This window comes from Lycium ferocissimum, chromosome 6, assembly GCF_029784015.1.
Source record: "Lycium ferocissimum isolate CSIRO_LF1 chromosome 6, AGI_CSIRO_Lferr_CH_V1, whole genome shotgun sequence".
Lineage (NCBI taxonomy): Eukaryota > Viridiplantae > Streptophyta > Magnoliopsida > Solanales > Solanaceae > Lycium > Lycium ferocissimum.
In genome coordinates this window covers 70,652,985-70,725,073 of record NC_081347.1, presented here as the reverse complement: position 1 = coordinate 70,725,073, position 72,089 = coordinate 70,652,985, and the positions used below count along the sequence as shown (strand labels likewise).

General features: G+C 33.0%; 6 protein-coding genes across 11 annotated transcripts; 3 read left to right on the top strand and 3 right to left on the bottom strand.

The window, feature by feature from the left end:
- The first annotated feature begins 14,959 nt into the window (after positions 1 to 14,959).
- LOC132060281 (thioredoxin-like protein YLS8) lies at positions 14,960 to 18,775 on the top strand. The gene is made up of 2 exons (XM_059453239.1): positions 14,960 to 15,132; positions 18,288 to 18,775. Exons 1-2 carry the CDS (start codon positions 15,013 to 15,015, stop codon positions 18,594 to 18,596), a joined length of 429 nt encoding a protein of 142 aa, XP_059309222.1. The 5' UTR covers positions 14,960 to 15,012; the 3' UTR covers positions 18,597 to 18,775.
- Positions 18,776 to 22,180: 3,405 nt separating this feature from the next.
- On the top strand, positions 22,181 to 26,937 carry LOC132060279 (putative pentatricopeptide repeat-containing protein At5g08310, mitochondrial). 5 transcript variants are annotated; one of them, XM_059453235.1, is made up of 3 exons: positions 22,181 to 24,961; positions 25,044 to 25,161; positions 26,691 to 26,937. In XM_059453235.1, the coding sequence occupies exon 1, from the start codon at positions 22,199 to 22,201 to the stop codon at positions 24,767 to 24,769; it is 2,571 nt and encodes an 856-aa protein (XP_059309218.1). In that variant the 5' UTR covers positions 22,181 to 22,198; the 3' UTR covers positions 24,770 to 24,961; positions 25,044 to 25,161; positions 26,691 to 26,937. The 5 variants fall into 5 exon arrangements, with proteins under 5 accessions (XP_059309218.1, XP_059309217.1, XP_059309219.1 ...); XM_059453234.1 differs by having other exon boundaries at positions 26,688 to 26,937; XM_059453236.1 differs by lacking the exon at positions 26,691 to 26,937 and adding an exon at positions 25,510 to 25,528.
- A 1,002-nt stretch (positions 26,938 to 27,939) lies between these two features.
- On the bottom strand, positions 27,940 to 30,538 carry LOC132060278 (pentatricopeptide repeat-containing protein At5g08305-like). The gene is given in 4 exon segments (XM_059453233.1): positions 27,940 to 29,037; positions 29,039 to 29,343; positions 29,345 to 29,674; positions 29,676 to 30,538. Coding segments are annotated over 4 exon segments (1,626 nt in total). The 5' UTR covers positions 30,459 to 30,538; the 3' UTR covers positions 27,940 to 28,829.
- Positions 30,539 to 34,537: 3,999 nt separating this feature from the next.
- Positions 34,538 to 39,595, top strand: LOC132060277 (glutamate-1-semialdehyde 2,1-aminomutase, chloroplastic). Its single transcript, XM_059453232.1, has 3 exons — positions 34,538 to 34,766; positions 37,296 to 37,469; positions 38,466 to 39,595. Exons 1-3 carry the CDS (start codon positions 34,593 to 34,595, stop codon positions 39,531 to 39,533), a joined length of 1,416 nt encoding a protein of 471 aa, XP_059309215.1. The 5' UTR covers positions 34,538 to 34,592; the 3' UTR covers positions 39,534 to 39,595.
- Positions 39,596 to 40,140: 545 nt separating this feature from the next.
- Positions 40,141 to 43,001, bottom strand: LOC132060980 (uncharacterized). 2 transcript variants are annotated; one of them, XM_059453869.1, is made up of 5 exons: positions 42,779 to 43,001; positions 41,828 to 41,930; positions 40,823 to 40,894; positions 40,541 to 40,746; positions 40,141 to 40,429 (listed from the first exon to the last, which is right to left on the bottom strand). In XM_059453869.1, the coding sequence occupies exons 1-5, from the start codon at positions 42,886 to 42,888 to the stop codon at positions 40,333 to 40,335; spliced, it is 588 nt and encodes a 195-aa protein (XP_059309852.1). In that variant the 5' UTR covers positions 42,889 to 43,001; the 3' UTR covers positions 40,141 to 40,332. The 2 variants fall into 2 exon arrangements, with proteins under 2 accessions (XP_059309852.1, XP_059309853.1); XM_059453870.1 differs by having other exon boundaries at positions 41,828 to 41,925; positions 42,779 to 42,912.
- Positions 43,002 to 55,353: 12,352 nt separating this feature from the next.
- Positions 55,354 to 57,603, bottom strand: LOC132060276 (transcription factor TCP7-like). The gene has a single exon (XM_059453231.1). It carries the CDS (start codon positions 56,664 to 56,666, stop codon positions 55,866 to 55,868), a length of 801 nt encoding a protein of 266 aa, XP_059309214.1. The 5' UTR covers positions 56,667 to 57,603; the 3' UTR covers positions 55,354 to 55,865.
- Positions 57,604 to 72,089: the final 14,486 nt, after the last annotated feature.

The following is a 72,089-nucleotide window of genomic DNA, read 5'->3' as shown; positions in this document are numbered from 1 at the left end:
TTGAACACTAAAAGTTAGTACTACTTACTAATCGAGTAAATTGGCATACTTATACAATATTCACAAGTTTAGTTAATCATATTCGACATATGCATTCGAAGTCTCAGATTATAATATAAAAAATTAGGTAGGCTGCTTTTAAACAGAAGAACAATAGTAGTGCAAACTCATGTATCTAAAGTTAATGGTTTTATACCTGCACAATTCAAAGAATTGGATGTATTTCATTATTAAAGAAGTTAATTAGTACGATCTTTCTCGTATTAATTCTTAGAGATCAACTGAAACTTAAATGATCATCATCGCAACTATGTAAAATAAATATGAATTTAATTTCTTCCTTGCGTTAATTTAGCTCTTATTAATTGTTGCAAATATGTAAATAAATTAACGAATTTGACTCACAAGATCTTGTGTTTTCTATATGCTAGTGCAGTGGCGGAGCCAAGAATCTGACTAATGGTGTTTAAACTTATAAAGTAATTTTTTTTTTCAATGAGTGTGTGCACTAATTTTTTTAAAACAAACTACATGTAATATTTAGCTTTGCCATTTTTCTTCGTAGTTTGTCCTCATAGCATTATCCAAGCACTAAATCTGAAATGTGGTTTTGATGGTATTATTAGTTAAAACAAGAATCTTGAAATAGATATAGATGATTCATATAATCGACTCAACTAGTGTACAATTGTCAATTTCTTGATTTTTTTAAAAGCAAATTTGATGGTGTATGTTACTAGTTAAAACAAGAATATTTGAATAGATGTAGATGATTCATATAGTCGACTCAACTAGTGTACAATTGTGATGGGTAATAGTAAAAAGGAAGAATTTTGGAATAGATACAGAGGATTCACAGTCTGGTTCAATTATTTTTGAATTAGATATTAGCTATTGTATTTATATATATATATATATATATATATATATATATATATATATGTGTGTGTGTGTGTGTGTGTTGATCCCTGAGTTAGTAACGTATAAATTGTTGATATATTGAATTTATTTAGAGGAAATTTTGATGGGAAATTAGTAAAAAGAAGAATCTTGGGATAAATACAGATGATTCATATAGTAGAAATAACTAGTTTTGGATTAGATAGTATGAACATTTGAACATACAATTGTCAATTTTTTTATTGGAAATTTGATGGGAAATTAGTAAAAAAGAAGAATCTTGGAATAGATGTAGATGATTCATATAGTAATATCACTAGTTCTGAATTAGATGGTAAGTGCTTCTCTCTCTCTGGTGCAAATGGTTTGAGCTTTTGAGCATACAATTATCAATTTCATGGATTTTTCTTATTGGAAATTTGATGAGTTATTAGTAAAAAGAAGAATCTTGGAAAAGATATAGATGATTCATGTTATACCCCAATTTAATCGGGTCAAAGCGGAGTACAACATATTGGTGATTCCTAATTATTTAACTTAAGGAGTTGCCATCTAATTATTTTTAAAGATGAATTAGGACACCTATTTTAACTAAGTAAATGCTAAAACCTAGCTCCAATTAATGGTCTACTTAACTAATGTGATTCTAGGTAAGGATTCTAGTTATCCTAAAGGGAAGGGGTTAAGCATCCTTTAAGATCCGTTTAAATACGGTTAACCGGCCAAACTTAGGTTAATTAGAACATGCGAAAACATAAAATATAGTACTTTGAAAGATATTGGAGAAAAATAATTAACAAGTTAAAAGACTAGACAAATGATGTACGTAAAGCAACATTTGGATTTTTACAACAAGAACTTATAATCACATAGGCTTAGCTTTACCAATTTAAACTTGAAAATCGAGAGACTTAAACTTTAAAAACCAAAATCATTGCTTCCCGCTTTAGGCCAAAGGGCTCAACATATTGAAAAGGTCACTTTTAATGCAGATTTGAAAGTTCTAAAAAAATAAGCTTCAATGTGAATCAAGGAGCAAAAATTGCATAGATTTCAAAGAATGTTTTTAAACAAAATCTGGTTTTACATACTTTGAAAAATAACTTTGCTGTAGCCTCAAAATGAGCTCAATTAATGTTTTGGAAAAATATAATTACTCCTCAAGATTTCACTAAAATAATATCCCAACTACCCCTCTAAAGTTAGGTGTTCAAGGCAATTAAACTAAAACATATCAAATAAACAATCACACACAAGAATACAAATAACTAAGCATAGATATGTTAAAAAATGCAGCAGCCATTCTCGTCCTCTCCCCTCTTCCTCTTGCTTCTACTCGGATATTTTTCAGGAGAGGGAGAGAATTGAATAAGAATCCGACATGAGTTCAAGATTTCATCTCGACCCTCATTGTTTCTATTCGGGTGGGTTTCGAGGGAACTAGAGACACAAAGTGAAGGAGAGATGTTGTTTTGATCTAGCGGCGCCATCGAGTCTCATTTGAGACTCCTCGCAACTCCGGATATCATGCAACAAGCAAAAAGTAACGAAAGATTAGAACAACAATATGATTCTTTTTTTATGAATGAGTAAAACAAAGTAAGCAACTTTATCATTCAATTCACAGCAACATGTAAGTTCGAGGAAAACACTGCAAATATATACACGATTAAGGACATAAAGACGTGACCAATTAGTCCAGTTTCACACTAAACACAACATGTGAATAAACAAAGAAACATACTCTATACCCTTTTGGAAATCACTCCACAAAACAGTAAACATACTACTACATTTTATATACATGTAAAAGAAAGAACAGAACTCAACAACATGCTATCAAACATCTTATTCTTTTCATTAAAAGAAATGACAAACATGAATAGATGCACCATATCACAACAGTGACGATTTCTTATTTGAAACCTCAAATACTTGATCCCTTTAAATATAAAAGTCATCTTTTAACATGAAAAAGGAAGAAGTTGTAAACTTAAAAGGCTGCTGGTTTTCAACAACACTTAAACTATTCACTAAATAAATAGAGATGAACATTAATCATGAGATTTGTAAAGGCTATGGAGCTCATGATACATAGAATTTGTAAACACATATTGAGCTAGTGATATAAGCTAAAAGGTTAAAATTTCTTAAATCTCAAACAACAAGTTATTTTGTCCAACGAAACACACATTAAAGCTTCTACTAATTTATTTTAAATATTTTGAATCTGGTAACATGTGAACGAGTAAGATGGAATGAGTGCTATAGGCATAATCCTAATATACAAGCTACAAATCATGAATAACGACAATCAACTAGAAGCTTGCTGAAAACTTATATTTCATGATGTTTAACATTAGCCTAGCATACTTCATAGCATGAATACAACTAAATATCTTCAGAACTGAAAAGAATAGGAAGAGACATTACTGACCTGCTATGGGTGCAGTGAAATGGGGCTTTGGAATATTTGGGCCTGCAGTTTGGACATTGGACCATGGGTTTCATTTGGGCTGCTTTGGTCTTTAAATTGGCTTAAGTTGTTGGCCTTTTCTCCTTCTTCTTTTGAATTTCTTGGAGCCTCATGGTTGAATAAAAATACATTTGTTTAGCCATATTATATAGTACCATGTAATATTAACATATTAGGATTAAGTAATTAAATTATTTAATAAACCTTAAAAAAATTATAGTTGCTAGCACTTCAATAAATTATGACATATTTCAAAGTTTAGCGAAATAAAAAATGCTATAGTAAAAATATTATAGTACCTATTTATAAAGTGTAAAACTAGAATAGTATTTCTACTTGATTAAGTAAATGAACACGAGGAGCCTTAAAGATGATGAAAAAGAAGGAAAATAATAATATTAATAACACTAGTAGAGTGTAGTAAAAGTAGTAGTAATAATAATAATAGTAATAATAATAATAATAATAATAATAATAATAATAATAATAATAATAATAATAATAATAATAATAATAATAATAATAATAATAATAATAATAATAATAATAATAATAATAATAATAATAATAATAATAATAATAATAATAATAATAATTGAGTTACTAATATTAGCGACGATACAATATTTGATTTACTACCAACTTAGAAGTTCGAGGAAATAAATTGGAAGAAAGGAGGATCAAAATTGGGTGTCAACAATTCATATAGTAGAATCAGCTAGTTTTGAATTAGATTGATCTATTGAGCGTATATGTTTCGGTGTCTTTTTTTAAAAAGAAAAAAAAAATTGATAGGTGATTAGATAAAAGAAGAAACTTGATGGGATTATTGAATGGAGATATAGAGGATTTATAGGGGCCAAAATCAGCAGACCTTTGTTCTTCTTCATTTCAGAGGTGAATCTAGAATTTCTAACATATGGACGCACCACTAAAGAAAGGAGAAAACAAATGTATCAAGTGGGGATTGATCCTTGAACCTATGGTAAATAGCTTAACTTTTAACGAAGCGCACCATTAAGCCTTTTGTAGCATAGGTACCAGAAGGTAATAGTAGATATATTTTAAGAATTACACACATAATATACCGAGTTAATCGGTCGATCATGGGTTCACGTCACCTTTTCTTAACACATATCGCCACTGGTTCATTAGTTGATTACAGCTACAAAAGGTTATTAATTCACCTTTTTATTGGATTGAATTACCTGATTGCCTCATAAATGATGGGCAAATAAAGTGTTGTAACATTGGTTTTTATTTGTTAACTAGTTCTGGTAACGTGCGTTGCACGTATATCCCATGTTATTCGATGCAAACTTTTAAAATCACATAATAATCAATAAAATAATATTTAAAGGTTAAAGAGTGCAGGTGTAATTAGTAAATATTTAGATCACACTTATGTTTTTCAAGGGACTTATAGAAATTGTTGATTATAATTTTAAACAAAATAATAATATAACGGTGATAATTGTTTACCTAGAACTTTGATTTGTCTTTCTTCTCCAATTCTAAATAAAAGAGCTGATTGTTCCCCTTCTTATCACTAATCGGAGAGAGGGAACAAGGTCCGTACATCTTAGCTAGGAGAGAAAATTAAGGCTTTTGATATGGATTTCAATATTGGAGAGAATAAAATTAGTTAAATCCGATGCTATGCGTAAAAAAGTTAAACTTGATAGCAACCAAAAACTACGAAAACAAATAAAATTACATAGATAAATTATACTTTGAATCCTAACTCTTGAATCCAATTCCATATCTCAATTTAGCATACACAAATGTGACAAGGATAAAGCTCGTGAAAGAAATAGGGAGACATGAATAATCTTACTTAAATGATCAAGCATTTCAGAGTTGCGGCCATATAAGTTGGAGCATCAGGGGAATCAAGTTTTGGTTTAATATTGTAGACCTTTTGCCCTTGCAAATTGATAGCTACTCATTAAGTTACACAACTGATATATAGACAGCATCTCTTCATTTGTTCTAACGGTATGCTTATTTAGACTTCATATAAAATCGTCCATATTTACTTAATTCTAGGAGTATGAAACTAACAAGAAGTGAAAAAGTCAATTGCATTAAAGATGAGTTTGATCGGGAATACAAAAAGATTTCACAACTGCTAATGAAACTTCATGCATTATTATATTTTATATTTTCATAGAAAGAGCAGTAGAAATTAATTAATGACCCAATTTAGTATAGAAGTAGTGGAGAGAGCTGCTTTAATGTGCCTACTGCAATATGCTGATTTTTTCTTTCTTATTTTTAGTAGAATGTATAATTGTATGTTCATACAAAAATACTTTTGAAGTAATTTTTGTTTGAAGGGTGAAAAAGTCGTTTAACTTTTGGTGGACAATAACGTCATTCAACTTTTCCCTTTTTTCACACGTGTAGCTCGTGTCAATGAATAAAATAATTAAAAATATTACATAAGAGTCCTTAAAAATTGTGTTTGAGTAATAGATTAAAAGTTAAAGAATGATGGTGAATGCTAATCTTATGTAGCAAATTCAAAGGAAGAAATATTTCGCTATATTAGTTACATATTTTTCTTAAAAAGCAACATTGAGTAGCACAAAATAGATTCATTGGCGAGAACTCTGGCCAAACTAAAAAGCAACTTAAGGGATTTGTGAGCTCCACAAAATAGATTCATTGGACACTGGGATGTCCAGATCCCAGAGTTTCTTTTTTTCGTCTATTTTTTGACGTCTTGAGCACGATCTTTTAAAATTAACACAAAAAATAGATTCATTAAATCAAATCGAAATTAAAACTTAATAATCATCTGCTATTATGCTTCGCAAAAAATGCATTCAAATCTTGCATTTCATTTTACAAAGGAGAAATTTATTTACATAATGCTATAATTCACAAGAATATAAAATAAATAAAAATAAAAAATAATGGGAAATGAGGCACTTTCGAGAATCACATCAGGAGCCCAATAAAGTATATCAACTTGCTTAATCTAAATGTAATGCCGCTGCTATTCAACTTTTAATCAACATCTTAGCACAAAATTTTGACACGAATCTCTTTTCATGGCATTGTTCCGATTCCCCTATAAATCACCAAGGCAAAATCTGCTGCTGTGATCTCTATATCTTGTCTCATACTCCCCTTCAAGTGCACTTGCCACTAATGAAACCACAATTCCTAGCAAAAAGGTAAAAGCCTGTTAATAAGAATAGTTTGGTGTTCATTTTATTTAACAAAAATATTGTGGTTTTCCTCTTTTGAAAGTTTTCTTATATGATTTGCTGGAGAAATCGATTACTGTAATAATTTATCAATCAAATAAAATCAAGTCAGATGGATTGAAATATTGAATGTTAAGATATACCAACTAACACATTAAGAAAGGAAAATAAATTTAATAATCTTACAAAATAAATATTCTAATAAAAGTTGAAGGCTACCTGCGAATGATTTTGAACCAAAATGGTAAGATGAAATGAAATTGAAAGGAACAGAATTCCTAATGGTGATTGTTGAGGTAAAAGTCCATTTATATAGGTGCTGATAACTGAAAAAGGCGTACGTGCTAATCAAAAGTCCTTAGTGGGAAGTGAAAAGGTGTACGTTTATAATTGTAATAATTTAACATTTAATATGATGGTGTGAGCATTAAATTAAGTAGTACGTACTACTGACCCACTTCCATTGAAGGTTTTTTTTTTTTTTTTTTTTTTTTTTTTTACTTAGGAGCAAAATAATACTCCTATTTAATTAATTAAATATTTAATTAGAATAATTTAGTGTAGAGGCAAAATGGTAATTTAACTTTGAAGGTAGGAGCTTTCCACTTTTAATATAATATGATTTATGTGGAGTATAAATGTGCCTATGTCAACTTAGGTTGGCTATTAACCAGAGGTGAATCCAGGATTTCCAGAGGATGGGTTCACCATTAGCTATGGGTTTTTTTTTTCTTTTGCTTTTGGTTCGTTGCAGCTTAGAGCCTGCGTGATTTTTTGATTTGTTTTGCCTTTTGGGACTTGGGTAATTAGAAATAAAGAATTTTTTTATTAGAGGTAATATAAAATAGAAACACGGTTTTTACTTTTGGGTACTTAGAATTATAGAAGAAAAAGGATTTAGAATAATATAAAAAGGAAAGTTAAAAGGCTGCTTTAATAAATAGAAACACGATTTTTACTTTTGGGTAATTAGAATTATAGAAAAAAAAAGATTTAGAATAATATAAAAAAGAAAGTTAAAAGGCTGCTTTAATAAAAGCATAGATACGTGCAGGAGCTCGGGTTCAATCCCGAGACCTTGAGGTAATAAACACAACCCCTAACCAGTGCTCCACTCATCCTGGTTTGACCTGTGTTCCTTCAGATAATATTAAATATATTTTCATAATTATACATATAATATATCGAGTTTAGTGAAGTGACCATGTGTTCACGTGACCCAAAATTAATGCATAAATTCACCACTGCTATTAGCGTAAAAATAGTCTAATAATGATGAATCTTTTGAATATGTGGATATAGAGTATTCATACAACTGATCCCAACTAGTTTGTTGTTGAGGTGTAATTGATTGATTGCTATGCATAATTCTGCAGAATTAAGTTGATATCTTTTGATATAGAGTCGATAATAGTATTGGTACATTAGCATTGTTTTCGGTATGTCTCGTGCTTACCCAAGTGATTTGAAACTGTATTTTCCCGTGACAACACAAATGCGGTTTTGCTGTTTAATAGTAGTTGTTTATTCTTGCTTAGAGATATTTTGCACAAGTAACAAAGAGAGGGAGCTTGTAATTCAACAGGTGGCTAATAAATTTGAAATTAAGTCCTATAGAATGCAATTTGAGGCATGTTTTGCATGTGTTTCACCCCTCCCAAATCCGATGTCTAAGACAGAAATCTTGTGTTGTAATTTGAAATTCTGTTTCCTGTCAATTTATTACTTTTTTGAAAGTGTATGTTCTTTGGAAGTTTATCTTTTGGTCTTATATGGTGAGTTGAGGCGTTGAGACATAACAATTAAGTTCGGGTAGTGGATCATGGAACAACATAATCAAGGGATGATTAAAGTGCTAGAAGCTGTATAAGTTTCAAGGATTAAGATTGTGGATTGTCAATCTTAGTTGTTGTTGTTGTTGTTTTTTTTTTTTTTTTTTTTTTTTTTTTTTTGGAGTAATGACTGTGGTATTCGGGTCAGCTTGGGCGCACCTTGACAATTCCATCAGGTACTTGCTACCTCGGGTAACTCTGCCCACCAGGATTATCAAATGTTGTAGTTATAATCGCTATTCGGGTGATCCAAGTTCATAAAAATGAGTTCAATCTTGTTACGCCCACCAACTGGTTGCTCAGATTATCCTACAGAATCAAATAGAACCCTGGCGATGCTATAGTATGATTGTATAGGATTGGGATTTGCAACATAAGATCTCACTAATCCTGCTAGAAATGGTAATATGTTAATTTTTGTTAACATGCTTTATTTTGAACATGTATCCTTCATTAGATCTGCCAACATACTTCATCCCAGAAACAAATAAAAACAGCAATGTACCATAAGTGTGAGCCCCATCTCACTACTATAATTCTCCAGATCATTCTGCCGGGGACTCTGATAATCATTGCTTTCAACTTTACCAAGCTCCCTGATTTTAACACGATGTATGAGCTGTACGAACCATCCACTGTCATGTTCTTCTTCAGGAACAAGCACATTATTGATTGATCTTGGCACTGGGAACAATAACAAGATCAACTGGGCACACTACAAGAAATAATATTTTCAGTGACAACTTTATCAAAGGTGAATTTACAATTGTGGCGACTATGCTCGTCAAAAAAGGTAACAAAATTGATTTAAGGTAGGTAGCTTCTCACAACTGCTACATAAACACTTATCTTTGCAAAGTACCCCCACAGAGGATCGTCACTGTAAACCTTATTTTCTATAGTGGCACTTAAGGATAAACAGGAGTTCATCGACATTGTTGAGACAGTGTATCGTGGTGCAAGAAAGTGTCGTGGTCTAGTTATTGCGCCAAAAGATTATTCTACCAAGTACCGATACTAAGCATTTGTAGATGCTGTATTTGGTTGCTGGAATATGTTGTACTTAAGGATAAAGCTGTAAGAACTGTTAGAACAATGTCCAATTGAACTGTAAAGATTTGATCAAGTATGATTATGAGGAGCTTCTTGATAAGCCTTGGTTGAAAAATAAAGAGCTGATTCATGATAGCCTATCTTCTTTTTTTCTCTATTAAAATTGAGTTTTGATGAATATCTGCCCCACGTTTAGTACTTCCATAATCAAATTATTACCAAGTGAACTGAAGCATTATGCCACTAGATCACATACATCAGGCACTATGGTTCAAGGTTTTGGGTAAAAATTAATCTCTATGTTTACACTAAATTAATAGATGCATGACATCTATTTGTGCAAAAACTTAACATTTAATCATGATTAATCAACATACATTCTCATTTCATTAAATTACTTAATTATAATAAGTTAAGATGGTTTGATATGATTATCAGATGTGGTAAGTATTTTAATATGCATCTACACTCTTTAAGAATGATTTCTTTTGTGGTTATGCCTGCAAAGATAAAAAGTGCATCATGCAAGCGTAAACTTAAATATTCCGTATTTCTTGCGTTTTCATTTCTAGAGAAAGTAGTTCTCAATGACAATGTCAATACAAGAAAGTACCCGCTCCGTCCCATTTTATATGATACTCTTTCCTTTTCTAATCTATACAAGAAGTGATTAACTATACACTTATGTTAAATATGTTAATTTAACTTCCAAAAAGAAAAAACAGTGTTCAATTCACAACCAAACCTTCGAGCTTATAAAAAGCTGACCATTTTTACCAACCGCACTGCCTTGGTCCTTAGGAATTTAAACAATGGAGTAATACTCCCATAGTCCCATTACACAACTAAACATTCACCATTCTTTAAACAAACAAAAAAACATTCAATGGCTGCTCTGCGTAGAATCAAGAGATCTCATTTCCTTTGTACCAATTCATTCAAACAACTCCTCAATTTATGGACTGAAAACAACACTCTAATTCAAACCCCTTTAACAAAAAAACACAATCTTTCTCCTTTTCTTCAACACCCTATTTCCAAAAACTCATAAATTCTCTTCCCCCAATTTCATAAAGACAGTTTTGACTCCTTCAGAGAAAATAATAAAAATGGTCTTCTATATTTAGGAATAGGTTGTTTTGTCCTTTAAATTTGTCAAAAGTGAGCACTCTTGATCTACATAAAATATTTAACAAACTCCGTCTGTTAGATTTAACGAAAATTATAGAAAAAAATATTTCATAAAAAATATTAAGAAAGTTTCATCAAATCCTATAAACCGCAACACAAAATATTGTACTAGACACCAAAAAACAAACCAGAACTAGCTGAAATTGTACCAGACTTTAGAAAGTAACCAAAAACTCTACCTCCAAATATGAGTTCCCGCTTAAATCTTTTTATGCATAGTAACCTTCTAATCTAACAGACAAAGTTCGTTAAATATATATTTGATGGAGGCAAACTTAAAAGAACAAAACTGTTCAAAGCATATTTAAAGGACTATTTTAAACCAACCCCAAATATAAGGAGCCATTTTTGTTATTTTCTTGTTCAACTCACAACCAAACCAGCTAACCAATTTCACTTTCTTATTTGTAGGAATTTAACCAAACAATGGAGTAATACTCACATTACGCACCTAAATCCTCACCACACTTCACAAAAAAACATTCAGGGTTCGTTTGGTACGAAGACAAATAATGCAGGGATTAGTAATGCAGGTATTAGTAATGGATTAGTAATGCAAAGATTGTAATACTGGAATTATTTTTTATCAAGTGTTTGGTTCATTGTATTAAAAATTAGATAAACAATGTCTAATCTAAGCTTGTGTTTGGTTTAAAACTGTACAAAATCTTCTTTACAATTATACCCTTGAATATTTGTGGGATTTTCTATTTCATTTAATTGTATGAGCTATTTGACTACTGCACAAAAATTGTAGTATTATTTTTTTGTGGGATCTATTTCATGTAACTAGCTCAGAGAGAACAATTTTCTTACTATGTTTGTTAGCTTTTAAAAACAAAACCGTAGTTGAAGACCAAAGTACCTAACTTTAAAGAAAATTTGCTCAATTATCAAGTAGATGAAAGTTACCTTATTTAATTCATTTTTTTAGTATGAGCATATACTAGAAAAAACCTCCATTACCATCAGTTCTCGGCTTCTGAAAGAGCAATCAAGAGCAAAAGATGGCAATGATTACTAGAGGTAATAATAATAATAAATATATAACTTGGCTTCATTTCAAATATAAGTTCTACAAACATTTTTGTAAGCTAATCTGATTCATAAAGAACGCCTTATTAACCTAAAGAAGGGTTTGATGGGTAGTTTAGTCATTTTAGGGGTCTTATTCATGTATAGTTAAACACGGATAAGTAATCCCTTGGTTTCCTCGGTATTAGCTAAGCCCCCCTATGATGTATAAGTTATCCATGTATTAGGTATGATTAAATTGAATTGAGTAACCAAACAATATATTTTGGATGGACTTAATTTTAATATAAAGACTATTTTGATTAGAGCAGCCTACCAAACTATACAATCAAAAGAACTCATTATCTTGTCTCCAATTCATTCAAACAACTCCTCAACCTACACACTCACAATTACACTCTAATTCAAACCCCTTTTACCAAAAAACATAATCTTGCTCCATTTTCTTCAACACCCACTTTCCATAAACCTATAAATTCCCTTCCCCCAATTTCATAAAGAGGAGTTTTGACTCCATCAGAGAAAATGATAAAAATGGTCCTCTATATTGGGAGTAGATTCAAAATAGTTCCTAAAGTATGCTCTTAATAGTTTTTTGGTCCTTTAAATTTGCAAATGCGAGCGCTTTTGATCTGCATAAAATATTGAACAAATTCTATTAGTTAGATTTGACGCAAATTATGGATTTTTTTAAAATCAAAAACACTTTGAAAGTTTCATCAAATACTAGAAATTGCAACACAAATATTGTACAAGACACCAATAAACAAACCAGAAACAAAATAAACACCTAAAATTGTACCAAACTTTTGAAAGATACCAAAAATAGCAGAAACTGCAAAACCTCTACCTCCAAATATGAATTCCAGCTAAATCTTCTTCTTTTTTTCATAGTACGCGTCTAATCTAACAGACTAAGTTTGTTAAATATATTTGAAAATGACGAAAACTTCAAGGATCAAAACTGCTCAAAGCATATTTAAATGACTATTTTGAACCTACCCTAAACACAAGGGGCCATTTTGTTATTTTCCCGTTCAATTCACAACCAATCAAGCTGACCAATTTTACTCGACAAAATACCTAAACGGCCCTTGAATTTGACCTCAGATGGCAAGTACGCTCTTCAATTTTGAGTGTGAACAAGTAGACACCTCAATTAGTCTCTATTTTTTTTTAGGTAAATACTTCAACTTACAAAATGATCATCTAGATCTTCAAAATTTATGTATCATGTCAACATTCGTGTTTACGTATTTAACTTTATGTAAGTTGAAGTAACTAATTGTGCACACCTAAAATTGAAGGATATACTTAACAGCTGAGGCAAAGCTTGTATTATGCCATTTTCTTCCCATTACACCACCTAAATCCTCACCACTCTTCACAGAAGCATTTCAATGGCTGCTCTGTATAGGATCAAAAGATCCCATTTGCTTTTCTCCAATTCACTCAAACAACTCCTCAAACAATGGACTCAAAACAACACTCTAATTCAAACCCCTTTTACAAAAAAACACAATCTTTCTCCATTTTCTTTAATAATCACTTGCCAAAAATACAATCTTTTTTCATTTTCTTAACACCCACTTTCCAAAAACACAATCTCTCTCCATTTTCAACGACACCCATTTTCCAAAAACAAAATTTTCTCCATTTTCATCAACACCAACTTGCCAAAAATACAATCTTTCTCCATTTTCTTCAACATCCACTTTCCAAAAACACATAAATTCCTTTCCCCCAATTTCTTTAAAAGAATCATGAATAATTTGATAAACTTGAACACATATTCACCAAACCAATTAATACATCAAAAAATCAAGAACTTGATGAATTAGGTTCAAAGATTACACCTTTTATTGTTGAAATTGTTCTTAAAAACCTCAAAAGTTGGAAAATAGCTCATTTATTATTTAATTGGGCTTCAAATAAAAAAGGATATTGTCATAATTGTCATACTTTTAATTTAATGGTTGAGTGTTTATTAGGTGCTCAACAAATTGACTCAATGAGAGTTTTAGTAACTAGCTATTCCTTAATATAAACTTCTCACATGGTGCGTAAGGACATTCTCTTCACGTCTAGCATGCGTCTTGTTTTGCAAAATTTAAAATAATAAATCTTTTTTACAAAATATAAATTCATGGGTCAAGTTTTATATTTAAAATAATTTAAAATCACAATTTGTAATTTGAAATTCTACTTTTTGGAGAATTTGAAATTTGAGATTGAAATTGAAATTTTATACGGATTTCATAAATAAACGTTGATTTCAAATCAAAACGTGAAATTGGGATCTCAAATCCTATGGTGAAATGCCTACTAAGGGTAATTTTTGGCTCTTTTTCACTTACTAATCAGTTAAATCGATTAATTTGGGGGCTCTAGTTAAATAAGGACATATTTGAACCAACTATTAAACAATAAGAGCATATGTAAGCTAAAGACATATCTGCTCAACTTCAAATACTTTAATAACATATTTGACCCTTTTCTCATGAAAGAATAAGTGTTTGATATGACGAAAAATGATCTCCTAAAGAGGTGGATCGGAGTTGGAGGGGACTTGGGGTGGCGAAGGGGGGGGGAGAGAGCAGGAAGAAGGGGCGTTGAGAGGTGAGGGTGCAGGGTGTGTGTGGGTGAGAGTGTTGGGGTGGGACGAATACAATAAGCACAAAATATAATTTATGGAACTTAGTAGGCTTTTGGCCACAAAAATCAAAGATTTTTCACTTTATTTAAAATTTTAAAGTTGGAGTTGAAGATGAAGTTGTGTTTGGTTATAATTTTTGAAGAAAAAAATTGATTGTTTGAATGTTATTGAAAGTGTAAAAAGTGAAAGAAAAAAAAGGTGAAAATAAGATTTTAGGTGTTTTTCAAGATTCAAATATAACTTGAAGTTGTATTTAAAATTTTCATGGCTAAACGTTAATTTTCAAATAAAGTAAATAATTTTTCAGAAAAAAATAAAAAATTCTCATGACCAAAAGTTTCAAATACAACTTCAACTGTTGATTTCTATTTTCACTCAGAAAAGTCATTTTCTCATTTTTTCTAAAAATGTTTTCCCAAACATTTTAACAAATCAAACACGTAAAAATTTGGAAAACATTATTTCCTTCCTACCAAACACACCATAAATATACTAGCACCTTCGAGACCCTTCTAGGAGTATCAACTTTTGGTCCCCCCTGAAATATAAGTACATATCGAACTCACAATACACTGTTTCTGTCCTTTCTGTCAGCTGTTTTTTTCTGTGCTACATAAAAAAGATCAAGAAAGCCAAAATTCATAGAGAAAGATGTCATACTTGTTGCCGCATCTTCACTCAGGATGGGCTGTAGATCAAGCTATTCTTGCTGAAGAAGAACGCCTTGTTATCATTCGCTTTGGTCATGATTGGGATGATACTTGCATGCAGGTACGCTAGTATGAGCATTTTGAGCATACAATTATCAATTTCTTGAAAAAAAAAATCGGAAATTTGATGGATTATTATCTGAAACAAGAATCTTGGAATAGATATAGAGGATTCATGTTGTAGACTCAACTAGTTTGAATTAGATATGAACTGTTGAACATATATATGTGTAGTATTTTTTTTTTTCTATTAAAAAAAGAAGAAAGAATTGATGTGTTTAGCCTGAAATCCATTCATTAGGAACATAAGTTAAATTTGTTTGAAAGAGGTCTAAAGCAACATAATTAACCCAAATGATGTAAAATCCTTGATTATGTGACGTAGTAGAAAACCATAGCTAGTGTAATCGAAGAGTTGAAAACAAAAGAGAGAAATTCTTGATGAAGGACAGTATTTTGCAATTGCGGTTACAGAGAGAATCAGAGAGTTTTTTAGTATTCATGTGAAATATTAGATGTCCTACAATAATGAGGTAATTGGGGGTCTTATAGGATAGAGTATACTAACTGAATCTCGGAGCTCAACGTTATTTGGATCACCGTCTGCCCGGTCATTTCGATAATGTCCAGGGATCATTCTAGATGACATCTCCGAGACCTTGAAGGTTCTGCAGGTCATTTATCCTCGGGAGGTCCAATTCTCGTTGACGGGATCAGTCAAAGGCAACGCACAGCCCTCCACGTATCGTTCAAGGCGGGTTTATAGCTTCAACGTATTTTACCAATGCATGGATGACCAGATAAAAGAGGAAATTAGATGGGCTAGAATAGAGCGGAATAGATATAGAGGATCCATAGGGGGTGAATCCGACTGGTTTCGGATTTTGATTGATTGTTTGTTTGGTGATTAAGGAAGGACAGCTTTGATTGGCTTGTTTGTCCATTTGAAACGCTAGGTCTGGTGATTTCGTTGTTCCTCTTGGTTTAACTGATAACGGCTGAAAAGGTTATTGGTTCGGCTTTTTTAGTGGGTTGAATCACGTGATTGTGTCATTGTTGATGACAAATAGAGTATTGGAATAGTAGTTTTTATTTGCTTATTTATGCTGAATATAATTGTTCCTATGTAAGCTTTGGAAGGCATGGTCCGTCCAGAGTCCAGATGAAGGGCGAGGGCTGCCGTAGGTTGGACGTTAGCGTAATTATGATGAATCCTCTCAGTATGTGGATACAGAGGATCCATACAACCGATCCCCAACTAGTTTGGAGTTGAGTTGTAGTTGATTGATTGCTGTATTAAGTTCTACAAATTAAGTTGCCATATTTTTCAATAGAGTTGAAAGTGGTATTGGTATTAATAGAGCCGGATTCAGGATTTGAAGTTTATGAACTTGAGATTCTAGCTTTTTGGAGTTATTGGGTTCTATATTATAATTTGTACTTATTAAATACTCCCTCCGTCCCATATTACTTGGCCACTTTCCCTTTTGCACGCCTCTTAAGAAATCATAAATAAAAGATGTATTTTACTACCCTACTCCAATCTCTCTCCAAAATAAATACATTCTAATCAATATTGACATTTTTCAAGAACATTTAATACTAAGGATAAGATGGGAAAGATTTAACTAATTTTGTCTTCTTTTCGTAAATGAACAAGTAACTTGGGACATATATTTTTAGTAATGTGGCCAAGTAATATGGGATGGAGGGAGTAGATTTTTAAGACAAATATAGGTTTTGGATTGGAGCTACCCGGTTCTGCCAAACCCGTATCTAAAACGTACATCCGCCCCTATTAGTGTATTAGTTTTGTTTTGGTTTTCTTTAGTGTTTACATATCTAAATGATTCAAAATTGTTTTTGCCTGTGAGAAAGAGAAGAAGTTTTTTGTTTGAGAGTTGTTGATTCTTGCTTATAGCTACCCTGCAGTAGTAAACAAAAGAAAGGGAGCTTGGAGACGCTTGTAATTCAACAGGTGACGAATAAATTTGGAATTTAAGTCCTGCCGGGTGGAAATTGGGGCAGGTTTTTACATATGTTTTCCTTCTCCTTAATCTTATGTCTAATGGCTGGACACTGATATTGTGTAATGGAAACTGAATCTTGTTGGGTTTTGTGGTGAACTGGTGATTTTTTTAATGAGATTTTAGTTTGAAACTCTGTTTTCCTGTCAATCTATTAACTTAAAGCGTAGGTTCTTTGGGAGTTAATTTATAGGTCTTATTTGCTTAACTTTCGGTATTGGATTATGGAACAATATAGTCGAGTTTGAGCTACATATCTCACTACTATAATTTTCCAGATCATCCTGCTATGGATGGGATTCTGAAAACCATTGCTTTGAAGTTTTTGACACCATTGGCTTTTTTTTTTTTTTTTAATGAATTCATTTACAATAGGCTGTAGATATTAGTAACTTTTTGTCACTACTATGCACAAAGAGAGAGAGCGAGAGAGAGAGAGCTGAGAGTGGTTTGTTTAGCATATGTTTTGAGGTACATTTCTCTTTCGCGGTGCATATAACATGAATAAAATGGACTTGATTCTTAAGACCTTGGTCCTGGTAAGACTAACCCTTACCTCAAAGCTAAGATGTCAACGGTATGCAGGGGTGGATTCAGGATTTAAGTTTATGGGCTCCTGCAATAATCTCAAGTTAATATATAAGAATAAGTGGGTTTGAGCAAAAGTAATTGGGTATCCGTGAACCTAGATGGCTGCATGTACCCCTCTAGAGTCTAGATCCACCCCTGGCTGTATGCATAAGTGGACTCTGTTTAATGTAGGCCAGTAGTTTGTTCACAGTTTCAGTTTGGTGATATCATCCTGCTTCCATGATAATTTTTCGGTTATTGTATTATTCGTTGTTGCTATTGTTCTTTCTTCACTATTTTCTACGTGGCTTCTTCACTATTGTATTTCCTTTTTTACTGATTTTGACATGTTTTACTTAGCCGAATGTCTAACGGAAACAACTTCTTTACCTTCACAAGATAAGGGTAAGGCTAAGGCTGCTATTCACCGCTCTTCTCAGACCCCCCACTTTTAGGATTACACTTGTTATGATGTTGTTGTTTCTGTATCAAATGATGCACACCTCCTCTTTAAGTCAAGATATGGCGCACATCTAGTCTTGTTTTGCTTAGATTCTTTTCCCTGTAAATCTGTAGTTAATCCTTTTGGTTCTAATTGCGTGTTCTTTCTGGACTCCAGATGGATGAGGTGCTGGCTTCGGTTGCAGAGACCATAAAGAACTTTGCTGTGATTTACCTGGTTGACATCACCGAGGTCCCTGATTTTAACACGATGTACGAGCTGTACGATCCATGCACTGTCATGTTCTTCTTCAGGAACAAGCACATCATGATTGATCTTGGCACCGGGAACAATAACAAGATCAACTGGGCACTTAAGGATAAACAGGAGTTCATCGACATTGTTGAGACAGTGTATCGTGGTGCGAGAAAGGGTCGTGGTTTAGTTATTGCACCAAAAGATTACTCTACCAAGTACAGATACTAAGCATCTATATAGGCTGTATTTGGTTGCTGGAATATGATGTACTTAATGATAAAGCTGTATGATTTAAGAACTGCTAGAACAATATCTAATTGGACTGTAAAAATTTGATCAAGTATGATTTATGAGAAGATTCTTGATGAGGCTTGATTTGAAATAAAAAGCTGATTCATGATTGCCTACCTGTTTTCCTCTGTTAAAGTTGAGTTTTGATGGATATCTGGACATTGTTTAGCACTTCCATAATCAAAATATACCTACTGAAGCATCATGCAACTAGTTTCACACACATCAGGCATTATGGCTCCAATATTTCCCGCACTGCAAACGACAGTGAGCTCCTTAAACAGTCTTGTGCAGCTCCTTTTTTTTTTTTTTTTTTTTTTCCCCCCTTTAAACAAATTCCAATGGAGCTAACTGTTGTATGAAGAAAGGTCAAAAACAAAATATTTTGAGCGCACACATTTATTGAGGAGCTTAGTTCCCCAAGACTTTTGTTCTGATCACTTGGAGAATTTAGGAATTGATTCTACTACTAATTTTAAGTGAGCCTAGTGGTTATTTTATCGAGGCGTTAGTCCCGGGATAGATAATTCAAAAGGTAAAGTTTACATGGGGCTGATCAAGACGTTAGTTCTCTGAGACGTTAATACCTATGATTACTTGGAGACTTTAGAAAATGAATTTTACTGTTAGCATTGAGGAAGTTAAATCACTATTTCAATTTTTATGGAGTTAGCATGACCTAGCCAATCAAATTCTTCATTGAGAATGATCAACCTTGTAAAGTTTCGCTCAACATTCTTTAAAGAATTCTTTTTTGTATTTATATATCTGCAAAAGCTAGAAAAATGGCCTCCACAAGGGGGGGTCTTGATTTTTTGGCGGCGCTTAACAATTTTCTTTAAAAATACTCCGCTTCAGAAAATTCGCTAGGCAAAGGTTTTATTGTCCATCGAGCATAAGTTATGGACATAAATTAGTTTAATGAACGTGTTTAATTGATCACAAGTTATGCCTTATAAGAAAAAGTTAGAACTTATGTCTATGGGCAATGTATGGAAGCTTTTGTTGTTCATAAGGCGTAAGTTTTAACTTTTGCCTGTAAGGCAGAAGTTTCAAGATATTCAAGATAATGAATCTGCTCAATTGACCACAAGTTCTTCTTTAGAGGCAAAAGCTAGAGCTTAGGACCGATGGGCAATATAAGTTCTTCCCAACGAATTTTTTCAAGTTTAAGATTATTTTTTAAAGATTTTGCTAGGCGAGAACAAAAAATTTAAGATCGGACACTTTTGAGACACCACGCGTCATTTCCTGCGTCCTACATGCATTTATGCAATTAAAATAATATTTCAATTCCGTCCTAGTCACAGATTTCTTGTGTTACTTTTTTTTTACAATTTTTTTAAACTATAGAGAAAGGGATCTATAAATTTGTCATTTTTACTTCCAAAAAGAGAAGAAATAAACAAAAAGAAACCGGTGCTCAATTTCATAAACAAACCTCTGAGACTATAAAGCTGAACAATTTTTTCAATCACACTTCCTTCGTTCTTAGGAATTTATTCAATGGAGTAATAATACTACCATAGTCCCAATACAGCAGTCCCAATAATGGCTGCTCTATATAGAATCAAAAGATCCCATTTGATTTTCTCCAATTCACTCAAACAACTCCTCAATCTATGCACTCAAAACAATCTTTCTCCATTTTCTTCAACACCCACTTTCCAAAAACACATAATTTATCTTCCCCCATAAATTTGTAAAAGCGAGCACTTTTGATCTGCACAAAATATTTAACAAGCTTCGTCCATTAAATTTGACCGAAACTATGAAAAAATACTTAATAGAAAACACTTATGAAAGTTCCATCAAATTATCGAAACCGCAACACAAAATATTGCACTAGGCACCAAAAAAACAAATCAGAAATAACAAAAATTGCACCTAAAAACTGCACTAGACTTTCGAAAGAGATAAAAAAAAAAAATAGCTGAAACTACAAAACCTCTACCTTCAAATATGAATTCCCGCTGTATCTTTTTTTTTTTTGTTTTTCTTAGTACCCCTCTAATCTAACGGTCAAAATTCGTTAAATATATATTTGATGGAGGCAAACTTAATGTACCAAAACTTCTCAAAGCATAATTAAAGGACTATATTAAATCTACCTAGACATAAGGGACATTATTGTTCTTAGGAATTGATCTCTCCGTCTCTATTTATACAACACTCTTTTATTTTAGTCGGTCCAAAAAAAATGACATTTTTTATATATAGCCGACTACAAAAAGCTTTTTGGCTTATTTTAAATCATAATATTCAAAAATATTCATTTTCTTCTTAAATTTCGTGTTTATATTTAGCCACGATACACATAAATTTAAAATTACATTATCTGTGTGTCCTGATTCAAAATCATACATATTCTTCTACTGAGCATTAATGAGTCCATTATGTTTGATTACCGAATATTATGTTAAAAATTTAATGAAAAAGGCAAAAATCACTATTAGAAAATATCTAAAAATACCTTCATCCATCTATTTGGATAAAAATACCCCTCGTTCAACTTTTTGGGCTTATTTATTTTTAAATTAAAAAATATATTCAAATTACACATGTCATTTTATTACTAGTCCGATTTTCTAAATCTGAAAAAATTGGATTTTTATAAAATCTGCTACAACTTAGTTTTTTTTTTTAAATGTGGTAAGCCCCTTTTTGAAAAAAAAAAAAAATCAGGATTGGATTTTTATTAACAAATGTGGATATTTTTAAAATTTGGAAAAGTGATTTTTTTTTAATATGGAAAATTGAATTTTTTTTATTAAAATTTGGATATTTTAAATCTGAAAACTGAATTTTTTAAGTAAAATATGCAAAACAAATGCTCCATGGTTTTCTTCTAGATTTAAAAAAATTGTTTTCTGGATTTGTTTTTTAAACGCGGGTTTTCCACACTTTTTGTAAAAAAGATAATCATTTTTTCCAAATTTTATAAAAATCCGATTTTTGCAGATTTTGAAAAAAATCCACTTTTTCCTTCTTTTTTTTTTTTTTTTTGTTAAAGTGTCCTAAAAATAAAATCATGAAATCTAAATTTTTTAGGTTAGAAAAAAATCAATTTCCCTGAGTTAAAAAAAAAAAAAACATTTTTCCAGATATTTTAATTAAAAACATCACGCTTTCCATTTTTTTTTTAAAATGGGTTTTAAAAAATCATGTATCCTGATTCTGAAAAAAAAACCATTTTCAAATTATTTAAAAAAAATAAATTAATTTTCCAGTAATAAAATGCCATGTGTAATTTAAATAATTTTTTTAGATTTTTTAGTATTGACTGTTAGTCAAGGGCATAAATGAGCCAAAAAGTTGAATTGAGGGGTATTTTTAGCAATATAGATGAATGAATGGTATTTTTAAACCTTTTCTAATAGTTCAGGGGCATTTTTGGCTTTTTCCGTTAATTTTTTCACAAAATATTTGGGAGTTGACTAAAAACTCCCCATTACACACACCTAAATCAAGCTTGAGAGATATTGTACTATTTTGGTCCTTTTCTCAAATCCTCAGCACTTCACAAAAAAACACATTCAATGGCTGCTCTGTGTAGAATCAAAAGACCCCATTTCCTTTTCTTCAATTCATTCAAACAACTCCTCAATCTATGCACTCAAAACAATCTTTATCCATTTTCTTCAACACCAACTTTCCAAAAATACAATCTTTCTTCATTTTCTTCGACACCCACTTTCCAAAAACACATAAATTCCCTTCCACCAATCTCTCTAGAAGAATCAAGAATCATTGATAAACTTATACACATATTCACTAAACCACTTAGCACATCAAAAAATCAAGAACTTGATGAATTAGGTTCAAAGATTACACCTTTTATTGTTGAAATTGTTCTTAGAAACCTTAAAAGTTGGAGAATAGCTCATTTGTTCTTTAATTGGGCTTCAAATCAAAAAGGGTATAGTCATAATTGTCATACTTTTAACTTAATAGCTGAGTGTTTATCAGGTGCTCGACAAAATGACTCAATGAGAGTGTTAGTTAATGATGTAGTTAAATTTCAATGTTATTTTACTCCAAGGGGTTTGGGTTTCTTTATTAGGTGTTTAGGTAATTTAAAGTTGGTTAAAGAAGCTAATGAGTTGTTTGATCATATGAAAAAATCGGGTCTTTGTGTTCCGAATAGTTTTACTTATAATTGCTTGTTAGATGCTATATCTAAGGTTGGTGATTGTTGTTTAATTGAGTTGAGATTAAAGGAGATGTGTAGCTATGGTTGGGAGCTTGATAAGTATGCGTTTACACCGGTTTTGCAGTGTTATTGCAATGCCGGGGATTTTGAAAACGCGTTGGTTGTTTTTAATGAGATGCACGAGAAGGGATTGGTCGATGCACATGTTTTGTCGATCTTGTTGGTTTCTTTTAGCAAGTGGGGTAAGATCGATAAGGCATTTGAGTTGGTTGAGAGGATAGAAGATCTTAAGATTAGTTTAAATGAGAAGACGTGTTTTGTTTTGATTCACGGTTTTGTGAGGGAAGGTAGAACGGATAAAGCGTTGCAACTTTTGGATAAAATGAGGAAAATGGGTTTTGTGTTGGATATTTCTGTTTATGGCGTGCTAATAGAAGAGTTGTGTAAGAATAAGGAGATTGAGAAAGCTATGCAGCTGTATGAGGATATGAACGTTTCAGGAGTCCGTCCAGATATTAAAATACTTAGTGACCTTTTATCTTGTGTGCGTGATGAAAGAGACATGATCCGAATAGTTGAGGAGAGGTATGAGAGTCTGGATCCGAAAGCTAAAATGCTGCTGTATAATTCTGTGCTGAAAGGACTTATTAACAATGGTTCAACTGATAAAGCCTATCGTCTACTTTGTGCATCGACAGGTCTTGAATGTGGTGGTGATTTTAATGAGGACAGTCTTTTTTTCATGAAGGAACTTGCTTGTCCTAATACTGTTTCTTTCGAAATAGTTATTGATGGTTTGTGTCGGGCGGATAGGTTGGAAATGGCTCGTAGACTGTTTAGAGATATGGACCATATTGGTTGTAAACGGAGTGTGCTACTTTACAATAATTTAATTGATTCTTTGAGCAGGTCCGGTAGACTCGATGAGTGTTACGAGCTTTTGAATGAGATGAAACAATCAGAATTTCAGCCGACACATTACACGTACAACTCAATTTTTGGATGTTTATGTAAGCAAGGGGATGCTGCAGGCGCCCTGGCTATGGTGAGGGAGATGCGTGTGCACGGGCATCAACCTTGGATAAAATATTACACACTGCTCATGAAGAAACTTTGCAAAGATGGGCAAGCAGTCAAAGCTTCTAACTTTCTTGCGGACATGGTTCAAGAAGGATTTCTCCCTGATGTAGTTGGTTATTCGGCAGTGATAGACGGTCTTGTTAAGATTAAACAGTTGGATAAAGCATTGGATCTTTTTAGAGAGATCTGTGCTCGGGGTTATTGCCCCGATGTGGTTGCTTATAACATTATGATAAATGGTCTATGTAAGGATAAAAGAGTACTTGAAGCCCAGGATTTTCTTGATGAAATGATGGATAAGGGGCTTATTCCATCAGTTGTTACCTACAACTCACTGATTGATGGGTGGTGCAAAAATGGTGATGTAGATCGGGCAATGGAATATCTCACTAGGATGACAGAAAAAGAACGGGAGCCCAATGTTATCACTTACACCACTTTAATAGATGGGTTATGCAATGCTGGAAAACCAAATGATGCTATTAGTCTTTTGGTCAAAATGGAGGCGAGTGGTTGCTCTCCAAATAGAGTAACTTTTACGGCTCTCATTAGCGGTCTGTGCAACTGTCGGAAGTTGGATGATGCTCTGATTTATCTGCAGGAAATGGAGAGGAAGGATATGAAACCTGATCCATCTATTTACATAGTGCTAATAGAAGCTTTTATAAAAAATCTGAATCCTAATGAAGCTTATGACCTACTAAAAAAGGTGGTCCATGATAAATCTCTTCAAGATTTATTAAATAGTAAGAGTCGTTCTATTCTTAAAGAGGCAATACTTTCCCTCTCAGCGGATCCAAAGACTTCTTCAAATGTGAAAATCCTGTTGGAGGGGGGTCACTGTACAGCACTTTGTAGTATCTCTGAGATCGGATGACATGACTAGATTGTTTAGATGTCTTGATCATCTGTTTGCATCCGTAAAGAAAAATGAGGAAGTGGAAAGCATTAAGTGTGGAGCTCTACGCTTGTCGGTTCTGCTGTACTGATGCGTTTCTATTCCTCAGTATTAAATCGTCAATGAGAAGTTCTACACTGTATGTTCGGAATTATGGCAACAAGCAGAGAGGTATGTTTCTTGCAGCTTTCTGCTCTTTGTCTAAGGAACGCTTTCTATTGTGACCTCATTTTGTTTTGTTAAATGTTTCAAGATTGATATGATTTGGTCTAAAACTGGAAGTACCCTGTGTGAGCTCTATTAAGTAGCAAAGAAGCTTGGTGGTTGTATCTGGACGTGGGTCCAGTCATTAAGTACTTTAAGGCATCCAGGTATAAATTCTGCACACACTAGTACACTACAATTTCATTATTAAACGTCTCTGGTGTCCAGGTGCATTTCCTATTACACCTCATGGTAATTTAAGTGCTCTACATCAGTTCATTTAACTTTGTTGTTTTAGGATTTTAGCAGTTCTCAATATTCAGCTTCGGATGTGCATTAGCTTTGTTACTCTGATTCTTGAATCCATTATAAATTCTCATGTGGTTTTGAATGAGCTCATTATATGAGTCAATTTAATGGTTCTACTTGCTCTGTCACTACTCCAAATAACTTGTCTTGGTGTTTTGACAAGTTGAATCCCCTTTTTCTTAATGATGCACTTTAAATTTCTCTAGATGTTGGTGAGGGACCACGTAAGAAGCCAAGAAACTATCTTAATTTCCTTATTGTTCCTCTGTTACCTTTGAAAGATTATCAATTTACCACTCTGGCGTCCATTTTTTCCTCTTCTGTGAACACCTTATCATAAAAATGTAAAATGTGATATGTTATCTCTTCTTAATCTTCAGACAAGGAACAAGCATTGCAGCTTGTCAAGTTGTAAATAGTCTACTTCATCTGCTATATGCCCAAATCTCAAACATTTTACATTTTTTCAAGCACAATACAGGTGATTTAGTTTTATATATCTTGAACTTTTGACACCAAAAGTATTTCAGTGGTCAATATTGCCTGTAAAGTCGATATTCTCATCACATATATCTGTTTCGCATGTGTGATGGATGGAGCTTGTGGGAAAGAGTACACATAAATTTTTCTGGAAATGGAAGCAATCATATCCTTTATTTATATACTTTTGTGTGTGTGTGTTTTCATTTTTAACTCTGGTTCAAGTGGTATTCCATTCATGGCATTCACTTGGGAAATATCAAGTTTATTACTTTTAGTTGGTGGTGGAAAGTATAGTTAAATCATAAAGAATGATACAAAAGGTTCTTTACTGAATGTAAAATTTGACACAAAGTTGTGCATTCTTTGGAATGCAGTTAGAGGTCCATCTGTCTCAGCATGATCCCTCACACTTCTTTTGCTGACATGACCATTATTATCCCTATCTTTTCCTTCCAATAACCCACTTTTCAAGTTCCAGGATATACCTCATGTGAATTTCTGATTGAATCTCTGGTATCAACAAGGTTATAGGCATGAAAACTATGACTGAAATTGAATGAGAGATAAACAAGAATTTATCGTGATAGAACGATGTAAAGAGCATTAAAAGATGATATTTTTCTATAAAGTTTGTGTTTTGGGTGCAAGGAGGGAATGCTGTGTTGTATTGGTAGCCGGACATATACCGCATTTTTACACTGAATCGTGTTCTTGAAAGAAATTTTGATTTATCACAAAAAAATGAAAATGATGCTTGAGTTCCTTCACAACAAGGTCGCATTTCGTACTATAGAATGCCAACTTTTGAAAATGTCTGCATTCAGAATGATAGTTTCCTGTTTTTTGGATTTCTTGGGTTCCCAATTGCGGAATATCTGGATAACGTTGGCTAATATTGCAGCAGCGATCAACAAATTTAGAGCATCAGTCGCCCAAAACATTTACTGGAAGAGACATGCATTCATCATGGTGAGACAGGAATGTACTATACAGCAGGGCCTTATTGATACAGACAAAGATGTATTACTACAACAACTGCGATACCTCAGTACCAAACAAGTTGAGTAGGATATATGAACCCCACTTATCATGTCGCACCATTTAAGCTCGTCTCATGCCAATATTATACAAAGATATGTCGCAGTATACTTTCACACTTCGGTGTTGAGAAGTATTATCAGGATTCTTTTCCTTGCAATTTAGAAGCTTTTTCATTGCAACTTTCTTTTGTGGCTTTTGCATTATTTTTGCAATCCTATCTACTGCACCATCTTCTTTACAAATGAAATTTCTGTTCAGTCAATCATTGCTCTTGTTGAGTGAAACCGCCTGTGCAGGTTGACGAAGCGCAACTGCAATGAACTCATTTCTGACAAAATACGGGCCATTCAGGAGCTATGTTTACAGCTTGTTTAGGAGGGACCGGTGATTTGGGATAAGTTTTAATTACTGGAGGCTCATCTGTAGAACTTCTTCTATTTTTTGGTGCCCTTAAAGCTATCCTGATGAGATCTGGTTGCTTTTCTTATGTGTTAAATATGTGTGATATCGTATTTTGGAGGAACAAGAAAAGCTCCATAAGCTGAAGTTCCTGAGGATATTAATGTTGATGAATTTCACTCTACTATTGTACACCTACATTTCTGTATATGCTAATGACTGCTACCTTGTTCTCTGGCGGAATTGGAAAGTTTCAAAGCAATTCTTTGAAGACTTTATCATTTGACTATTGTCTTCCTCCTATTCTTCTTTTGTTGGTTTTTTCCGTCAAGTTTTTCTCTTTAAAATCCAAAGGGTGAAGAGGAATGATTTTTGGTTTTTCAGTGTTTGATTGGATACAAAACTATTTTATTCTTGAGAATATTGAGAAACAAAGAAGTTCAAAGCAAGAAACTAGTAGAGTAGAGACCATATATATTCAAGCAAGGAATAAAGAGAACTTTCATAAGAATGGACTTGTCAAAATATGGCTCTGATACCATACAAAAGAATATGATAGCTCAAGATGACTATAAATCCAGCCCCATTCGAAACAGTTATAAAATACTTATGTTCTGATGTCAAACATAAATGTTTTTTAAAAATTCTTAATACATTTGTGTTAAAACTTTGAGTTAAATAAGAGAAAGTAATGTAACAGATTGATATCAATCTTTCACAAAGTATTTAGGATATTACATTAACTCTGTCCAATAAAATGTACACACTTCTGGAGAATGATTAATCAAAAAAGACAAATGCTACAATTTGTAATTATTGCAATAACACCAAATAAGATACCTTCATCAACTCTAGTATGAGTTCTCCATGTAAACTTTCTAGCAGTGTATTAACCTTACTGCCCCAGATAGTGTCTCATTGTAAATGATAAGAACATGTTATTACAGCCAAAAACCAATACAGATTCAAGGATTTTTTTGTCTAAAGACATTCACGTTTGCAAGAAGTGGAGAGGGTTTCTGCTTTCTACATGAGCTTAATATCCATGTATCCCCAGAACTATCAGTTATATCTAGACAAAGGCCTCTGTTGATTGAAATGTGCAGCAGTTTCCTTCTAGCTCGAGATTTCTTCAAGGAACTCTATCCCAACTTCTGTGACTGCAACAATCATATTCAATCAAGATGATTAGATGAGCTACAAGGTCATTGCAATGGCAATGGAAGTTTGGTGTATGCTGTAAATCTTGATTTTTTCGATCTGTAACCTTATTTCAGTCACGAACTGCAAAAGGAGATGATAACAAAGCTTGAGATCACTTTGCGTAACTGATTAATGTTACACAAGAATGTGCTTTTCATAATTTCAAATGTCTGCACGTTTACTTTGCTTCCGAGTAATTCCTTCCAGCAAAAGGAGCTTAAGAGATAGCAATGAGTTTAATGGGCTGTAAGCCCCACTCACATATGGTTAAGAGGATTCTCTGCAATCTGAGTAATACTATGTATCATACCCCGCTGATAGGTAGCTGTCTACCCTATACTGCTCAAAAAGGAACTGTATGATACTGATCTTAAAGCGAAAAATCATCCGGTATTATCTCTCATTCGCCATTCATCTGCAAGGCGCCATTGACATCACATAACAATTGTTCATGCTCTTCACAATCTTTATCTAGCTTCATCTGCCACAAAACAAAATCTAGCATCATGTAGATTTGATCCGATTCAGGGTGTATTTTATCATGAGCTATGAATCTATGAAGAACTCCAAAGATCTCCACAACACTAAAACCAGGAATTTTCTTCACTAGTATCCATAGCTTCCCTCATAGCTCTTGCTTCGTCCCAATGCGTTTTAAGCGCATACACATTCGATAGCCCAACATATCGACCTTCATGAGATGGCTCCAAGTCAATAAGCTTCTTCCCTACTACTTCTGCAAGATCTAACTTTCCATGATTAATGCAACCACTAAGTAATGCACCTAACATGGAAGCAGTTGGTTCCATAGGCATTTCACATAGAAACTTGTACGCTTCTGTTAAACGACCTGCACGTGCTAAAACATCCATCATGCACGCATAATGCTCACATTTTGCAGTCATGCCATCTTTACCTAAGAGAGTCAAAGAAACGCCAAGCTTCCTTAACTAGTCCTCCATGAGCACACGCGCATAAAAGACACAAGTATGTAATCTCATCTGGTCTCACCTTTAAAACCCGCATTTCCTTGTACAACTCCAAACACTCACTAACCAACCCGTGTGTTGCCAAACCTCCAATCATGGAATTCCAAATCAAGACATCAGTTTTCCTCCCTAATAAACCCTCTCGAAACACAACCAATGCCTCGTTCACCGCGCCACACTTAGCATACATATCAACAATCGACGTCCTCAACACTAAAGTCATAGGCAACCTATTCCCGACCACGTCTCTCTCTTTCGTGCATTGCCCTCCCTAGCTCGAGTGCACCCAAGTGAGCACAAGCACCCAAAACACTCACCATAGTAACCTCATTCGCTTTTGGCCCTTCCACTCTCATTTTTTCAAAAATAGCCAACGCCTCGGAATACTCCCCATCCTTAACATATCCATCAATCAAAGAGCTCCACGACACAACGTCTCTCTCTTTCATCGAATCAAAAACCTCCCTCATCGAAACAACGTCCCCACATTTCCCATATCCATCAAGCATCGAATTCCACGACACTAAATTCCTCACAGGCATTTCATCAAACACCTTTCTTGCACACAACACATCACCACAACTCCCATACATATGAATCAAAGAATTCATTACATACAAATCAACATCATACCCATTTTTCAAAACTAGCCCATGTACACTCTTACCAATTCTAACCTCACACAACTTAGCCAAACACTTAACAACAAAAGGGTATGTAAAGTGGTCAGGAACAAATTCATTTTGCAACATTTTAACAAATAAAGACAAAGATTTACATGGATTTTTACTGTTAGAATAACCCCTTATTAAAGCATTATAATCAAAGATTGTTGGGTTTTTAGTTTGTAGGAAAATATTATGAGCATAGTCTATATTAGAGGAATCAGATAATAATGATGTGAAACATAGGATTCTTGAATTTAATTGAGTTTCTTTGTAAATGCCACAAGTTATTAACAGGGCATGGAATTTTTTGAACTGTGAAATTGATTTGCATTTTTCAAGAAAAGTTATGAATTTTTGTGTTACATTCAACATCTATTACTGAGGAGAATTTTTGTGTTACATTCAACTCTTATATTATGGCTCAAAAATTATAAGGGGTCGTTTGGCAGGAGTTATTAGAAAAAATAAGGGAAAAAGGTTCAAAAATCCTAAAAAAGGGTTAAAAATATCTCCTTAAACATTTGGGTAAAAAATAGCCCTCCACCCACGCCCCCTATAATTAAAGTTTTCAAATATACCGTTATTTTAACGGAAATTCCCAAATCCCCAAAAATAACTCTATTTCATTTTTAAACCCGCTCCATTTAAATCGGACCAAACTACATAAAAAACTCATATGCAACCAACTTGTTCCCGAATCTTACATTTGGAGCCACTAGGTACATGAGCAGGTAACCCATATGAGTTTTTTATTTAGTTGGGTCGAGTTTAAATGGAGTAGGTTTAAAAATAAAATCGGGTTATTTTGGGAATTTCAGTTAAGACGATGATATATTTGAAAACTTTAATGACGGGAGCGATATTTTTTACTTAAACTTGTAATGGAGGATATTTTTAATTCTTTTCCCAAAGTAGAGGGATATTTTTTATCCTTTTCCCAAAAAATAATGCATGTATTAGCTTTGTGTATTATTATTACCTTGTTTGGTACATTCTTTCAACTTATGCATAACTAATACATAGCAAATCATGATATTAGCAATGCAACGATTTTTAATACATGTGTATAGGGGTGTACAAAGTTACAAAACATAACGATAAAATTTTTACAAAAAAACGAAAATTTTTGCTCAAAATTGGTTTGGTTTGACTTGGTTTGGTGTTCAAAACTTAAAAATTTCGCCATAATCAAAATTTTGGTTTAACTAAAAAAATCAAACCGAACCAAATATGTATATCATGTATTCAATTTTTAAAACATTTTCACATAAAAATATTTATTATTGTAAAGTAATTTATAAATATTTATAAATTTTTAAATAATTTTTTATCTATTATGTATAAGTTCATGTTGAGCTTTTTTAAATTTTGAATGTCAATAAGTTTAACATTTTAATATGTTTAACTTCAAATAAAGTACAACAACAATAACAACACCAACATAACAAAACTCAATTACAATTTTCATACAAACGTATACAATTATCATACAACTTAAATACAAATTTGTATAATTGATTTCAGTAAAAAACATAACTTAATTTTTCTTTGTCATGTAAGTAATACTTATTTTAGCATGACTTAGTATTTTTAGATTATGGTCATTTTCTTTTATGACGCTTGTTAATTAGCAATATTTATTTTAACACGTAATTTTGAAATATTAGCTTTTGTTGAATATTTTAAAAATGTCATCAATCTTCTCCATTTTTGTTAAAGACTTTTGATTTGGTTGATGATCTATATAATTGTATAATAGGACGAAAGAAATATTTGAAGTAAAAGTTATATGTTTTGTATCAGGAAATATAGAAAAAACCAGGGAAAAAACATGTGGAGTTTCAAAGGACCATATACAACAGGAGAAGGTGAAGGGGAAAAAACCGAACAATATAAAATAGAGATTGAAAAAGGGGGGAGGGTGGACTTTTATTGGTTTGGTTTGGTGTAATTAAATTTTATTTTGTAAATAAGGAAAAGTATGGTTTATTTTGGTGTTTAAAAAATCGGTCATTTTCCCTAAATAATACATACCAAATCATGGTGTTAGCAATGCAACGATTTTTAATACATGTGTATCATACAAATTTGGACGGGGGAGTATTATTATAGAGTGAAAGATAGAAGAAGAACGATGTGAATAATGGAGGAGGAAAAGGGTAAAAGAAGAAACATCTTTTATGGAATTAAAATCTTACATATAAACTAAAACAAGGTGAAATTATAATAATTAGACAGTAACACTAATCCCGCTGGTTTAATTAGCTTAAAAGTACGATGAGAATTAGTCATTTAGTCTTAGTAATAAAACAAAAAAATTGGCAGGAAATGTTTTGCTTTTAATGGATCTTACGCGGTTTAATTCGAATTAATTGAAATCTCGAAGCAGGTACTAAATACTGGACAAAATTTAAATAACGGTCTTAAAAGTGGCTACCTAGTGTCATTTATACTACTTGTAATTACAAGTCCAGGACATTATGGCCTTAATTTCAATTTTTTCAGTTCAAAATCTGAGGACATTGTGTCCTTAAGTTTTTCAAGTTTTAAACTTCAGGACATTGTATCTTGAAGTTCAAACTGTGTACCTTAATTTTCAAACTTGTATATCAAACTTCAGGCTTGTATATTTCTATTATGCAGAAGAAGTTCGAATGTAGTTAAGATGTCAAGCTTGTATATCTCTATTATGCGGAATAACTATAGCCAACAATCTTCCAGCTTTTGTTGTGATCGGAAAAGAAGGAGTACGGAATATTTGCAATGAGACAATATGTCTAGTTAATATGATATATAGCTTGTATATCTCTATTACGCGAAATAACTATCGCCGACAATCTTCAAGCTTTTGTTGTGATTGGAATAGAAGGAGCACGGATGAGTTCGGAATCTTTGCAATGAGACAATCAGGGTCGTCTTATCAAGATTGGGACCTAAAGCCAAACTTAATAAAGACGCCTTAATTTTTTTGAAAAATAAAAATAAAGGAAAGATCGTGATATATATTTTTATTTAAAGTTTACTTTTCTAACTTTTTTAGATGCGAAGTCATTAATTACTGTTTTATAATCATTAAGAACAATGCAAAGTTGTTAACATTTTCTTTCAAGTCAATCCATTCCTAAAGAAAATCAACTGACAATATAGCTAATCAATCACGTGACTAAAAATATTTCCTCTCTCTCTCTTTTTAATAAAAATTGTGTACTCCCTTGTCTCAATTTATGTGACACAATTTGGATCGAGAGTCAAACTTTTTTATTTTTATCGTGAATCCAAACATATAATCTTTAAGTATTTTGAAAAATAATTTACATTTTTAAAAATTACATGAAATTACTATTAGTCACAATAATTTTTGAGAATTTCTTGTGTAGTCTAAAAAGAATTTAGGGATGTAGAAGAAGAATACAAGCGGACAAAAGAAGCAGGAAGGAGAAGAAGCGGGCTTCCCCTTTTTCCAAGTGATTGGCTAAATTTTAAATAATTTGCAAATCTTGGTTGAAATTTAAATAACAACCCAAAAAATGACTATCTGTGCGCTTAGCCTAAAATTATACATAGCAGGCTGCCAATTTTACCGACTTCTAAGAAATTTTTGTCACTTTGGTTTTCTTTAAGATTTTCTATCTTACTTTCCTTATCTTCATCATCACAAGTCAAAACAAAACCACTTTAAAAACCAAAAGATTTATAACAAATACCCTTTGCATCACCAACTCAACAAGACTCAAAATAGAGACACACAGAGAGAGAAGAATAGTTGGTAACAAAAATAACTTTAATAATGGATGATCTTAAATTAGTAGCCCCAGTTATTTTATAAAATAAAATTCCAAATCCAACAAGTGAGCAATACCTTTAATTTAACCTTAAAAGTTTGCTCGGAGCAATTAGGGACAAAAGTTAAAAAATCCTTAATGGAGGATCTCAAAAAATAATAGTTTCGGATCAGACAACCAATTTTACCGACCCAATTTGCCCTTCAAATGAGCTAGTCTCTAACTTTTACATTTAAATGGTTTGGTCTTTAATTTTTGTCCTTCATGATCAACTTATGTCCCAACAGAGCATCAATTCTTTAAACTAAGTGGTGAAAGATTATGATGTGAAAATATAAACATATGTTCGGAAGAATTGGATTTTTGGTTATTTACAAACTTTATTTAGTTTTATGATTTTTTTTACAAGAGATTTTTATTTTTTACACATAAGAGATTTGAAAAAATCATTTTCTTTTAAAATATAAACGTATGTCCGACGAAAATGTTATTTGGACAAAAATTAAAGACAATCACAAAACAGGAACAAAAGTGCAAATGACCCTAGAAACTTTTGTCACTTTCGTTTTCTTTAAGATTTTCTATCTACTTTCCTTATCTTCATCATCACAAGTCAAAACAAAACCACTTTTAAAAACCAAAACATTCAGAACAAAAACCCCATTGCATCACCAACTCAAGAAAAGACTCAAAACACACACACAGAGAAAAATAGTTGGTAACAATGGCTGCTATAAATGGTGTAGGTCTTTCATGTCCATCAAAATTGACTAAAAGTACTAAAAGTCAAACACCCAAATGGGCTACTAATGCAACAATTAGAATGACAGCTTCAGTTGATGAAAAGAAGAAAATTTACACACTTCAAAAATCTGAAGAAGCTTTCACTAAAGCTAAGGTAAATCAACATTATATTTTTTTTTTAGACTAATGTTTTTCAATCTTGATATAATTCAATATTGTAAGACTAGTTGCAAAATTGTAAAGAAAAATTTGAAGTGCTTATTTGTAATAGCTTTTGCTCAAATTATGTATTTGTAGTGAGAAATTCAGCTAATTTGTATGTATAAATAATTTATTCAGAACTCAGTAAACAAAAGAATGTGTGGTTTGGAACCCATATATTTAAAATCCTGGATCCAGCTGTACCGGCCTTGACCAGTTTACAAGAGACTTTCAGCGGGAGACAAGGGGCGCTCCCACAGGTTCCCAATGCCCTACGTGAAGCCCTACTCACCTCAACATCTATAAAAAAAGCTCTTTCTCCTTTATTTGCTAATATGATGGCCGGTCATAGTTCAGTAAAGATTTTAAGTGGATTCGCTTGGACTATGTTATAATGATCTTAGTCACAAGATAGAAGATTGTGGATTGGGTTCTTTGATGGTGTTATTGTTCAGTGTTTATTCTATGATTTGAAGTTATATAAAAAATTGCTAAATTGTGGGATAAGGTAGTCACAAGATAGAAGGTGGATTGGGTTCTTTGTTGTTGTTTGTTTATTCTTTGATTTGTTGTTGTTGAATTGTATTGTTTCAAGATTCGATTTTTAATGCTGATATTGTTAATAAAGTTCCTAGCTTTTGAGATATCTAGGGTGAGTGAGGAGAAGAAGGGGGAGATGATGATTTGATGAAGTTGGTAGAATTGCCAAATTGGCATCCTATTTGATGAACTGATGTACAAACTAATGCTGTTTAATCTGACATACAATCTGCTTGTCCTCCTCATATAAGTTAGATGAGGTGGTCACAAGATATAAGATTATGGATTGGGTTCTTTAATGGTGTTAATGTTTGGTGTTTATTCTTTGATTTGAGCTGTGTTGCTTCAAGATTTGATTTTTTTTACGCTGATATTGTTAATAAAGTTGCTAGCTTTAAGAAATATGGAGTGGGTGAGGAGGAGAAGAAGAAGAAGGATCTGCCTATGCTTCTAGATGAGGTGGTCACATGATGCAAGATTTTGGATTGTGCTCTTTGATGGTTATTATTTGGTGTTTATTCTTGATTCGAAGTGTATTGCTTCAAGATTCGATTTTTTATGCTGATGTTGTGAATAAAGTTGCTAGCTTTAAGATATCTGGGGTGGTTAAGGAGAAGAAGAAAGAAGGAGGGGGGGAGGGGGTGTTGATTTGATAAAGTTGGTGCAATTGCCAAATTGGCATCTATTATGATCAACTGATCCATTGGTTGTCCTCCCATATAAGTTAGTATTACTTAATTGCTATCTATTTGTATCTCTATGAGAACTTGAGTATGTTTTAGGCGTGTAGCTGTGCTGAAAAGGTGCAATTTATAACACAGTTTAAAATTCTTGAAAATTGTTGGTGTTTCACAAGATACATTATTATTGCATTTGCTTCTTTGATGGTGTTATTGTTCAGTGTTTATTTTTCTATTCGAGCTGTATTGGTTCAAGATTCGATTTTTCATGCTGATAAATAAAGTTGCTAGCTTTAAGATATCTGGGGTGGGTAAGGAGAAGAAGGGGGAGGTGTTGATTTGATGAGATTGGTGCAATTCCCAAATTGGCATCTACCTGATGAACTGATATATAACCAATGCTGTCTGATCTGATATACAATCTCGCTTTTCTCCCATACAAGTTATATAACTTTACTGCGATCTATTTTCGTCTCTATGAGGACCTTGAGTATGTATATGTAGGTAGTTGTGCTGAAAAGGAGCTTTTATAACCAGGGGAATACCTAGTATATGAGTTACAGCAACCTAATAACTTTTCCTCAGACCCTATATATGTATTAAGAAATCCACTAAATATCTGTATATGAACTTAGTTTTTATTGTATATTAACTTTGAGGTCGATGTACAAACCCATAAGCGTCAAAACCTGGATCCGCCTATGTTTATAACACAGTTTAATTTTCTTGAAAAATTAGGTGATTTGACTACAAAGAGGAGATGTATCTAGGAATCTGATAATGTATCAAAATTTCTGCTGCAAAATATGTTTCTCTGCATTAGTTGGTGTATCTTCTGTTTATATATTCTTTTATTTTCATGTATCTTCTGATGTAACTTATTGAGATAGGAACCTATAAGGGAAAAATGCTAAAAAGCTATCACATTTTCTAGATCGGGTAAAGGTTAGAAAACTGGCGTGTGACAAAGAACTAATTGTACAACATTTTGTTCTTTCTATAAAAAGGGAATTATACGATGAACAAGTTGTCTATGATTGTTTGTATCAAAAGGAGGTGCTGAAAATACAGTTAAACTAATTGTTGAGTTATAAGGTACACTTGATTCATGTTATTCTTCTTGTGTTGTGCTCAAATTTCTATATGTTAATCTGTTGCAGCATAATATTCCCAAAAGAAAAGAAGCAGAAAAATTCTATCAATTTTATTGATCCTTAGTCCTTACAAGTTCTTTGATTTTCATCTTGTGTTTTACTATGTAGGAGTTGATGCCAGGTGGTGTAAATTCCCCTGTTCGTGCTTTCAAGTCAGTTGGCGGACAACCTATCATAATTGATTCTGTGAAGGGCTCTCATATGCGGGACATAGATGGTAATGAGTACATTGACTATGTCGGATCATGGGGTCCAGCTATAATCGGTCATGCAGATGATGAGGTTCAGTTCTTTGCTTTTAACTCATGTTCAGCTTGAAATTTCACTGGCCATTGTGCATTTATTTGGCCTGGCTTGTTACTGCATTTGCATGCTTTGTATTTGATAACATGTTTCAGAAACTCCATCTTAAAGCTGCTTCTTTTTTTGCTCCCATTACAGGTTAGAAAAGTTTTCTAAAAAATAACCCTTGTCCTGCAATTATTTTGGCCTTAGGTAAATGTTTATGACTACCAAGAACATATGGTTTAAGCCTGTTCTGTTGTTCATTTTGTCAATAGTAGTTGGTATATGACGTCCATCTCGTAGACAGTTCTCATGATAAAGTGTATAAAGCAGTACTATAAAAAGTTGATTTTTGGTTGGAAGTTGAGTTGAGCTGAGTTGCTTATTGGATGAATAAAGTGAAAACTCAAGTAGAACATGTCGACATAGTAGACCTAGGTGCGAATGTCTAAATTCTTCCTCCACTTGTTTCTCCTCCTTTTCTTTCTGAGGAATAAGAAAGAACCAATATGTCAACTGGATTCTCTTGAGCTCAGCTTTAAGAACTATTGTTGAAGATACCTCAAAATCTTCTCTATGACCTTCTGTCTTGTTACGTTGTACAATGAGAAATGTGGTTGAAGTAGAGTCTTTCCAAAATCTTAGTACTGCAAGGTGGGAAGAAGGGGGGGGGGGGGTGTCTCTGTTAGTCTGGGCCTAAGGACGAAGACAATAGAGTGAAAGTTGGTAGGGGTCGTCTGGTTGCTGGTTAGGGGGTGAACTATTCATGTACTGAAACCAACATAATTAGCATCACGTTTGGTAGCATTTTAGTTGCTTGTATCAAATTCAGCACACTAAGTACGGTGCTTGATTACCAGTTCAGAATCCACATAACTAATACATATATAAGTTATGAGGAAATTTCTATATTGTTTTATGCAGGGTAGAGATGGAATAACTAAACCCTGCATAACTCTAACCACCAACCCCTTAATGTTTTTTCCCCTGCAGGTGCTCGCAGCATTGGCTGAAACAATGAAGAAAGGAACGAGTTTCGGCGCTCCATGTCTCCTCGAAAATACTCTAGCTGAGATGGTTATTTCAGCTGTCCCAAGCATAGAAATGGTTCGGTTTGTCAATTCTGGTACCGAGGCATGTATGGGAGTACTACGGCTGGCTCGTGCTTTCACTGGCCGGTCTAAGATCATTAAATTCGAGGGTTGTTACCATGGTCATGCAGACGCATTTCTTGTTAAAGCAGGCAGTGGGGTCGCCACCCTAGGACTCCCCGACTCACCCGGAGTACCCAAGGCAGCTACTATTGATACTCTAACAGCGCCTTACAATGATATTTCTGCTATCGAGACCCTCTTTGAGGAGCACAAAGGCGAAGTTGCTGCTGTAATTCTCGAGCCTGTAGTTGGAAATGCCGGCTACATTCAACCAAATCTAGATTTTCTCGCTGCCATTCGCAAGATTACCATAGAAAATGATGCACTTCTTATTTTCGACGAAGTTATGACTGGATTTAGGTTAGCATACGGCGGAGCTCAAGAGTATTTTGGAATAACTCCGGATTTGACAACACTCGGAAAGATTATTGGTGGTGGCTTGCCGGTAGGTGCATACGGAGGAAGGCGGGCTATTATGGAGATGGTAGCACCTGCAGGACCAATGTATCAGGCGGGGACCCTCAGCGGAAACCCATTGGCCATGACAGCTGGAATTCACACGCTTAAGCGGTTACAGAAACCGGGTACATACGAATACTTGGACAAGATCACTGGTGAACTCACACAAGGAATCTTGGATGCTGGAAAGAAGACTGGTCATGCAATGTGCGGCGGTTACATAAGGGGTATGTTTGGCTTCTTTTTCGCGGAGGGTCCCGTTTATAACTTTTCGGATGCAAAGAAGAGTGATACTGAGAAATTTGGAAGATTCTATAGGGGGATGTTGGAGGAAGGTGTTTATTTTGCCCCATCGCAGTTTGAGGCTGGATTTACCAGCTTAGCACACACTCAAGAGGATATTCAAAGGACTGTAGATGCAGCTGAAAAAGTTCTAAAGCAAATTTAAAGACTTCCTTTTCTTTTTTTGTATGCTAGGTGGAGATTTTTCCTTTCAAGTTTTTGTTGTGATGAATAAAATGTAATTTGTAATGAGAAGTTTTGTAGCATATCGTTTATTTAGTAACATGCTGTACCATTTTGCCTCCTTTTTTAAAGCTATTTTTAGTCATTTTTTACCTCCTATATGGATCATTTGCTTTCATTGTATTATGTTCTTAGTTAGAATCTCATGGAATTCAAACACTTAATATAAACATATATAGAGAATTTTACATGTGAAAGTATTCCTGCCGATTTTATTTGACCGTCTTACTGTCATTCTTTCAAATTGAGCTTTGTTAAAGTTAAATGATCAATCGGAACTTGTGAAAACTCAGGAACTATTTATAAGCTTGTTAACCTTTTTTTTTTTTTTTTTTTTTTTTTTTTTTGGGACCAAACGATAAACTTATAGTGCAGAATTTAATATACTACACACACACACAAAAAAAAAAGATGGATCCCCGTAATAAACATTTGCCTCCAAAATGTGATGCCTAGTTCAACCTATTAATAAAAGTCATTGCTCATAGTTTTGAAAAAAAGTAGTGAAATAGATTATAATCTTTGTACACTTTGAAGGAAATATACATCAACTGCATATATTACTTTCAAGAAAATATATACCAACTGCATATACTTCATATACATATCATCCAAGCTTATCTTCTTTGTTGTTTATATAAAATCGAAGCAATCGACCAAAGAAAAAGTATATCAGAAAATGCAGAATTCAGGTTAACATTAACCAAGATGTATATCAAGCTTTAAGCAGGCTGTGATTGGTATGAACGACGCCTGAGTTGCGACTCTGGAGTAGGCTGCTGCAAGTAGATTTTTGTTGGATCGTTGGGGTCGACATATCTGCAAAATCGACAAGAAGCATAATAAAAATTCAGTAAAACCATCTAAGCATATTGATAAGAAAGTATCTCAACAATTTTCATTGTAAAAGGCGTGGGCTATTTGACATACGCATGTCTGATCATATCATCAACTGGAGTTTGTGCAGCTTGGAGAGGATCCGCCCGTGGTTCTGCTCCAGACTGTTGCTGAGCTCGTCTCACAGAGGCAATTAAATTGAAAAATAATGGCACGAAAGTCCCACAACCACCGTCCTTGAACAAAATCTTGAATGAATGCGTGGAGTACAAGGCCCTATTTTCATTATCTGGAACAACCTGAATATCGGCCAGAATCAGTCATCTAAAGTAGCACACATAGTCCAATATACGCGAATGTATACCTTTTGCTTACCGGATCTACATGTCCAGAAATGTTGTTGCAATGGAATACTGGTTGCTTAAATTTTTCATCAGAAATGAAGAGCTGCAGAATGAAGTTAAACTTGGTCAAGCAAAAGTAGGTTTCATTTTTCAGTTTTGTTTTGTACTGCTCACTCAATCATATTATCAGCTAATACCAGGATTATTTTCAGAACAAACTGTTAAAGAACTAACAGAAGAGAAAGCAGCAATAAGCAGGATTCAACGAAGCATAACATAACAAAAAATTTGGTCAGAATGCTAAAAAAAAATTCTCAGCTTTCTTTGCAATTTGTAACGACGCTGATCTTTCAGATGTACTTTGGAGTGGCATTTCATCAATACAATTTCCAATCTGACCTATCAAAGAAAGTACACCTAAGCACAGAAGCAATCTTATCCCACCAAAAGAAAGAAGCAGCCACAAAAAAAAGATTCACTAACACTGGACAGAACTAAATCTAGGTAATAAACACAAGAAATAGTGCTTAATGAAGCTAGCATTAACCAGACAACAGACCATTATTTACTTATACACATAGCAGTCACAACAAATGCAAAGTTCAACTGTTTAATGGCTCTGGCACCTGCAGCCGTGCAAGTCATTCACGAGCTGCCTTAAGAAACTTGGTCTCTTAAGCATATTGTTCATATATTGAAACCACCATCCTAAATTTCACATAGTGCATTTTTTGTTCCGGTTGTATATGATTTTCAAGGGATGCTATTCAAGGTCCACCTTTTTAATTTTTGGGAAATTATCATTGAAAGATTCAAGAGATCAACATGTTATACCTTTACTTTGATTAAATAAATATTTCCCCTTTACTTTGGTTTTGATAATAACTACATTATATTCTAGTAAGAGTAGCAAAAGAAAAATTTTGCCTCCCTTCTCTGATCCACACAGAGTTGGTGAAAAACTTGACTCAGACAAGGAGTTGAAATCCAATTAAATAAATAACCCCGTTGACAGTAAAAGACAAGTATTACATACCAAGGGCATGTCAAAAGCAATGAAATCTTCAGGCATCTTTGCGACAAAGACAATCCGAATATTTGACAAGTAGACCGTTCCTTTTGTTCTTGTTTTTCCTACACTATAAGCAAGCAGTCTCATCAACACAAAGTTATGAACTAATAGAAATCAAAGAAGCAGATAGATAAAAAGAGAAGGCAATGCAAGAATTACGTGATTAAAGAAAGGGAGAAAGAAACACATAAAGTAAAGCAAATGTAGCCATTCCATTCACACTCAACAGCCAAATCAAATGCATTAACTATATTATTCCTCTTTACCAGGTATCCACTTTAAAGATATGTAAGTTCCTTATGCCTTCCTTTCAACTGAAATGTCCAAGCATGTTTTAGATCACTAGTTTTTGAAAGAAGTATCCATGTGAACATATATTAGCAAGCACGAAATAGACACACACACAAGCACAGTCAAATGCTAAGCAGTTCACGTTGCAGCCCAAGCAAGATCGTCCCAAATATCGATATTAAATGACAACAAATGGCAGATTTCTGACAGGTAGAAATAAAAAGTAGTATAGCATGTAAAAGTTGACAAGTGCAATCCATATTGTTGCCGGCAATGCATATTTTATGCGACTTTTGAACAATCTTTGTCTCCAAGGTAAAGAAATACAGGCAAAACCCCTTAATATGTTAGGAGCAGCAATTAATGCACGAACTTTGACTAATATTTTAAGATGTATTTTTTTCACTAAAATGATATGAGAAAAGTTACAGTCTAGAGTATTTTTCATGTAATTTTCAAATATATAAATTTTAATCTTGAAGTATTAAATTAATCTAATTTAATTTAGCTTTAAAGTTTTATCAATTTGACTCTCAAAAAACGAAAGTATCACGTAAATTGTAACTCAGGGAGTATTGATTATAAAAAAGAGGAACATAGAGATAACAATATAAGGATGATTACCCAGGAATCTTGTCAATCTCAAACTCAACACCATCTCTAGAAAGAACAAACAATTCATTAGTGAAAGGAACAGGCATTCCATTAGGAAATAATTGAGGATTCACTGCCATTTTTTCCCTGACCGGATAAGGAACCTTCTACTTTGTCAATCCAACAGGAAAAAAAAAAAAGGTTGTTTTGGAATGTGGATTTTCTGGTATATGCTTAACGCAACGTACGGAGACACAGAGAATATAGAGTTGTTGAAAAATGTGAGACGATGGTGGTTGTTGTGACTGACGTGGACTTGTTTGTTGCTTTGAAGTTTGACAAGTGTGTTGTGTCTTTCTATGTTCCGCAATCTTTGGAAGTACGGCAAATAAAAAGGGACAAAACAAGAATCCAAGTGTTCTTTATTTATTTTTTATTTTTTTACTCCTTCTGTTTCTTAATAAGTGATTTTTTAAGTTCATGTGCATCCCTTAAGTCATTAAACTATGCACCAATTAATATGTGAATCATGATAAATTATGCATTTCATTTATTATTTATGAAGGTGTGTGTGAAGTCTATAGTGAACAAGTGAAAGTGAACCGAGAGAGTACCTTTTTGCACCATTGAATTTAGACCAAAATGAAAAAAAAATAAAAAATAACACTCAATACATCTATATTTACTTGTTTATATTTGACTTGGCACACCTCTTAAGAATCAATAAATAAAATGGTAGTTTTACTATTTTTACCCCTAATTGTTACTCCATTCGTCTCAAAATATTTGTCGTGATTACTAAAAATAATAATCTCAAATTATTTGTCGTTTTAGAAGTTCAAGGCAAAATTATTTTACCCTTAGTTGAATTTTGCCATTAATGGAGATGACACATAAATAAAATAAATATTTAAAGAACTTGAGATGAACCTAACTGCATATATTTTACTTCTTTATTTTTTTCTCAAGTTTATGATCAATATGTTATGAGCAACATACATGACACGAGATGATTTCACACGTTCTACGATAGGATCGGAAATCAACAACTCTCATATTTATTCGGGTATGAAGTTGTGATGGATATTGCCTTAGGTTGGGCCCTGATGTGTGTTAGGACTAGCCACCTCATTATGTGTGCTTGGTTGTTAACTATGTTCGCTTGATGCCATGTGTATTTGGTAGATACCGAATTTTGTGTGTCGTCCTGATTTGAATAGAATTGATATAAAAGAAAGTGTTGAAGTTGAGTAAGAATTTCATTTCAAATACGAAGAAATATTTATGATCTATCTAAATGTTTTTTAAAGAAAGTGTTAAAGTTGAGTAAGAATTTCATTTCAAGTACGAAAAAATATTTATGATTTATATAAAGGTGTTTTTAGTTATATAGATTTTTTCATGAGATATTTGTAAAATAAATATATAAAGCTTTTTGATAAGTCATTTTCTTTTGTCGGAATCATAATGAGTCATAGGAGGTCATTTCCTCCGAACATTGGATGATGGATCCACATCGTATAGGTAGTTTTGAATGATATTTGTTCCATACATTAAATGAAAAAAATATTGAAAATTCAAAATAATTATTCTATTTGAAGTTTTGAAAAATCAAGTTAAGTTATTTTATTGAGAATACAAATTTGTGAATACGTCCACCTTTTGAACGATAAGTAATAACGAGCAATCTTCGAAATTTATTGAAAGATCAAGAGCAAATAAGTGATGCTGCATAAAGTAAACATATTTTTTATAATATTGGAAAATGAGTATTTATAAAAATTGTTACAGTATGAGAATGTCACCAATTATTCATGACAATTGTATCCTTTTACTACTTTAATTTTTCTTTTACCTTTTTCCTCTAAAAGCAAATTTCACATTCTCCAATATACATATTTTTTTAATTCTTCTATTACTTTTTTTCTTCTAAAAGCAAATTCCACATTCTCCATTATATACACTCCTATTTTTTAATTCTTCTATTACTTTTTTCCTTCTAAAAGCAAATTTCACATTCTCCAATATAGAAAAAAAAATTAAAATCCCTCTTTTACTTTTTTCCTCTTAAAGCAAATTCCACATTCTCCAATATAAAAAGGTAACAGTCACTATATCATTACATATTTAGTCCCTAGTAAAACTTATTTATGTGGTTCATCACATATATTTCTATACTGCCTCCGTTTTATAATGAATGGTGTTTTTAGCTTATGCACACCCCTTAAGAAATTACTCACTTCTAGAAAATTAGGAGTGTTTTACTAACTTATCCCTAATCAAGTTTTACTACTTTGCAGAAAAAGAAATGGTAGTTAATGAATCTTGACTATTTAAATAAGGGTATAATCTTGAAGAATCTGCCCAAAGTCTTCTTGAAATCCTAAAGCACTACTTATTTTTTTTTAAAAATTAAAAAGCCTAAAAAATCACTTATTATGGAATGAAGGGAGTAATAAAGAGGTGTCTTTGGTATGAGGATTATGATATTTTCTGGAATTTTTGGCTTTTCATTCCAAGTTCGATGTTATTATTCACTATAGAAAGAAACAAAAGTTTTTCCCGCTGCCATTCAGTGAAAAATTTGTACTATAAAACATGATTTTTTCACTTTATTTCCACCGAATCAGTTCATTGGGAAAACGCATGGTGGGAAACAGGTTCCCATTGAAACGCTGGGAAACTTCCTACTTTTTCTGTGTGAAAACACTACTATTTAGGTTTTTGCCACCGACATTCAGACGGAAATAGCCACCGAACATTTTTCAGTGGAAAATCAGTGAGAAAATAGAGATTTTTTAATAGTGATGGTGCTCGATTAAAGTCGGATTTTCATTGAAAGTTTTAATGCGAGAGGTAATAGGAATTAGGTAAATACTTTTTCACACTGATGTTTACATCAAACTAATGCAACTTAGCATGGTTCAGTGATTTAATGAAGTAAATATGTATATTTATTAATCATGGTTAAGTGATAGTTGTAAATATACAAACACGCATCATATATTCATTGATTTGGTATAAATACAAGTATGGATAAATTTTTACCCGCTAAAAGGCTTCTTACAAATGCGAAGCTCTACTCATGACTCAATCTGAGATGCTACTTTATCCATGACAATCCGTGTTGGTTCACCACTATACTTCTTGGTGTTACTTTCTGGCTATTAATCTACGTTTTATTCAGTAAAAGTAAAAATTTTAGTCACCCTCAAATGTGTTTGGTATGAAAGAAAAATATTTTCTAAATACTAGGGGGAATGGTCCAGGATGAAGGAGATCGAAAGGGCATACAATCAACTCTATTTGTTAAGACTTCATGAGTATTGTAAAATTAAATAGATTTTTCCAAGTTGAACCCAATGCACTTTTTGATTGACAGATACAATTTGAGAAGGAACCCTATTCAGTGGATATAAAAGATCAAAATCAATATTTCACTCAAATATCTAATGCATAATTGAAAAAACACAAATATTTCATCAAGATAGTTGTCTCGGTAGCAAATCATAACATAATTGTTTTCATCTTCCTATATATCCAGTAGTTTTAGCCCTACAATGCTCGGAGTAGCTATAGAATCAATATAGAGATAATAAATTTGGCAACAACCTAACCAACAACTTGCAATTGTTAATTAAATTAAAGGTGGGGCAGGAGTCAAAGGAGTACAATTAGGGGCAAATCACAGTGACATGAGTCACTCAAGAATATAATTTTAAGAACATAATTTTATTTCTTAATTGAAGAATTTCGAAGTACTTGAAATTTCCTTCTTCTTCTTTTTGCTTTGCAATCTAGTATTCTGTATCTGTATCTGTATTGGAGTCCGATTAATTTAGATTCGCACGGCGTATCGTTTATTTGGGAAAGCGCTCTCTATCAAGAATTTTTTCATACCCAATATTTGAAATCGTAATATCTTATTAAGGGAGTAGTAGCTTCGTCCACTCCACCACTTTCTTTGGTGTTACTTAAAACTTCTTTTAATTTTTGTTTTAAAAAATAAGTAAAAGACTCTTTTAAAGTTAAAATTAAACAGCTTTCTTATCGACCGTAACTTCATTCATGCACCATAACAACTCGTTGGAGGTAAAATTTGTATAGGGTAAGCACTGTCAAAGTCTACTATGCGGTGGCTGTGCAAATAAAATCCACTTAATATAAGTAAACAAATATGAATTGATAGGCAAATGACCAAAATTACCCTTGTTTGGAATCTTTTGACATATAACTAACACGTTAAAACCAGTGTTTCTATTATATAGAAAAGAAAAGTAAATTTTTTATTTATTTTTAGTGTTAGTAAGTAAAAAAATATTATTTCAAAAGTATTTATATATAAACTCGATTAATATTATGGGGGTAAGGATGAGGTAGGGGTGTGACCATGTGAGAACGATGGAGGCGAGGGCTAAGGAAGTGGGAAAAAAGATAATTAGTGTGGAACACCACTTATTAAACTATTTTTTTCCTATTTTTACCAAAAAAGTTATTTTCTTAGGTTTTTAACAAGCTTATTTTCCTAAAGAATGTTTTTCGAAAATCCTAACCAACCAAACATTGAACAATTAAAAGATATTTTTCAGAAAATATGTTCCCCGTGTCAAGCACACTCCATATTTATATTAATCCACCAAATACATGATACATATCCTCACTTATAGTCTTATCACTAAATCATGCTAGTTAATTAGCGTATATTCCTACCTTAATAATGACTTATCATGACAAGTTAATAGATTTTGATGTAAACACTTACTAAATCTTTACTGTTTTAGCTTTGGCCAAATCCTAATTAGGCTGCCTCTCTCTTTCTTTTTGCATCTTTTCTACCCTGATGGATACAGTTTTCTCTTAAATAAAAGATACTTTTGTGATATAGTAAAAATATTTTTTACAATCAATATAGTTTTAACAGCGGTATGAAAATTATTTTGTACGCACTGATCATGTAATAAGAGAATCTTAAACTTCTTGTTTACACAATTCGCAATGGAAAAATTGCACCTATAAAAGGCAATCCCAATGTTAATTACTGTAGTATCTAACAACAGAATAGAACAAAAATTGGATTAGTTTTTGATAGCCAATAATTCCAAATCAAAATCCAACATTTAAGTACATATATCAAGCCAAATAAATAGATGTTGGAGAATCAAATCTAACCAAGATGATAATGAAAGAGACATAACTAGATAGTCATGTAGAAGAAACATCTAGATACCGACCAATCAATCAAGTGAAAGATTTTAGACGCTAAATGAACAGTGATGATGATAAACATTGAACCTTGACTCCCTTTTCTTTTTTCTTGGGTTTCACACCCAGTCTTCAACTATGAATAAGGTAAAGGAACCTCAATCATCTCATCACATCACAATTCATGTTGGTGAACTTGAACTCTTCGTACTTTCACTACTAAAATATTTTCATTTTCCCACTAATTTCTCATTAAAAAAAATTCAGTAGTTATTTTTCACTGAATATTAGTTCAAAAAATTTAAATAGTAGTATTTTCATGCAGAAAAAATAAAAAGTTTTCTAACATTTCAATAGGGAACCTATTTCCCATCATGCATTTTCTCAGTGAGTTGATTCAGTGAGAATGAGGTGGAAAAGTTATATTTTACAACACAAATTTTTTACTGAATGTCAGTGAGAGTGGGAAAAATCTCTATTTCTAGTAGTGTTTTCTAAAACAGCAATATTCCATTTCTTCTCCAAAAAAAAAAAAAAAAAAGCATCAAGGGTAACGGTAACTCATAAGTTTCACCAGAGAATGTAATTGCAACACAAGGACAGCAAAAGAATGTGTAAGGAGTGAAGATATAGGTTAAATTTTATTATTTATAGTTTGACTTCTTAGTTATTACTGCTACGGTTAGCCTCATTTTATAATCTAAATCTGTAATTGAGACAAATATGGAGAATAACTTGTTATATTATTCCAAGAGATAAACACTATAAATACATGTACATAAGATGCTACTAAGGAAAGAAAATAAAAGTGATTCCTACAAATCTGCTATCCATAAAAGTATTATGTACATTCCTAAGAAATGATCTACATTCATTCTGTAACACTCCTATCAAGTTTGGAGCATAGATATTGATCATGCCCAACTTGTCACAAAGGTAATCAACTCGAGTTCCATTCAATGCTTTTGTGAACAAATCGGCCTACTTGCTTTCCTGTCTTCACGTAGTGGAAATCACGTTTTCTTGAATCTTCTCACGAATAAAATGACAATCAACCTCAATATGTTTAGTTCTTTCGTGATACACCGAATTTGAGGCAATATGAAGAGCAAACTTGATTATCACACGCAGTTTCTTTGGTGTATGGTGCTTCAATCCAATTTCACTTAAAAGATGATGTACCCACATAATCTCACAGCGTATTGTGACATAGCTCGTACTCGTATTCCGCACCGGAACGAGATACAACACTTTGTTTCTTACTCCTCCATGATACTAGGTTCCTCTAACAAAAACACAATAGCTCGTAGTAGATCTTCTATCAATTATAGATCCAAAGATAGTCAAGATCCGCAAAACATTCAACACGAGTATGACCGTAATTGCTATACAATATGCCAAGTCCAGAGTTCCTTTCAAGTAACATAAAATCTGTTCCAAAGTCGCCCAATGTTTGACCGTAGGTGAGGACATGAACTGACTAACAACACTCACTGCAAAAGCAATATCCGGACGAGTCACAGTGAGGTAGTTTAACTTCCCAACTATCCTCCTATATCTCTCTGGATCATCAAAAGGATCACCATCATCTTTCATAAGTTGCACACCAGGAATCATCGGAGTACTATAAGGTTTGGCTGCCAACTTTCCAATTTCTACAAGTCCCAAAAAGTATTTCAACTGACCTAAGTCCTTCGTATGAAACTTCGAATGCAAGAAAGACTTAAGGGAAGAGATCCGCCGAATCACTTCCGTAATGACAATGTCATCAACATATACAACAAGAAAGATAGTGCCGGCTATAGATATACGATAGAAGACCGAGTGATCACATTTGCTCATTTTCGCCCAAACTCCCGAACTACCTCACCGAACTTGCCAAACCAAGCGCGGGGACTCGTTTCAAGCCATACAAGGACTTCTTCAAGTGACGAGACTTTCCATACTCCCCCGAGCAACAAAATCGGGTGGTTGCTCCATATATACTTCCTCTTGAAGGTCACCATGAAGGAACGCATTCTTGATATCCAACCGATGTAAAGGCCAATTCTCGGAAGCAACAAGAGAAATGAACAATGGACATGTGAGTTTGGCAACGGGGGAGAAGGTGTCTGAATAATCTACCCCATAAGTCTGAGCATACCCTTTGGCCACAAGTCTAGCCTTAAGTCTTGCCACAGAACCATCTGGATTAACTTTAACTGTGAACACCTACTTACATCCCACCGATTTCTTTCCATTGGGTAAATCCACCAAATCCCATGTGTGGTTTTCCTCTAAGGCATGTATTTCCTCAAGCATTGCATCGGACCATCCGAGAATGGTTCAAAGCCTCCTTCACTGTTTTTGGGTACAGTAGATGGAGTCTAAAGAAACAACCAAAGATCTAGACGTAGAGGATAAGCGGTCATAGGAGACAAAATTAGCAATGGAATATGTGGATTTGCAAGTTCGTGTACCTTTGCGAAGAAAGCACAGGAGGTCAAGATTTTCCTGAGGATCAATCGAAGGAGGATCGATGAGAAGAACCGGTGCGGGACATGTATCATTGGTCTCTTGCCGCCTCGAATAAACTTGTACAATCGGCGGTCTTCCTAGCGTAGACGGAGCGGGTCAAGGCATAATAACTGATTGATGCTCAAAAGAAGAACTAGGAGAGGGAGGAACAACATCATTTGGACTGTTCTTTCAAAGGAGTAACTTGATAGACTAACCACTCATCTTCCTCCCCCTGAGTTGTAGAAATGGAAAGTGCATAGAAGAATGCTGTAGTCTCTGGAAATACCACATCAGTTGACACCAAATATTTGCCAAGTTCAGTAGAATAACACCGATATCCCTTTTGAAGGCGAGAATAGCCCAAGAAAACACATTTTAATGCCTTGGGGTCCAACTTAGTAACAGATGGTCGAACATCTCGAACATAACATGTGCTTCCGAACACCTTAGGCTCCACTGGAAATAATGACTTGTTTGGAAAGAGAACATTATAAGGGGCATCACCAGCAAGCACACCAGATGGCATGCGATTAATCAAGAAACAAGCTGTAGAAATCGCATCAGCCCAAAACTGCTTAGGAACCTTTGTTTGAAATAATAGTGCAAGGGTCTCAAGTAATGTCGTTCTTCCTCTCAAAGAACTCCATTTGAGAGGGTGTATCAACACAGGATGACTAATGCAGAATCCCGTACGTTGTCTCATGTAAGATTGAAATGACTCTGACATGTTTTCTTTAGCATTGTCACTCCTTAAAATGCATACAGTAGTATTAAATTGGTTCTTAATTTCAGCACAAAAAGCACAGAAATGAGAGAACACTTCAGATCTGTTCTTCATAAAGTAAATCGACGCCATCCGAGAAAAATCATCCACAAAGGTAACAAAATATTTATATCCACCTTTTGACACAACTGGACATGGGCCAAACATCAGAGTGAACTAACTCAAAAATAAATTCAGCTCGTTTATTAACCCTTGGACTTAACGAACTGCGATGATGTTTTGCGAAATGACATGATTCACAATCTAATGAAGAGACCTTCTGAAACTGAGGACAAAGCTTCTTTAAGATGGGCAAAGAAGGATGTCCCAACTGACAATGCGCATCAAATGGAGATGTAACGCTGGAGCAAGCAACAGAACTAGGGACCCATTCATCAAGGATGTAGAGACTATCCGATACATGTCCTTTACCAATAATTCGATTTGTCATAAGATCCCGAAGCAAACAATGATCAGGAAAGAATGAGAACCAATAATTTAGATCTTTAGTAAGTCTACTCACAGAGATTAAATTAAAGGCAAGTTTTGGTAGACTTAACACAGATGACAGGGTAATACGTTTAAGGTTGGTTTAACCGTCCCAGATCCCACAATGCTATATGTTGACCCATCAGCTACTGTTACGGGAGAGGGTGATTTGTGAGATCGAAAGCTAGAAAAAATATTTGGATTACCTGTCATGTGATCTGTAGCACCAGAATCAATCACCCATTTATTTGAAGAGGAGATAAGACACGTTCTATCTGACTTGGCAAGGGCAGTAACCGAAGGAAATTTCTTTAATAATTTCTGATATTGAGATAATTTAGCAAATACATCATTGGTAACCAGAATTGTTTCAGTCATATTTTTTTTTTCCGATCAAGACTTAGGGTATAACAAAAGAAGCCAACAAAGCTTTGTACCAAATATCCCTGACACGTTACAGAAAGTTTTAAAGAGAAGGTTTGTATATTTCAACAGAGAAAGCTTCAGGTGAACTTCTCTTCGGGCGGAAAAGCAGTCAATTTCCAAGGACAATAGAGTCAAACAAAAACAGTAAAGTTTCAGACTCAATCACTAGCAGATTCAACACACTATTCGGTCTCAAACAAATCGAAAAGCAGCAGCAAAAGCAGATTCGAAATCAAATCTGTTCGAGAAAGAACCAGATTTGGACAGCAGCAAAAGAAGAATCAAATATGTTCACGAATAAACTTGGTTCGTGGTGTTTATCCTTCAAAAACATGGTCTGTTGAGCATGAGACCACAAACAAATGTGCCAGAAACTTCAGTGCGAAATCAGATCAAAGTGGAACTCCGGTGAGTCGCCACAACTTCCCGCGACGGAAGTTGACAAAACTCCGATGAGATATTAAAGCCCGCTCTGATACCATGTAATTGAGACAAGTATGGAGAATAACTTGTTATATTATTCCAAGAGATAAACACTATAAATACATGTACATAAGATGCTACTAAGGAAAGAAAATAAAAGTGATTCCTACAAATCTGCTATCCATAAAAGTATTATGTACATTCCTAGGAAATGATCTATATTCATTCTGTAACAAAATCTAATTACATTAGTACCCCTACTAGGTTTGCTTTATACAATTTGTAACAAGGCATTCTAGGGTTATGTTGAACGAAAAATATCTCCCCTCTCTATTGCCCCCTCTTCTTCCCTTCTTTCTCTAATTTCTCTCTTAATGCGCTCATTGGAGCTCTTCGTATCGTTACAAAATTAGATTATAAAGTGAGGCTAAGTGTAGCAAAAATAACTAAGAGGGGTCAAACTATAATATAATAATAGAACTTAGCCTATATCTCCATTCGTTACAGAATGCAATTAGTAACATTAACCGAAGAGCATATTAAAACAGCATTACACACATCTCATTAGCGAATGTCAAACTATTCCAACGTACTATGATGAACCTAATAAGTGAAGGTTATATAAGAATTATAGTCCTCAGGTACTCCTTTGCTCTATGGCTGAGGAAAAATTATGTGATCAGAAACTAATGAAATATTGTAATTGGGCAGACATGAAATAATCAGGGGCGCATGTGCCATTCAATGTGTGGGTTCAACTGAAGCCCCTAACTTTCGGCACGGAACATGAATTTATGTGCAAAATTTTATAAAAATTTCAATAAATAGTAGGCACAAACTCGTAACTTTAAAAATATAATAGGTTTCAATACTAAGAATCTTAAAGATTGAACTCATAGAATTTTAAATCCTAGATCCGCCTAATGAATAACAAGTAAATTTTCAAGTACAACATCAAGTGTTTAAATAATACAGAATGTTGGAATAAGCAGACTAGCATTATTTCTTAAGAAACAAAAGTCTCACAAAATTGTCAGTTCCTAAGCATGTTTTGAAAATCTCTCCTTCAAACAAGCAACAATTTATGAGACCAATACACATACTATAATACTGATTGCAGTACATTCTTATTTTCTTTTACTGAGAAAACTTTCTTCAAATTGGACTACCAATTACTTGTTCATTTGACAATTAAATTGAAATTCCATATGAAATAATCACTATGAAACATCATATTAACAAGAGTAACGCACGCGTACCTAGTCAGCTTCAAGTAGTTGGCACCTATGGTTCACGTCTTAAACTTGACTGGAATCTAATGAGATCATTAAACAAGCAAGTGCATGGATGGGTACCAACCAATATCTGCCAAACCATCTGTCTTATAACGTAGAAATGGCATGAACACTCCCATGAGTATTTTTCTTAGGATTATGACAGAGAGATACAGCAAGATTAACACGAGAGAACATAACTAATGTGATTAATAGGTATGCTGAAAACAACAACTTTACCTTTCCTAACCTGTTGTTTCAGTGTTATGACAGGGTTCCATAGCCTTTGGCTTTGAAAAACACATCGAGTTCCCAGTGTATGAATTCCGTCATAATAGGAAGCAAAGAAAATATCAATCAAAGCTTAAAGAGTCAAAATTCAACAATGTTTGATATTATGAGCTTCTACCAGACTAGATGACCTCCTTAGATGAATCTAAGGCACAAAGAACATCAGCCCAGCTCATGGAGAAAACATCAATCAAAGCTTAAAGAGTCAAGATTCAACAATGCTGGCCGGCTCGTAAAAATAGTATCACACAGGAAATTTTTACAACATACATAAGCCATCTCGTTCTCTACCAGGAATTAAAGTTACCGGGCATGCCTAGCTCTTTGTCAACTCAAAATAAGACTAACCAGATGTTAAAAAATCATTTTGTTCTCTCGCTTTCTGAGGCAAGATAACTTATCTGTATGCTTTATCTCTAAACCTTAAAGATTCAAAAAGAAATTCACAAGTAAAGCTCAGCGAATTTAACTACATCTTACCTAATCTGATGCAAAAGAAAAGCTGAGAGGTGTCATTAATCTCTGATGCTGCAGAGCAGAATCCTCCCAGTTGCTGTAAGAATTATCACACACAGCAATATAAATCCGTCCTCCTCCAAGTTGAAGTAGCACATGATAGAATATGGCATCACGTCGTCCATAAATGTATGATACTATAACATTATTAACAACTACAGTGTAATCTTCTGAGTACTTTGAGGAACTTATAGCACGAAGATCATTAACGTAAAATCATCACATATTTTTTCGTTTGAAACTTGAGCTGTTCCGTTTTGAAACAGCAGCAAAATTATCTGGTCCCTAATCAATTTAAGAAAGATTCGAGTGTAGAAACTTAAGAGTTCCTATCCTCCATTTCTATTACATTTGGCTCCACACCATTTCACATGATCAATCAAGATCTTAGCAAAGTTATGTTCATCCTTCTCTTCATTCCCCTTCACACTGTCCCATTAGTTGATCAGTCAACAGGTGAATCCAGCAATGCATGCAAAATGATTTTTTTTGGGGGCTATAAATGAATATTTCATTTTACCAGTATGGTGCTAACCTATGTTGCTCGGACTCCAAAGATGTTGCCGCACTCGTGTTAGATCCTCCAACAATACACTACTTTTGGATGATCTATCACGCACCAGCCGACATCTTTGAAGAGTCTGAGCAACAGGTGCCAACTAAATCATTGAGCTGTAGAACACACATACTCTAAGCACCCATTCAAGATAACACAATGTAAGTTCATCAGTAAACAAAGTCCATGACACTCTTTTTGAGTAGGAAAGTTTAGCTCACAACTGATATAGTTTTTCAACAAATTACAGAATTAAATTCAATGGAAACCTCCATGGTTTCCTTACAAAACATTCATGTGGAACTACAGGTTTTCATAGTCCACACTGATCCCCTATTATCTCTTGTTACAAAGTGATCAAACAGCTTATTATGTCAAGGTCTTCTGCATCAATAGCAAAAAAACCCCACCAAATTCATCACAAGCAGCAATTCCCCTGATTATACTTGTGTTTCTTGTTATCTTCCCACAGCTACAAATGAGATAAAAGCAAACACCCTAATCCTAGCAATAATTCATCAAATTCTCACTCACTAGAACCTAAACTTCCAAATTTTAACAACAATTTCTCATCTAACACAAACAAGAACATTAAGACACATTTATACGATATATTAACAACAACAACAATAACAACGACGACAACGACAACAATAATAATAATAAATATTCATATCTTCAACGCCCGTCGTCCTCTCTTCTCCCCGAAGAAGGCTGCGGCGGACCTGATAGGGAAGCTAGTAAATTGAGATGCCCTTGAGTCATTGGTAAATAATTCCCAACCCTAGCAGCTGAAGCCTCTCCCATTTGCTGCTGAAAAAACCTCGAACTCTGCGAGCTTAACGCCGCCGCAGATGTTGGCACCATCATTTCTGGTGGTGCCGCCGCGGCGGCGAAGCTCCAAATTTGGCCGAAATCCGGCCTAGCCGGCACGGCCCAGAACCCTGTCGTGGGTCCCACAGCTACATTAGCTGTGGGACCCACATTATCATCCTTGTTTCCGTTTTCCAGGCTTTCCTCGTCCGCCCTGAGACGCTTCCCCAGTATAAACGGTGCCCCTGGAGAAATCAACTGTGATTGATGCTTCTGATCAAGCGGAGCTGTTATTGATGAATTAATTGAAGAAGACCCGTTCCGTACTGAAACAGATACAGTTGAGAAACTAGCTGGTATTGTACCAGTACCAGTAGCAGCTATAATTGAAGGTTCAGCTTGACGAAGTAGCCATTCAATAGTTTGTCCATCAGACTTGTGACCGAGTTCACGGGTGAGCTGAAAAACTCTAGCAGCACATACAATTGGCATCCTTATACGTCTTCCTCTACCATCAACTTTGCTATGACGGTCTTTAACTGGCGGTTTTTTCACTGTTAAAGCACCATTAATGGATCCTCCACCTCCACCAGAAGGTTGTTGTTGTTGTTGTTGTCGTCTTTGTGGATCAATTATAGCTCCGTTACCTTCAGCTGAAGTCGACATAGAAGTACAGTAACAAGTTCAAGAATACCAATGAAGATGGAACAAATATGAGAAATCACAGACACAACAATGAGAGATTGCAGGTGTATAGTTCAAGTGAACAAAGGTGCAGTTCAACAATGGACAAGCAACAAATATGAGGAATTTCAAGTTCTAAAAAAGACTGATGGTTGATGAGTGTTGTGAGTAAGCAGACAGAATTTTGTTGAGTAAAATACAAATAGAGTGGTGATGGGATTTATGGGAAAATAGAGCTCAATTAAGCAACACAAGAGTAATAAATATGAGGTATTACTTGACAAATCAAGAAAGGGGAAAAAACTCTTTAAGTAGCAAGAAAATTGGAGAAACTACTTGAAAACCAAATACAAATAGAATATGGGCAAATAGAGTTGAATTGAGTAACCCCAAGTATGAAAAAGTAGCCAATATTTGAGAGTTACTTGAGAACTAAGTAGAAAGAGTAGTGGACTGGTGAAGGACTAATGTGGGATTTATGAGAAAATAGAGCTGAATTAAGCAAAAACCCCCAACAAAGAAAAAACAACAAATATGTGAAATTACTTGAAAATTGAGTTGAAAGTGGACAAATGTGGTGTTTATGGGCAAATAGAGCAGAATTGAACAACCCCAACAAAGAAAAAACAACAAATATTTGAAAATCAAGTCCAAATAGAGAGTGGTTGTGGAGAGGACTAATGTGGAATTATGGGAAAATAAAGCTGAATTGAGCAAACCCCAAGAATGCAAAAACAACAAATATTTGAAAACTACTTGAGAATTAAGCAAACCCAAGAAAGAAAAAACAACAAATATTTGAGAATTACTTGTAAATTGAGTAGAAAGAGTGGTGGTGTAGAAGAATTGAGGGGTGGTAAAGGAAGGATAAGAGAGTTGCAACAATAGAAGAAAAGGGGAAGGGGTAATATGGGCAAAAGGTAGAATTGAGGGGTCTAATGATTGAGAAGCAAGAAGTGGTGGAGACAGGAAGAAGGGGGCACATGGGTGGTGGGGACAGTACTGTATATATTCACAGCTCATCTCTGCTAAGGTCATACAGTACACTACCCCCTTTCACGCGCTCAAGCCAACACCACCCCTTCCACGCGCTTGTTGTGGTTTGAGAAAGGGCGTGTTTGATGGTTTATCGGAAACAGACTCTCTGCTTTCAAGATAAGGGTAAGGTCTGCATATTCTGCCCTTCGTAGTCTATGTGGTTTGAGAAAGATGTGTGTTTGATGGTTTATCGGAAACGGACTCTCTACCTTCAAGGTGATGGTAAGGTTTGCGAATACTCTTCTTTTCGGTGTTCATTTGGTGGGGTTATGCTATGTATATTTTTGTTGTTTAGTGTGAAAGAAAATATGGAAAATGTTTCTACAAAATCATGTTTCTTGAAAAATAAGTGAGTTTCTTACTTATTTTTTAGTGTGTTTGTTAAATAATCAAAATAAATTATCTCATAATATTTATATGTAATCTAGCAAAACGCACGAGGGTGGAATGGGTGGGGGGTGGGAAGGTCAAGGGGTTACAAGCAATGGCAGAGTCAGGATTTCCGCCGAGAGGGTTCAAAATATAAAAATGTAAATATACAAAGAAGCTTAAGGGGGTTGAACATCTACTATATATACATAAAAAATAATTTTAATCTTATAAAAACAGTATTTTTTTCCCCCGAGGGGGTTTGAATGAACACCCTCGGCTCTATGTGGCTCCGCTACTGGCTTCGAAGTGGGCGTTGAGTGGATAGAAAGGAGACAATGTGAACTTGAACTTTTTGTTGATTTATTAATTCTAGGTTTTCAGGCGCTCGAGTGCTCCATGAACAATGAGTGCTTCCTCCCTCTCCTCCAAAACCTATGTGCATTCTTCTTTCTTTGCAGGATCCATTGTTCTAAAAAAAAAAAAAAAAAAAAAAAAAAAAAAAATCAAAAGGAAGTTTAGCAATCTACGGTGCTCTTGAATTTAATTTAACAGTTCTCCCATTTCAGCAGCAATTGCAGCAAGCTTGTTTGCAGTATCTATAGCCATACGTGCTAATACTCAAATTTTTTTATTTGAATTTGATAAACTGAAAATTCTTAATCTTAATTGTGAAACTTGTTTTTTCTACTTTTATTAAAAAAGTCATTTTCCTCTTTTTTAAAGAACTTATTTTTCCTACTTTCATTTAGGTCATATTGTCATGCGTAAAAATTTACGGGTCTACCCATTCCGAAACAACTTCCAATGTAAGGTGTATGAATTTAGGTTTGACGAAGTCTAACTGTAAACATGAAGTTAGACACATATAGCTAAAACTCAGCCAATTTTGCTTAAACTCAGCCATATATGGTTTGTTTAATCATTTTGCCTCAAATTCAAGTACATATTGTTGAAGTTCATGCAAAAACTTCAGGCACATATGACTGAAATTCAATCATTTTTATCTAGATTTTAATCATATGTAGTTGAAATTCAATCATTTTTACTTAAATTCAACTATTTTTGCATGAAGTTCATGCACACATATGTGGCCAAAGTTTATCCATTTACTTGAATTTCAGTCATATGATACTTCAGATGCCAAATGTCTGAAGTTATTTCAAAATAGATAAATATACAAATAATTTAAGAAGTAATTATAGTTTAAATAGCGATGTTAAATAGGATAAAGTTAAATATAATTTTATCATGTAGTGTATGAGTTTAGAGGCTGTATCTTTGTAATATCTATCAAGAAGGCAAAAAATCTGGGGGAATTTAAGCTTTAAAGGTTGTCAGAATGGACCCAATTTTAATCCGTACTGTGGACCAAAAGTCTCCATAGAGGGAAATTTACGTTGAAGTCGAATTTTTTATACATATTTTTCTCATTTTTTTTTTTTTGAATTTAAAATTGGTCCCCCCATTTTCCCTATTTAATTATTGTTAGGTCATTAGTGGGTCCCACAAATTTTTTGAGAGGTGGCCCACCAAGTTATGTATTCTTGATCAATAATTGGTATGTTGAGGCTTGAGTTTTAAATGACTTGACTAGTCTGGCATTATAATCTGTACACCTTTTTCTTTTTTAAAATAAAAATAACCAAAGTGGACAATAAAATGTTGCATGTGTTCCAACAGGGTTGTTAATGTTTTACCAAAAGTAAATAAGCTTTGAACACATAAAACAAGTGCTTATAGGACGGTTCGGTTGGATAATTGTACTTAACGGTTTGGCTTATCGGATATCTATTTTTAAATATCTCAATCCGCTAACCAACCAATAAGATATCGGTTGGTTCGGTGTGGATTTAGCGGATAACGGTCGGTTAGCGATCGATTTATCGGTTAATCAATAAATTATATGAGATTTTTTTTTCCTTCTGCTGCTCGGACTATTGCATCAATACAAAATTATCAAAACACAAAAGGCTTAATATTGATAGTGTATAGGTTGCAAACTCACATTTGACCCTATTTGCTTTACATCGCAAGATTTAAATGGATGTATTACTTATGATGGGTATTCTTGGGACACATGATTTTAAATTATTGGAAATACGAATAAAATTTTCACTAAAGTATCGTTATTAAATAAACTGTGCAGATTAAGTATCATATTTTCATACTAAAGTGTGTCAATATCCATAAGAAAACTTATTTCTTTCAAATAACCACTAATAATTCTATCTCATTCTCATCTTCACCATAGAAAAGGGAAGAAACATCCAAGGAAAGTAAAAATGCTTTGAATGATTCTAGTTGATAACATGAGATAATAAGAAACAAACACCAAGCAGAAGAAATAAGGAAAATGAGAAACTGCTACCATGTTGTGGGAAGAAAAATGAGTTTTAGGCTCAAAGATTAGTATTTCTAATCTTTAGTACTTTATATACATAGGGATTTATTTATAATTTAATTATTCTTAACGGGTTAACGGCTAAATCGATAAGGAAAATGAGGAAACCGTCCCCCTCACCGTTAAGCCGTTAACTATAAAATCCCAAACCATTCCCCATCTGTTAATCCAATTACCCGATACCAATAAACCTATTTTGCAGTTGGGTTATCGGTTGCGGTTCGGTTTTGAACAGCCCTACATGAAAGCCTATGACGAGAAGAATGAAAGAAACTTTGCAATACACATGTCGCCAACGATTTTAAAGCAGACTTCCTGTTTATTAGATAAAAAAAGTTATAATACTAAGAACTTGTGATTCACTATCGAATTTGTTCCAATTTCAAAAGTTTGGATTCACTTATTGGGAACGTTCGAACCTACACTCGCTTTACCACAAAATTTGAAGTTGATTTGCACGTGATGTTTACATTAAATTAGTAACTACAAAATAAACATCTTTAGTTTATATATTTATCATTTACTTTAAATTAAGTTATAGGTGTTCTCGTTTTAACTTTTTAACTATTAAAATCAAATTGTTTAATTAACATAAACATGATGCAAGTAAATATTTAACCATGCATCCTTTGTTCATATCTTCCCTCCACATATTTAGAATAATCCATGCTATTCCAAAATCATATTGCAGCAGTTAACATTTAAAATAAGTGGTAGATTACGTGCCCCGTATAGAAACTATTAAAGCTTTTTTAATAATTATTTTTAATGTATGACCATTCATCTACTAAATTTTAAGTTGTTAGTGATGACACACTTTCATTTGGGTCGTTATATATTTACTATGTTTCTTCACTTGTAAGTCTAATTTTTTTCTCATCAGCCAAGCATGTAAATTCTTTCTCAGGAAAGAAATTGGCAATATTTGAACTCAAGAATTACTATTCGTTTTAATAGATTTATACTATTGTGTAACCATTTCAACTACAAACTTAAAATGTAGAGACACATAATCCTACTTATTATTAATCTTCAATACGCTTAGTGTATGATTAATGAATTTGGAGGTATGAAAGAGTCCTATAACATATAAACTGCTAGAATTTCAAACCGTTTTAACCTATGAGTGGTTGATAATAACACATAGATGAAGAAATTTATTTGTTGGTTACGTTGTCAACATCACAAATTTCAAATGGATAAGGCTCGTTAAGAGGGGACAATTATGGATATTAAGTCATACTAATACACCAATGATGATTCTTTTTTTGTTTTATTCCTTCTACCTCTATGTGCCTATTGATCTTGACTACTTCCATGAATACCAATAAATTACAAAATCCAATTACTATAATCAATAATGAATAAAAATAAAATATTCAGCGGTTAATAGTTTACACATAGTTGATATATACACTAATCCGTTCATATCGAATTTCGTAGTTCTTATATCGGATGACTCTAATACTTTAGTGTAATTTTACTTGTGGAATCTGAAATAACATGTATGCAATATCAAAATTCTAGAAAATGTACTAATTGAATATTATTAAATAATAATAACATGCATGCAAAAAACATGAGAAAATAACGAAAACAGTCATGTATGTGTGGGTGTACGTTTAAAGTCCCTTAAATATATTTTCAATCAATATTTTGATCTTTTAAGTTTGTCAAAAATGAATTCTTTTTATCTTTATCAAATATTTACTAAATTTTGTATGTTAGATTTGATAGAAACGGTGGAAAGAGTTTAACAGGCTCACGTTTGAAGGTAAAATTCTTAAAGTTTCTTCTACTTTTGGTATACTTTTAAAGCCTAGCGTAATTTTTTGAGGTGGAGCTTTTGTTATTGTTGTCTATTTTTTGTATTTAGTGTTATTTTTAAGTTGGTTGTTCCAGGATTTTAATGGAAATTTCTTGATAGCTGTTAAATTATTTGATAGAAACTAAAATTGTTTACTTTAAACAATCTTACAACAATCGCTACTAGAAACAAAGATTTTTCTCATGAATAATCAGTGGAAAATATATGCAATATATTACATTTTTCCACTTCATTCCCACCCAACCAATTCATTGTGAAAACGCATGATGGGAAACAGGTTCCCATTGAGACACTGAAAAACTTCCTATTTTTTCCTATGTGAAAACACTAGTATTTAGGTTTTTCCACGGACACTGTGGGAAATAGCAACTAAACATTTTTCAGTGACAAATTTAGTGGGAAAATAGAGATTTTTTTTTACTAGTGAGCAACATACTAATGTAATCCCACAAGTGGATACGCAGGCCTTACTTTACCTTGTGAAGGTAGAGAGGTTGATTCCAAAAAAAACATGGCTCAAGTAAATCAATTCAAAGCAGATTTGAAAAGGAAATACAGCAGTAAAAAAGTCTTGTTGAAAATAATGGAGAAAAGAATAGCAACAATATTAAATAATACGATAACCGAAGCAAAGGAATTTGAACAAACTTAAATTATTAATTTAAACTTACCCTCAAATATAAGAGATGATTTTTGTCATTTCTCCAAAAAAAAAAAAAAAAAAAAAAAAAATCATATAACTCATTCATTGATTAATTTAAACTTACCCTCAAATATAAGAGATGATTTTTGTCATTTCTCCAAAAAAAAAAATTAAAAAAAAAAATCCTATAACACATTCATTGATCGGATATAAAATTAATTTTCGAATAAAATTTAATTGTTTGGAGCCCAATGTCAGTGAACTCACGTTTTGGTCCCATCTTGAATCATAAAATAAAGTAATTTTCCTGAAAGTAAAGAAAATTTAAGTTATGTGTTCCTCCAATTCCAGTATCTGTTCCCACATTCAGAGACATGCAATTACAAAATCATTCGATCGTTTTCTTAAAACAGGTAAAAAGAGCAAACATTTTTAAAGGGAGCCTAATTATAAGCCTCCATTTTAGTTCTATGATATTTCTTTTTCAAGAATAAATGTTTCATGTGCAATTGCGTCCACCATTTGGAACAAATTTGATAACTTTTGCAACTTCATGAAATTAGAGATTGAATCATATAAATGTAATTTAAACAACAATAATAACAATATACTTAGTGTAATCTCATAAGTGAGTTTGGGGGTAGAATGTGTTGGAAATATTAAAATCACAAACTCTTGTAGCTTGAGGCGTGTCAAAATTTCTTAGAAGGATATTTCGCTTGAATATGGATATGGGTGATAACAAGCTCTTCTAGTATTAAGCGGTTCCTTTAAGATTTCTTTTAATATATATAAACCCAGCACAAACAAATATGGGAGGAAGAATTGTCTTTCTTGTTGTGTAAACAAAAGGAGAAAGACAGCAAATATATATAGGTGAACCACAATCAAACCATCAGGATGAAATCTCATGGTCAACAAGGTTTGCTACTGTCAAAGGTGTCATAAAGGAGATTAAAATGGTAATCAAAGAAATGTTACAAAACCAAATGCAAAGATCTGTTGGATTGTCATGTAACGTTGGAATTAATATTAGAATAATGGCTAATAAAGAATCCAAGTCAAAAAAGGTATTTCATAATTATATATAAATGGTCTGCTACACAACCATACGAGAGGAACCTAGACACTATTTTTGTAGAAATAAATGTGGACACTTCTTTTTGAGATATCACATTTATTTTTAAAAAATTATCTCAAAAAAGAATAATGAATAAAATCAAATAAGAAGTTTTGAAATAGAATAAAATTTATTTAGTTCTCACAAAAGAGCATAATTCGAATATAAATATGATAAAATAAGTATAAATGATAATTTAATTCTTTTGTAAGTTATCTCGCAATCTTTTGTCGAAAAGAGATTAATTTTTGGCACCACTCCACACTCAGCCCACCCATATAAGTATAGAAAATAGATTAAGAGTTTATAACGTTTGTTGGCACTAAATAAATGAAGGGACATAATTTTTATAGTGCACACTTGATCTCAATGACTTGTTATTACAAAACTAATTCATGGAATCTCCAATCACATAGGTTGGGTTACTATCATTGTTGATCTTCTCAAATTTCTAAAAAAAAATCTGATGTTTCTTATTGTCTCCGTGAATTGAATCCGACTTCACATAATTTACATAAACAATTTCATCTAACCGTTTTTATCACATTATTTAAAGAGAGTCTATTTTTGCCAATAAAATGTTTATTTTTCATTTTACGGCAACCACAATGTATAGACACAAAAGTTGTTGGTTTTATTCAATAGGAATACTTACATTTCTGCCTCATCACCAATCAACTCCAAAATAGTAAATTCCATTTAATTAGTTTTCATGTTATGGCATCCCACCAAGAAAAATGTAAATTTTGAGCAATTTTATATCTTCATCATATTATTACAACAACAATTCACAATAATTAATTAAAGTCAACAATGGTAAAAATCATCATCCAAAGATTTCTTTGAAATCATCATTTCTAAAATCTGTGATGCAACACTGTATCAACATGCAATTAAAAATCTTAAAACCTATTTTTCTTTTCTTAGCATCGTTTAGCATAATCTTAGCATGACACCCCTACACTTTCAAATATTTCAATCTAAACATAGTATATATAGATGAAGAACACAAATAATTGCCTAATTTTATAGAACAAGCAATTGACTTTAATGATTTTAATGGATCAAATGATTAACATTTTGTAAGCGTTATATGAAAGTCATTAAAAGAAAAATCATATCAACACAAAAGCCTTCAAAGAAAATATGTTTTTATTGAATTCAAAGATACATCATTATGGTTAGAAAATAAACGAATTTCAAAAACATTCAAATGATCGGTTATATGAAACATATTCAAACATATGATTAATATAGCAAAGATCCATTAATATAACCATTTAAAATAATAACTTTGGAGCCATAAGAAAACCTTAAAACTCGCATTTTCAACTAACATGCTCAAATATAAATAAATCATATGATCAGTCAAGTACAAAAAATATTAAATTTTTCATCTTGAAAAAATTAGAGACATATACATCATGGTTACAATACTCATTGCTTATAAAAATATTGTTTTTGGTTAACACAAGATTTATTAGATTCAAATGAAACTTTAACCCCCCACTTTTCCTAATAATCTCTCAAATTAGTTCAACTATCACACCACATCGAGCTATTTTTTTTAAAAAAAAATATTGTAAGAAGAACTTTTTCATTTCAAGAATAGTTCTAGAATCACCAACATAAATAAAAAGCACTTGGGTGAACACAAAATTATGTTTGTTGAACATCGTCTAACACAAAATCTCTCAGTAGCCACAAGAGCTTTGAGAAATGACCACAATAATTTATATCATCCGCTTAGTCAATTTTATTTTACTTCAGATTATCATTTTTCCGAATCTTCTTCTACATTGAGGAATATATTGGCTTAATTTGCGACACAAAATAATTATTATTTCCATTAAAGCTTGGTCTCAAATAAATTGCTCATAGTTATATGAAGAAAGACCAATCATTATTCAACATTCACCCAAATGACCAAGAGCTATGCAAATATATATATATTTGTTTTTATCATAAGGTTCTTCAACCAAAAATACAATATATCATAATATAATTTGTTACCACAAAGATCTCACATTTGTAAGGTCTAAAATATAATACACACGTAGTTACTTTTAACTTCCTCAACCATATAGGTAACCATTATTTTTCATATGTCACTGTCCGTCAAAATTGAGTAATAAAAAATTACTTAAATACATGTACCCCAAATACACATCAAGTGGTATAAGCAAAAACTAATTCATGCCAGTAAAGACAAAATCATTAACATACATATGTAAAACTTTTATATATAGACACTAACATATATCAAGAAGTTTGAGCACATACCTTTATTCTTGATATTATGTTATACAAAAACATAAGCAATAGTAGAAATGTTATACGTTCGTAATTGGTATCCTTCATAAGAACAAAGTCAAAAATATCCTTAAGATTGTTGGAAATATTACGGAAATAACTCTTGAGGCGTGTCAAAAGACAACATCCTTAGCTTATAAAAATTGTAATTCAAAACTCTTCTGAAGATAAACCGAGTTCTTAATCTAACAAAGATTTCTTTTAATATATATAAAACCCAGCACAAACAAATATGGGAGGAAGAATTGTCTTTCTTGTTGTGTAAACAAAAGGAGAAAGACAGCAAATATATATAGGTGAACCACAATCAAACCATCAGGATGAAATCTCATGGTATATACTGTCAAAGGTGTCATAAAGGAGATTAAAATGGTAATCAAAGAAATGTTACAAAACCAAATGCAAAGATCTGTTGGATTATCATGTAACGTTGGAATTAATATTAGAATAATGGCTAATAAAGAATCCAAGTCAAAAAAGGTATTTCATAATTCAAAGATGACTCATAAATGGTCTGTTACACAGCCATACGAGAGGAACCTAGACACTATTTTTGTAGAAATAAATGTGGACACTTCTTTTTGAGATATCACATTTATTTTTATAACCGTAATGTACGTGTGTGTGTGTGTTATACCCTTTGTTCCAATTTATATATTGGTTCTCGACACGTATTTAGAATTTAAGAAATAAAAAAAAAATTATGTATGAATTTTGATTTTATTTAGTCCTTAATATATAAATATGGTAAAATGATATTTAATGTATCTCAAAAAGTGATTAATTTGGTCCCTGGCCATATAAGTATAGAAAATAGCTACGTTTGTTGGCAAAATAAACGAAGGGCCTACGCATCTCAAACTACAAAACAAAAGTACTTTCTTGTATTGTTCAATCTGAGTCCAGAATCCACATCAAACTTCTTAACCTTAAATTAAGAGTCATGGGAACATTTCTCATACAAATATTGAGCTCGAAGAAAGTTGCAATTTTATAGTTCAATATGTTCAATAAAGCACGGAAGAATGTCTAAAATATCTTTGATTGAGGATGTGTGTATGAAGGAAGATGCCTAGAACAAGGAAATGAGATCACTTACATAAAAAATAAAAATATATTGTAAAAGAGTCATAAAACGTAAAAAAAAGCTGTAAAGGGCCAAAAAAAACCATTTATCTCGCCTAGAACCTCCGTTTATTGTAAATTAGCGATTATCCTTATTCCTATAGCTTAGGACCAAACTGATCACTTTGGGAACACATTTTAACCATTTTCTCTCGCGATTTGCCAAAAAGCAATAGGTAAATCATGAATACACACGCCAAGAAAAGCACGTGAAGCAGTTTTTGTTGAAATCGTTTTATTGCAGTCAGTAGCCAGTGTGCAGTACTCAGAGATGGCTGCCACTTCGATAATTTCGGTATTTAAAAATATTATGCTATTACCATACCAAATTAATTCAGTATGGTTTGATATTTTTAAGTTCGATTTTATTTTATTGACGCTAATTCAGAACTAGCATTGCTTTATTCCGACATATATATATACGTATATTAAAGAATTAACAAGGATAACACGCTCAATTATATTATCTAACAGCTATGTGTAAAAATTCAAAAGAAAGATGACGATTAATTCCCTTTGTTAATCAATTACAAAAAGGGCATTTCAATGTATACAAAAATAGCATTTCAATCAATTATATCATCGACATTTATGTAAAATATTAAATCTATAACAATTCCAACGTGTGTGTGTGTGTATATATGAATTGTATATGTAAAATGGCTTCTATTTTCTTTTCGTACCAAATACCAAACTTTTCGTAAAAAATACCAAATATTGTATCAAATATCATAATACCGAAATCGCGGTATCAAAAATTTCGATTTCGGTATGGTAATCGGTATATACCGTACCGTGCCCACCCCTAGAGGTGACTCATGTAAAATGAAGTTCCTTAATTAGACACAACCAACACAAATTTACGTAATTTGCCACTTTAAGCTCGCACGAACACACAGCTTATACGGTTAGTCGATAACATGTAAAAACAAGGATAACATACGTATAGCACGTGCGCACCAATAGATTTTACTGGTTAATGACATCATAATTCCATTTATGTTATTAATCTATAACAATTAGAGGAAAAGGGAAAAAATGCTTCTTTTTTACAACAAAAAAAAATTATCATGGGCAAAAAGGCTTTTTTTTAAGAAAAAAAAGTTATCATTAGGTGTTCGATACCCGTTTTAAAACTCCATTAGTGAACAAAAAATTATCATTAGGTGTTCGATACGCGTTTTGAAATCCCATTAGCTCAAGTTCGCATAAAGCTCCGAGACAAAATGACTATTTTTGAAGCTCAGACTCGCATTTTAAGTGTATTTTTGCCTTTTACATAATTATTCCTAATCATATTCACGATTTCCTATTCCATTCCCTATACCTCGTAATCACATTAAGTAGTAGAGTATATAAAGTCCTTAAGTTACGCGGGTATTACAATATTAATAATACTTAACTCGGCAACCAAATGTTAAATTGGGGCGAACTCAATAAATTTGCTCAGATTATGTTCTTGTATTAAAAAACTATAAATATTTAATTGGAAACCCAAAACTAAAACACGCATGAGTTCAATGACAACTGACAAGTTCAAAATTCACACACTTCAAATTCTAACTACGCTCTATGTTAGTTAAGAATAATCTTTTATGAACTAAATAAATATTATATTAGTTATATACTCCCTCCGTCCCAACAAGATAATCTGAGTTTGACTTGACACGGAGTATAAATAAAGAAAGACTTTTGAAATGTGCGGTTATTCAAAATAAGTCTTGAATATTTATATGACTGTAAATAATCTTATAAAGTTAAATTATTTCTAAATGTAAAAATATGCTAATTTTTTTGAAATAAATTAATAAAGAAAGTAAGATAATCTTTTTAACAGAAAGAGTATAAATAATTCATGTTCAATTAACATTTCATGAGCTGACCAACCCAATGACCCCTCAAGTTTTCCAGACACATGAACAGATGTAATATAAGCATAACGAGGAACATCGACTTCTACGTATTTTTAATAAATAAATAAATTATTTTCTTATTTCGGGTTCTAAAATAATTTTTTTTTCTATTAACAAGAAACTCTAGAAGTATCTAAATACTTTCTGTTTGTATTTTGAGAGGAAAAAAAAAAAAAGGAAGTAAAGATTTAGGCGGCACTTCAAGTCTCAATGATTTAATTTTTTTTTTTTTTCCTTCTCAAGGATTTCATTGACCGACATAAAGAAACAAAATTTAGAAAACATCTAAATATAAATTATTGTTTAGAAGGAACTAAGAAACAAAAAATAAATGAACGGTTGATGCATTTTCATTGATTAACTTGATTAAAACAAAGAATAATACCCTACATAACTTTTTCTCCAATCATTTCAATTTGTTAACGGCGTAACAAATGCTATGATTGTTTCTTCACAAACATAATTAAGAACAGTTTAATGATATTAATCATATTGTGTGACTTTATGAATTGTCTTGTTTAATTTAATTAATTTTTTATATAAGGGCGGCTTATGTCACCGTGTAATGCGGTGTTTGTACAGCTTAAAAGATAAGTACTCCATGATTACCATGCAATTATAAATTTAAATTGAGCACACGTGTGCATGTATTCCACATTAGGCTAAGGAACTTTTTGCCAAAAAATAGATTAACTTGACTGTCATCTTATTAAAAGATTGATTTATTATACTCTCTCTAGATAAAAAAAAAAAGAATCCAACTAGCCTTTTTTTTTGGATAAAAAAATTCACTTAGCAAATCAAGAAAGAATTAATCTTGTTTTTTCATATTTGTCCTTATTAAGTGTTATATGATCAAATCTCAATGCCTATTTAATTAGAGATAGTTTAGTCAAATTACCTATTTTTGTTTAGAAATTGATATTTTCTTAAAAGGTGTGCAAATGACTAAGTGGGTTCTTTTTTTGACCGGAGGGAGTAACTTTTATCATTGAGAATGTTGATGAATAGTTAGGATCCCTTCTACCGTGACTAGCAATTTCGTGTTTGATCCTGAGTAGGGGTGAATATATCTTACTCTAAGCGGTATCACGGAACAACGATTTGTTAAATGTTTTTCACTAAATATGTATGTATAGATAATAAATAAAATAATTTTTTTTGGTGCAAATATAAAAAATGAAAACCTCTTTATTATAGTGATCTATTTATTTGTTCACTTCTTTTAATATAGACACAGCTAATGAAAAATATTGCGTAAACCACAACCCTAAGAATGGAGAACCTTTCATATAGGATAACTCTTTATCTTCTTAATGGTTATACTTAGCGCGAGTTTGAATTAATGGGATAAAAAAATTTCAAGTATCATATAATTAAATTTGAAAAAAAAAAAGATCATTAGTTTTAGTCCAACCACTACAATAATGATAATGATTTAATATTCACTAAACGACGATGCAAGATCTTTGGTAAGGATATTGATGTGCTTTTTGGGAGTTGATAATATCCAATTTTTTAAAAGTAAATGATGGGACATTCCCTTACTAATCCATAGTTTAATATTGAGATTATGATCTTTGATCATATTATATTAAATCCTAACAGAACAACAATGATTTGTAGGGTCCTCTTAAATGGGCGCATATAAAATAGGGTTTCGCCTCAAAGCATTTTTTTGCGCGGATTGCCTTTCTTTTGGGGGTGGTATTTAATTTTTGTCCTTCACTTAAAAAGTGATCGAAAACACTCCAAAGTTTTGAGTTTGAACCCCCACTCAATATAAAGAAAAAAAATCGCAAGGCAAGACTCTGAAAAAAGTTTGCCTTATGCGGCATAGGTTGCCTTAAGGTATAACTAAAGTTATGCCGGAGCCGACATAGGTTACCTTAAGACATAACTAAAAGTCTGCCTTATAAGGCAACCTATGCCGGATCAGGCATAACTTCTTTTTTTTTTTTTGCACGGGTTGCAGTTCATTTGGGGTGGTCTTTAAGTTTTACCCTTCAAATTGATGGTCTTTAAGGTTTGCCCTTCGCTAGGGACCCTTTGGTCACAGGTTTGAACCCCCTTTCAATGAAAATTTAAATTTTTTTCGCAAGGCAGAAGTTGTAAAAAAAAGGCAGAACTTGCATGGGCCAGAATTTGCAAATTCTGCCCATTTCTACAAATTCTGCCTTAAGCCAGAGTTATAACTCTGCCTTTTTTTTTTTTTTAACTTATGCCTTGCGAATTTTTTTTTAATTTTCACTTGAGTTTTGAATCTGTGACCAAGCGGTCCCTAACGAAGGACAAACTTTAAAGATCACCATTTTGAAGGGCAAAACTTAAAGACCACCCCGTAATAAGCGCATTCCTGCTAATTGTCCGCATAACTTTAGTTATGCCTTAAGACAACCTATGCCGTCTCCGGCAGATGTTGCCTTGGCATAACTAAAAGTATGCCTTATAAGGCAACTTCTACCGGATCCGACGGAACTTTAATTATGCCTTAAGGCAACTTATGCTACAAACTTTTCCAAAAGGCTTGCCTTGCAATTTTTTTTATTTTTATGCCTGAGTCGGAGTTCGAACCCAGAACCTCAGGATATTCTAGACGAATAGCAAAAATTAAAGACCTGCAATTTGACAAAAATTAAAGACCACCTCGAA

Bases quoted from the DNA above. Each gene is read 5' to 3' on its own strand.
- LOC132060281 (XM_059453239.1), top strand. From the start codon at position 15,013: ATGTCATACTTGTTGCCGCATCTTCACTCAGGATGGGCTGTAGATCAA. The intron at 15,133-18,287 runs GTACGCTAGTAT...TCTGGACTCCAG, and splicing joins GGGATGATACTTGCATGCAG to ATGGATGAGGTGCTGGCTTC.
- LOC132060279 (XM_059453238.1), top strand. From the start codon at position 22,199: ATGGCTGCTCTGTGTAGAATCAAAAGACCCCATTTCCTTTTCTTCAAT.
- LOC132060277 (XM_059453232.1), top strand. From the start codon at position 34,593: ATGGCTGCTATAAATGGTGTAGGTCTTTCATGTCCATCAAAATTGACT. The intron at 34,767-37,295 runs GTAAATCAACAT...TTTACTATGTAG, and splicing joins AAGCTTTCACTAAAGCTAAG to GAGTTGATGCCAGGTGGTGT. The intron at 37,470-38,465 runs GTTCAGTTCTTT...TTTCCCCTGCAG, and splicing joins TCGGTCATGCAGATGATGAG to GTGCTCGCAGCATTGGCTGA.
- LOC132060980 (XM_059453869.1), bottom strand. From the start codon at position 42,888: ATGGCAGTGAATCCTCAATTATTTCCTAATGGAATGCCTGTTCCTTTC. The intron at 40,747-40,822 runs GTAAGCAAAAGG...GCCGATATTCAG, and splicing joins TTTCTGGACATGTAGATCCG to GTTGTTCCAGATAATGAAAA. The intron at 40,430-40,540 runs GTATGTCAAATA...TCGATTTTGCAG, and splicing joins GATGATATGATCAGACATGC to ATATGTCGACCCCAACGATC.
- LOC132060276 (XM_059453231.1), bottom strand. From the start codon at position 56,666: ATGTCGACTTCAGCTGAAGGTAACGGAGCTATAATTGATCCACAAAGA.